Raw genomic sequence first — 72,089 nt, forward strand, 5'->3', positions numbered from 1 at the left:
ACCCAGCAAAGCATTGCTGATGCAGAAAATTTTGTCATATTTAGCAAGCATGTTGCAATAAGCAAGAGCCATTTGGGAAGGGATCTGCCTTAACAATTCAACTACATGTCAGGGAAGGGCTCTGGCTTAGCAGTTCAACTGCATCTGTTCGCCTCCACTGGCACTGCAATGAAAAAAAACATCAGAAAATCATTCATTGTGGGAAAGGAAAATAAATAAGGGCTGCAAATTGTAATATATTGTTTATTATTGGATTAATCTTAGGCGTAGACATCCACATGAAGGAAGACTCATAGCAAAGGGACAATCTGCCATAAAAGCCTACTTGGTGACTAAGCAAAACACAGAATGTCTAGGTCTGCTTGTGTTAGGCAGCAGATGAGTGAGAAAACCAAAAACAAGGTGTAGGTTTGCCAAGCCTCGGCTCAGCAGCCTGGTGCAAGATCCAAAACAAAAGTGTCTATAATATTTAGTCTTGTTTATGGGCGCAGTTGTTCTTAAAACTTCATCATTCGTTTTCTGGGCTGGAGGGGCTATCTTCCAATTGATTTTAAAATATCTGCCAGCTTTCTTACAATTCTGCTCTACTGTTAAGTACAAAGGCTGCATTTCTGCTTACAGCCCACCATTATTGCTTTCCTCCTTCCTGTGCTTTGGAGTTTATACTAGCTTTCAATTTAGGTACGGTAGTCATGGGCTACCTAAGGAAATTTCCACCTAAGTAGTCATTTCCACGTAGGGAAAAAAAAGAAGTGTCAGTTTCAAGTATGCATTGCTGATTTAATTTTTAAAGAAAGCCTACTCTGTTCACATGCAGCTGCCTCTCCATCACCAGTGGGACATCAATGCTGACTGCTTGTGACAGAAGTGCAGTAATGCTGTATTGGTAACCTACAGTCTGTTCACATCACTGATCCTTTCAGATTATTGGATTCAATAGGAGTTTTTGTACACTGTTTCTTGCTTACCAGAGACAGAGCATTCAGAGATTGCATCACTGATGAAATCAAACTCTCAGAAGTTGGGAAATAACACATTTGCATTTGCCCAGATGGTCTAAATTCTCATACTTTGTGTTTGGGCTAGGCATGAAATGGAGAAGGGCAGATGGGCAGTGTTGCAGAATGAAGGATACTTGGGAAACCCCAGGTTTGATAGTTCCTAATTTCAAAGTGTTGATTTTGTAACCAGATCTAACTTCTTACGAATCAGGGCCCTGAGGAAGAAAGAGCCCATGACGAAAGCAACTGAAGATCGCAGCAGAACACACAAACACCAGGCTGAATTTGGGTTGGCCAGACAGACAAATATCCAGCATTTCCCAACTTCAGAGGACTTGGTTTTCCACCTAAGGGGAAAAAAAGAAGTGTCAGTTTCAAGTATGCATTGCTGATTTATTTTTTAAAGAAAGCCTACTCTGTTCACATGCAGCCGCCTCTCCATCACCAGTGGGACATCAACGCTGATTGTTTGTGTTAGCTACACAAAGCCAACTGAACGCTCTCAGCTACCAGCCACACACACCTTGCTGCTATGGAGAGAACTGGTGGAAGAGGGAATGGAGAGGGCTCCCAGACTGGGACAAAGGAGGGAGCCTCTCCCAGCACCCTTCTAACAGAGAGCAGCTCCAGCACCTGTAACCTCTCCTGCTGTGCTGGCTGCAGTGGAGATACCAGCATGGGCTTGTGATGCTGGCCAGGTGCCCCAGCTTCCCTGAGCTCTGGGAGGGCGAGGTGCAAAACATCTCTGAATCTGATCAGGGCTTGCAGGTGTGCAGGTGCCAGCTGCCACCCTGATGATTAAAGCAATACAGGATACAGCCCACCACAGAGCATCAGGCTGGAGAAAAATTTCCTCCTGCATTTCCACATATGGGGTGCCTGTTGCTGGTCCTGACTAACCCAATAAAGGTGCTATTACTGACTTCAGAATGAGAGGAATCCCAATGCCAAACAGCTTTCATACCTGGTCTTCCTGACTGAATCAGAATTTTAAATGCACAAAGCTAATGGTGAGTGTCTGCCACAGTTATTATGGGAAGCAAAAAAGAATAATGTCATGCAATGGCACATTTGTCTCCCAAGAAGCTTTGATGTCAGGAAACAGAATACCCAAGTACAACTATTTTTCTAACTTGTTCATCTTTGGGGGTTGCCAGAGGCAGGTCTTTTTTCCTCCCAGACCACCACAAAGTTGAGACACAGAGAGCAAGTGATCATCCACATGACTCTGGATCTCTGGAATGGTCGGTTACAGGACATGTTTATTCGTTTTTCCAGTCAGTGGGCATTACAGAAGTACGGGACAGCAAACCAGAGGTTATGCTAATAGCTCCCAAGTGACTGTCAGGAGCATGCACTTTCAGTCTCTGATACAGATGACAGCAGATATTTTCAGGAAGCAAAGGGAAGACACAGCCCAGCTTTGTGAAACTGCGTAGAAGACAATTAACTTGTAAAATTTGTATCTAGGGACACAAAATTGTACTGTTGGGCAAAAGCACAGGAATGTCTTTGATAGAAAGCTCTGCATACATCTCATTACCATGTTACTTGTCACATGAATTCACCCTGTATTTTTGCTGCTTTCCAAAGTGAGTAACAATGACTTGGAATGGAAAGCCCTTTGATAATCCATTCTTATGTTCTACTACATACACCTGTTCCCACTGTGAGTTTATGTCATTCTGGTGATGACACAGACTAGACTCTTCATATTTAAGCACTGAATTTTCCATGCTGTATAATTCACAAAGGATTTAGTTCAAAACTCAAGGAAGTCAATGTGTTGTTCTATTTCTCCATCACAGATCTTCAACTGTTAATTTTCTTTCTGAACACTTACCTGCAAAACTGCTCCTTGGAGTCATGCTTTTTCATTCATTTACATTCAAAGACCCACTGAAGAAGCCCTTTCCAGTTCTGTAGGTTCCCTATATTTTTCTCTTTACCCTATTTTCTCCTTTCCACGGAAAGGTAGCTTGGGATATTCTTGTTGCTCCCATCCTTTCCCAATTGCATTATGCATCCTTCCCAAACTCAGAGCATGACTTTCCAGTATAACAAGGTGGGATTAAAATAGCTACCTGGCTTTCTTATTCATGGCAGAATTTGTTTCCCCCACATAAAGGTACATAGTAAGATGTTTTGTGGAAATGTATTAGAATCAACTCTTCACTCTTCAGAGTTAAGAGATACTACAACCAAAGGGAAAATACAGGCACAACTCCTTCTGGACCTGAACTGTTCACAGGAGCAACTGCATAAGCAGTACTGTGGCACTATGCCTGAACTCCTTAGTTTTGCTGGATCTAAACTGACTCACACAGGACCATCTTAGCTCTCTCTGTAACCACTGCACTGGTTGATCTGCAAACCAAATCGTCTTCCCATGGATAATGGAGAGATGACCCTTTGTTCATCAAGCAAACAGGCTGTCTCATCTGAAAGGTTATTCAGGCAAAATGTTGAGGTTTTGTTGCAAATATCTGAACTCAGTTTTTTTCTCAGGAGAGACACTGAGGAGCATCAAATGAGAGCAGCCAAGGTCACTAAGGACAGCCAGGCAACATCTCAGCCACCTCCCTACATGATAGGCAGTGGTAAGACTAAAGCCTCCAACTTAAATAGCTGTGGAGTTTACCAAGAACCCTATATGCTGCAACAAGATAAATCAGTGGACCTCAGGACTGTTATTTAATGGAAAGCAAACCAAGAAACATGTTTTGCTATGTGCCAAAAAACATCACTGGTAAGAAGTATAGCACTTCAGGATGGAAGGTGCTCTCTTAACTGCAACACACCATACCATAAATCAACTTTTACGATGCAGGATGAAGAACTAGGTTGCATTTGGGCCTAAAATTGATAGAAAGTTATAAATACTTCAAATGAAATTGTTTATTTAAACAGGAATGCACATTAAATATACTTTACTAAACATGCATTGCAGAAGATCCGGCAGGTCACAGAATAAGGTTAACTAGCCACTGGAACAGGATAGTTGTGTTTGCACTCACTTGAAGTAGTTAAACAGAGATGACACAGCTTCCCATCACCACCAGCAGCTGTGAGCAGGAATGGTGCAGTGAAATTCCAAGGCTTATGTTAAGTAGGAGGCCAGCCGGGATCATCATAATGTTCCCTCCTGGTTTTAAAAGCTCTGAATACTATACATAATCCTTGTAATTAATCTAGCTCCATAGGCTTCTGTTTACGAGTCAGTTATTTTGGCTCTCTGTATCAGGAGAAAAAACTAGTTGCAGTCAGTCAGGGTTTATTGAAAATAGGGAATTACTATTTGGAGCAAAGTCTGTTTCTAAAAAGCCTGCTGTATAAGGCTAAGCTCTCTGGAAACACCAAAGTTGATCTCTATGACACATCCTATTTGCCGAAAGTTTACGGTAGATTGACTCATGCAGTTTTATGTTGTGCTCTGTTTAAAATGCTATTTTTTTTTCAGTTGAGTGGTAGCTGTTTCAGTGGTTACCTTTTGGTTTGATGGTTTGTTTTTATAGGGCAGAGAAAGTTTACCCAAATTACGAGCAGTTGCCAGTACTGACTGAAGAAAAATGTCATCCTGACATTGATTTCTTTGGGGAATGAATCATGCAGCCATATAACTTTTAGCAGTGCTGTCTGTCTAGATTTGTGATCTTTTTTCATTCTTTTAGTACAAAATTTGTCACTTGAAACAATGCGTGATGTCTCGTCTTAAGCTTATTTATAGTTTTCCATCTGTTTACTAACAGTTCTGTGTGTCACTCATGTCTGGCATGTGCATCATCAGTAGTTCCATTTCAGTATAGAAACCCATAATTTCACTTTATATTTTGTCCATATGTATCATTTTTGTGGCTATGTTTTATCCGTGATGGTGCATTACAAGGAGGCCTTCTTAATGACAGAAACCATAATACAAGTCCAAATATAGCACAGTGCAGATAATTGCAGACAGCCGTTCAGGGGTATTTTTGGTTTTGACAATTAATGACTGCCTGCATGAAAGATTTAATGCATTGCATCACATTAAAAAAAACACCAATGGAAAACCAATGGTGCGTTCCTTTGGAGAGATCCCTTGAGCTCAGCTAATCCAAAGAAAATCAAACCAGCTAAATCTCTAAATCAGCACAAACAGCAAACCTAAGTAATGAATATAGCTTTATGGATTTCTTCAGGCTAGATCCTGCTCACTTGAAATGCTCCACTTAGGAGTAAAGACCGGAGGAGTCCCAGGAGCAGCCAAATCAAAGCAGCAGATGTTTCTGGTCTGATTCTAATCCCATGTAATTAGAATAACAGATAAATCATAACTTCCTATTTTCTTATCCCTGCTTTCTTTTTAGAATTGCTCAGTTCCTTTGTTTCTTTGCTTTATTAATGTGTGTCCCTGCTACTTACTTTTTCCTTATTAAGTGCTGGTTGATGCAAATCTTTGGAGGTATAGAGCCATTATGTTTGCCATATCTAGGGACTCTAGTTAATAAATATCATAGAATAATAGAATCGTAGAATTGTAGAATTGTAGAATCACAGATTGGTTTTGGTTGGAAGGCACCTTAAAGATCATCTAGTTCCAACCCCCTGCCACAGGGCAGGGCCACGTTTCACTAGATCAGGTTGCTCAAAGCCCCATCCAGCCTGGTCTTATTATAAAACAGTAAAATATCAATCTTTGTCCTTTGCCTCCTTGAAAAAGGGCAGCTCAGCATTTAGTTTGTGTCTCCATTGCCCTCCCCACCACAGCACAGAGAGACATTCACTGAACACGTGCCTGTTCGTGTGCCATAGCATGACAGCAGCATGGTCATCACATCTGAGGGAGTTGGCACTGAGGACTCACTGGCATCCACACACAGGGAAAAATTCACAGTTACTGACTCATTCCCAGCCACAGATCCTCCTTAAAGGAAAACACGTGCTATCTGTGAATCCCTTCCTTGTGCTAACAAGCAGTAATGCACTTTCAGATCAATTAGGTCTAGAAAATTACAAAGAAAAAGTTCTCAGTGAACAGTTCTTGCTGTGGAGTTGGCACAGGCAACATCAAGCAGGATGCCAGTCTAAATCCAGTTCCAGTGCTCATCTGTACCCTTGTGAAATTGGCTTCCCACCTCTGTGAGCAGGCACCGTGCCATCCTACTGTATGGGTACCAGGGTGGGCAGCCATGCGATCATGCGCACACACTGACTGTGGGCAAGAAGGGCAAAAATCCAAGCCCAGGAATGTGGATGCAACAGCATGGCTGGAGCTTCTCCACAGATTCAACAGTTAATGGACCATGTCAACAGCATGAAGCTGGAATCACCTCCAAGATCAGCCGAACAACCTCTTCCACTGTGTGAAGTCATTTTTGCTGCCAAGGAATCAGGACATATGTGACACAAGAAGGAGGAGAGGAAAGAGAAGAGCAATTGGAGATTTCTTAATGATGTGTTCTGCATTCAAGCTCTGCCTGCTCTTTGTGTAGTCTTTATTCTTTTGATCAGGCTGTGGGCTTTGGAAAGAAAACATCTGATCTGTAATGCAGCACTGTGGATGCTTTGCATGGTAAATCTCTTCTGTGCTATAAAGCCAAGGACTAGCTCATATTAGAGGTGATTTCTTACCATTAACCCAGCTCCTTTCCAGTTCAGGTTTATTCTCAACTGGTTATGGCTGGTTATGGACCAAGGGCTAAGACCTCCCTACCACAACATAGGACAAAAACTTGTCAGGATCTAGTGCTTCCTCCCAGCACGTGCTGCCCTGACTAAACTGCAAGCACCTAGCTGATTGTGGCAATTTCATGCTCCTTAAACTGAAAGTGACTGCGAATCCCATAAAAAGTTGGAACCTCCAAAACCCTTGAAGGAATTACAGTGCTACACAATATTTTAATGACAGTGTTGGACACGGTCTGACATGGTCCTTGGAACTGATTTAATGTTACTTCCAAACTCATAAATTCTTTTGAATACTTTTTGTCATAAAGGACTACACATTAAACACAACCATTCACCAGTTTTTGGTAATGAGAAATACTGTGCTGATTTATGACCTTTTCTTCTATATCTGTACTTACATTGCTGCAGCCAGAGAGTAGCTAGATTAAAAAGCAAAGCACCCAAGCAAGGTGCCACTTCCTATGTTGGGATGAGACAAATAAAAACTTGAAGTTTAGGGAATTCTGGCTTGGGGAAAAATGCTGACAGCTCAGTGGTTCCAAACAGCTCCCATCAATGGCAAAGTACTTACTATACAGAAATCTTTTTATAAACCCTGTAGCTCACTTTTTTCCTTGCCGGGGTGGCTCAGCAGTAGTTCCAAGTGCTGTGAATTACTCTAAATGGTAGAAGTCACAGCAGTCCTTTTATCCAGCCTGTGCTAGTGCTGTGCTTCACATGTTAAACTTCTAAATCCAGCCATAATGACACCATATTATATACCTAAGCCAGTATCTACAATTCAGAGACATGCCTATAAAGCAGGGACTGGAATCCAGCTTTCCAGTTTCCAAATCACAGGTCACATCTCCAGAGGTACTAGCAATAATCAGAACTGAGCAGAAAAATACCTTTTTTTTTTATTTTTTATCTTTCTTCATTGTACAAAGCTTGAAGCTGTAAAAAGTCAAATTCATTAATTCAGTAGTAGCTTAAAAAAATAAAGAAAAAAGAAAGAAAACAGACCAAGCAGCTTTTTGAGCATGGACTGAGGAAAAGGTTTTTTTTCCTTCATTTCTGTTAGGCCATCAAGCAGAAAATAAGCCACCACCATCAACCTCCCTCCCTTTCACTAGCAAACAGTCTGGCAGACAATGACTAGGAAGGTGAGAGAATAAGGTTCAGTGCTTTCTTTTTCTTGTCTGAAAGATACCCACACACACATGAAACCAGCATTATGGTACACATTACACAACACTGTGAGCCCCAAACACCGGAGAAGGAACTCAGGAGGTAAGACAGAGCTCACTGCGTGGGACAGATGCCTTGAGACACATTTGGTAGCAGGGTTCAGGCAGTGACCAAGGCCAGGAGTTCTGAGGGCAGCAAGTCAGCCCCTTTGAAGCAGTGAGCAGTCAATGGCACCACTGATGGTGTTCAACACCACAGAAACTGCCTGGTTTAGACTATGCTCATATTATCACATGCCGATGGGCTAGGAGGGAGGCCTTCAAGCTTTCTCTGGTTTTCCGTGCATCCCTCCTTGTTCACTGTGTTTCCTTTTCTCTCATCTTCCTCGCACCTTTGCCTTCTGTTTCTGCTGGATGAGCTTATAACCTTACAGGGGAGGTAGCTTCCTCTGGTTTGCTGGGGTTTCCTTTGCAAATTGCTGAAGAAAGTGCTAAGATCTGTTAGGCTCTGGCTCTGTTTGGAAAGTGTACAGCAGAGTTTGAATTGAAAAAGAATAAAACCAAAATTCATAATAATATATCTATATAACCTAGAAATACATGTGTTTAACAGGAAGGTCCAATGGGTAATGCAAGGCACAGCAGCTGAGTGATAGGACCAGGAGGCTAAGATCCTGCAGGACATGACAGACCTTGTGCTTTGAAGCTTTGTCATTGCTCTGCATGATAAACAGATGTATATGAAATCTACAGGTCAGCACATCACCTGGGTACCACTTACTCATATGCATGTTTTATCCTGGGCACAAGGTTAGCATCTTCCATCTCTTTGTGACTGTGCCTTCCACCCATCACACAGCTTTCTCCAGAGCACCCCACACAGTTCACTATTTCATGGAAGGGTTTTGAGCTTGTCGGCAAGCAAAGCTCAGGTTTGCACTAATACAAGGCTTCGTACAGGGCTCTGCCAGTCTGTAAAGTCAGTGACTGTTCTAAACCTTTTAAAAAGGGTTAAAGAGAGCAGCTTCAACCTTTTTTGGTTTGCCATGGTGGGCAGTATCTCTGTTCTCTTGGGGTGACTTGTGCACAGCTTTGCTGCTGATCCCTACTATAAACTTAGAAAGCAAACTCAAAAGACCACACACCAGTTGCATCTCAGCTCACGGCAGTGTGTTTAGGTCTGTTTCTGAATATAAATACTCTCATTAGCCATGCAATCCTCTGTTTAATTGCTTATGTGATATTTGATTTTCTATTTTTGATAGAGAGGAGCCTCAAACCAGAATGGGAAGGGCAGAAGTGCGATCCCAAGCAAAACATGATATTTGGTCCCTATTTCTGCAGCCCAAAATAACAGCTCTCCAAAGAGCAACGGAGATATTCAAATTCCAGAGCCAGAACTAAGCTCCATAGCTCAAGACATAACGCGATCTCTGGGAGGAGAGTGAAAGAGAACCCTGAAAGACAGAAATGCCTGAGATAAGAATGCAAAACTCCGAGGCTGGGTACATGCCCCTGATCTCTCGTGTGTAAACAAACAGTTAAATCTGTGTCAGGGAGCAGCATGTTCAGTTTTCTAAAGAAGACGTTTCCCAGAAGGAATTACATAAATATTTATGAAAATTAGGCAGGAAATATTTTCCCAGGGTAGGACACTGCTCAGCGCTGCACCAGGTCAGCAGAAGCCGGGGTTTGTTTTGTCAGTTTTCCCCTGGAACTGAATCATTGCCCTCTTGTTTGCAAAAATCTGTTCTGACACAGGAAGAGACTGCACTTAGATAAACACAATTACAAACCACACCGAGTATTTCACTTTCTATCACATCTCTGAATGCATATGTGAATGCCTTTTTTGACAGACTCTTTGAGTGATTACATGCAAAACAATAGCAATAGGTCTTAGCCCCATCAGGAAAGCTGATGCCATATGAGGGAAGTCAAAGGCACCTTCAGTAGAATTAAAAGCCTGCAGGCTATCTGTCTGATAAGCATTCTCAATGAGCATGTTCACAATAAAAGTGCTTATGCACATTTACTATGAGCCAATAAATTCTTGCAAATCCAGAAGTTAGAAACGCAAACTGTAATGCACTGCTACTGGAGTGAGCAGAAGTTACACACCACTGAGTCCTGCTTAATAACGCAGTACAGGGCTCAGTACCACACCTCACTAAGCATCCAGCAGCTCTCTGGATCTGTGGTCTGCAACCCAAGCTGTTTCTGAGATCTCAGTAGTGACCAGCAGTCCTGCTCCCTGGGCACCAGCTGCATCCAAATCCCTCCTGCCTCGCAGCAGACACTTCCAGATAGAATCTGGGTCAGATTTTCCGTTTAAAGGCTAAAAGCTGCAGCGGACAGGAGTGGGAAAGGAGAGGTGGGAGTATCCCAAGAAGGGGTGTGAGCTCTAGGGCAGACCTGAAGTTTTCTTAGAGCATCATCCATGCGTAAGACAAGGGAATGCTCACACCCATCCCTCAAAGTACCCAACTCCACAGAGTCAAACTCACCAGCAGGAAACCAGGGAGATCATAGTTGATAGGGACACATGTATTTTTTACGCTGCCTAGGCTGACAAAGCCCCTCAAATATCCATCAAGAATTACCAAAAATCATTAGAGTCCTGCAAGCTCTTTTACTGATGATAGAAGCAAGAAGCTTTTGGAGGAACTTGTCTTTGGTTTGGTTCTTCTGTCAGTTATTTCAGGCATATGAAGGTCTAATCATTTTTTATATCTTACTCAGAGGAACAACAACTGGTAGGGACTGTGTTTACAGGAGCAAGAAGACATTGTGTGGTGTCAAAACCAAAAATGATGCTTTACAAAATAGCCCTGGGATTACTTTCCTCCCAATTTTGGCAAACCACGTTAGTACCTTTCCTCTTCCATCCTCTCTAAGCTTTGCCACTGTGATTGATGTGTCCGGTATGACAGGCTGAAACAATGGCCATGACCTCTGATACCAGGAGAACTAAAACCATCTAGGATACCAAAGCAGAGAAATATGGTACTACGTTTTTCTTCTATTTCAGATGCCTCCGGATTTATTCAGTACAGTAAGGTACAGAAGAAGAAAGTTCTCCTTCATACTACATTTGGGTTGGAAAGGATGCTAACAGACTCTCAGCACTTCTGGCTAAATCAGCTCATGGTTATAAGCAGGATGTATTAACCTGGAGTCCAACCATAGGATATGCGACTATGAATTATTAAAATTGGCTGTAGGTCTGGCCACCTTTTGATGAACACTGTTTCATGATGTTGTCTGTATCCCTTATACTCCATTGTCATTTAAATCCTAGCATCTGAAGAATAAGTAAGCAAAGATAATACAAATTATCAACAAAGTACATGGACTCCAAGGTGGCAATGCACTACACAAAGGTTACCTGACTACTGCTGATCTCAAGGAAACCAAAACTTTAAGGATTTTCTTTTGGGTCTCCTCAGGGTTTCCTTGTAAAACATTAACACCTTGGGAAATGTTTGCTTTATGTCTTTTATGTCTGGACAACACTGCCTGGTTTATTTTTTGCTGTTGCCTACAGACATTTCTCTACGTCTGATTCAGTGAGAATTAACATGCACAATAGGCAACGTGCCTCATTAAATCTCCATCAGCAAGGAAGATGCTTGAAGATTTTTCAATAACACTGGTTTAAAAATACTCATTTGCCAAAACACAGGCTTTTTTTTGCTAGTGTATCAGTTCTAAAGGATTGCCTGTTAAGGTAGGCTTCCAAGCTCCAGGACAGGATTTCTGGTCCAACATACAGCAAGACATAACTGATTAGAAAACAGCCTTGTTATAAGGCAATATAACCTTAAGGCTCTAGTGCAAACATCGGTTTGAAATACTTAGGCAGAGAAAGAATTTCAGTCTGGTTCTCCTATATTTTATATGAGCGCCTTCATTACGAAGTTCTTGGATATATTACACTTCATTTCCTACTGTGTCTTTAGGGGATTTGTTACTGTGTCCTCAACTTAAAAAGGACATGGAACTGTTGGAACAAGTCCAGAGGAGGGCCACGGGGATGATCAGGGGACTGGAGCACCTCCCATATGAAGACAGGCTGAGGAAGCTGGGGCTGTTCAGTCTGGAGAAGAGAAGGCTGAGTGGAGACCTAATAGCAGCCTTCCAGTACCTGAAGGGGGCCTATAGGGATGCTGGGGAGGGACTCTTCGTCAGGGACTGTAGTGACAGGACAAGGGGTAATGGGTTAGAATTTAAACAGGGGAAGTTTAGATTGGATATAAGGAGGAAATTCTTTCCTGTTAGGGTGGTGAGGCACTGGAATGGGTTGCCCAGGGAGGTTGTGAGTGCTCCATCCCTGGGAGTGTTCAAGGCCAGGTTGGATGAAGCCTTGTGTGGGATGGTTTAGTGTGAGGTGTCCCTGCCGATGGCAGGGGGGTTGGAACTAGATGATCTTGAGGTCCTTTCCAACCCTAACTATTCTATAACTATTCTATGAAATAAAAAGTACAGTTTCGATTTCTTTGATAATGTGGAATGAGAACATTTGTTAAATAATCACAGCAATAGTTGTATCAGAAAAATGTTCCCTGCTTAGTCCTGGTAAGTGACCGAAGTGGTTAAACAAATGGTTTCCTCTCTAACTTACACATGCCCCTCTTTATCCCGATAAATAACAAAGAAGTCACTGTAAGTCTCTCAGTACTGTGGAACAGATAGCATCATTCACGTCAGTTTGGCAACATTTCCCAAACCGTCTCCTCCAAAGCTAAGTACACTAGCTTCCCACTCCTACGCTCTCTATTCTTGCTCTTACATTGACCTTCTGCTCACAAAATGGAAAGTGAAGAGAAGAAAAGGATAAATAAAACAGATTTACAGTGTACAAGTCGGAGGCACACTGCCCAACGCAAATCACAGAGGGACAAGTTTATTCCTGGTATGACTCTATCCAACTATAATCCCGGCTTTCTCTTTCCTCCCCCTCTAGCTGTGGTGTATCCATTATCAAGGCCGCACTTAAGGGTGTTAGTTAGATGACATTCTTTAGGACAGAGACCACTATTTATTTCTGACAAGTACTGTACACAGTTTAACAAAAAAAGAGAAGTGTTTTGAAAAGTGGGACAGTCTGTGACCAGGCTAGAAAGAGGGAGACCAATGTCTTGACCCCTCTTGTGACTTTGGCCAACATTTCATCCCAGATGAAAGCTTGAAATCAAAGCCTTCCTTCAGCCTTTAAATAAAAGTATTCACTTTTACATCAGTGCTGCTACTTATTCTGTCTGTCAAAAGGCTGGAGGGCTAAGGAACTAACACTCTCGAAAGTAATGAGGAAAGCATCTCAAAAGCTATTATCATAGGACATACATTTTTTGCCTAGAAAGCAAAGCAAACCTGCTCTCACACACAAGACAGTTCAAAAGCGTAGCTTAGCTTTTGAGTTGTGAAGCCATCTCCTTCATTGTGTGAGAAAGAAGTTTATGAAATTCCTGGAAAGATTACACATACTCATCTCCCCTTTCTTTTCTGCCAGTGCACCTCGAACGATCTGCTGCCCCTGGGTACTGTGCTCTCCCGAAATGAAAGCTAGAGTTTTTTCTTGGAAATGATTCCTCACAGATGGATATCTGTCACAGCTGCTTCCAAGGGAGTATATAGTGGTTTTGCATGCTACTTGTTCCACCATCCGTGAGGCCTCTTCTCACACCCAGCTTCGAAGTCCCTGCACCCAGCTGAAAACCTGACAGCTGCCTCCTGGGATTTGAACCAGATCAGCTTTCTGGACAACCCAAAGATGACATTCTGCTGGGACCTATGCTACACATGGCTTCCCCCATGTGCAGCACAGGGGAAACATATATGGGAGGAGGTGCTGCAGTGGTTCAAGCTCATCCTGCTCTGTGGCTTCAATCCTGAAGTCTGTCCTTATGTACTGTGTCTATTAACACAATCTGGGCTTGGAGCAGCCATTATGGAGCAATCTGTAAGCAGCATAAAATCATCATTTATGGGTTTCTGGCTAAAACACAAACTGATATAAACTTTTCATTTGCTAGTCTGGGGACTATGGGTACACAGCACCCAAAAAGTGCAAAATAGCACCAATGACTTCCAGCCATAGCAGACTGGCAGCTCGTCTGCTGTCACTAACAGTCTCATTGGAGGAAAGCTTTTGTGGAAAAGTCTCTCTACATGTTGCATGGAGTCTGCATTGTTCTTCCAGCACACAGCCAGCCACAAGTATCCTATAACTAATTAGTACGTACTTGGATACAATACTGAAGTCTTCTGTCTCTTGAGTAAATGAAAAACTGGGCATGAAGAGTTGGTGCCGAAAGGAAAAAAAAAGACAAAACAGATATTCCCATATATTGAAGACATTTTCCATGGCAAAAGCGGCTAAACATCTCACAGATAAGAGATAAATTGGAATAAACAGCTGTCACAGTTAAATAAATATCCTGGATAATGTGCAGGACAGAAATAACTGTAGCATGGTCGAACTCCTTTCTTCACTTTATTTAGCTGTTCTTGCATGTAGCTCCCAATCTTTCCACTGCTTCAGTTAGTGGAGCATTTATTTTTGAGTCAGCTGCATTTGTTAAGACTGTAACAACGAAAGGCATTTCCTGGGAATCTGCAAGGATGAGCAGCAAGAAAGAACAACAGCTAAGGAAATTCGGGACCCTAGTAGTGATTTTTATCTTCCAAGTCCAGATTTTGGGTTTTGATGTTGACAATCGACCTACAACAGATGTCTGCTCGACACACACAATTTTACCTGGACCAAAAGGTGAGGAATATCAGGTTGATAATGCTGACACCAGTACTGATAGAGGCTGATTTTTAAAAATACAGACATGGAGGGCTTGTGGAACGGGCTGGGGATGGGAGATGCGCATTATTGCAGACTGTACAAACATCTAGAAAAGTGGAACTGTGATGGGGGAAAGTGATGAAGCAAGGAGATTTGAATTTGCTTTGCTTTAGCTTCAGGAACAGTGTCACCTATTCTGATGGAAGTTAGAGGTGTCCTTTTGCATCTTTCTCCAGCCACATAAATCTTCTTTTACTTCTTGTATTCACCAAACAACCAGTACAGCTAGCAGCCACAAATGGAGTGACTCTGTTTAAAAGTAGGCACCTATTGTGAGCTGCTAATGGTTCGCTTTGCACCTACTGGTAGGAAGAGATACACAATATTTAAAATGACCGAACTGTCATTATCTCCAGATGTTTACTTGTAAATACAGCTCTGCAGCATTCATCAGAGCTGATTCAGCAGCTCTTGTTGAATTAAACAGGACTTTTGCTACAGATTTCAACAAGAGCTATATCAGTTCTGTCATATGCAGGTCTTTTATCTTCCAGGCACTTTGCAGATATCTGGAACAAAATTTTCTGCATTAACTTACTTTTTGTGTAACACAACTAACATCAGTGGAATTGCCTGGAGGGTATCTCAGTCAAAAAATTGGGTCCATAATGCACAAATCTATCTTGCAATGACAGATCTAAAATATATATTCCACACCATGACTACTGCAGCTCAAACTATTGCCTTCTTTTTAGTAATTCATTGTATTTTTCTATAGGCTACAGACTCAGAGAAAAAAAAATGCAACTGATTTAAATTTTAAACAGAAAAAAAGATTATCAAGTCAAAAGCACTGCTACAGACTCATTTGTTTTTATGATGGATTATTCAAATGCATGTTGCTTAAAGGACCACTTTTAATCAGCAAGTTAATTTCTTTATGATTACAATCCAGGCTTAAACTTTTGCTGCCACAGCATAAATGCAGAGAGATGTAATGATCCCCAAGGGAGCCAGTGGGAGCTTGTTTAGTTAGTATCTGAATAATGGCAGGCTGGAGAACAAAGTGTGACAGAACAGTGTTTAACAAGTCACAGGGCTAATGAGGTGGTCTGGTGACACACGAGAGTAGCTGGGACTCCAGCTGGTTTCTGTGGTCTAACTCACATAGGGAGCAGTTAAAGGTTGGATATTATGGTTCTTTGCAAGCGTGATCCTGGGAAAGTCAGGATTTAGTCATTACCGGTCCTATTGCCTCCTGGCTGACACCAAGACACATGAGCCAAACAGTATATTGGCACGGTGTTCACTACTACTTTAAGATTAGATTACCATGCCCAAGAAACATGATTGGTAAAAGGAGTATCAAGTAAATCACCTCCAAATTACTGGCTCACTTCCATTGCAGGTCATCAAATACATTTTCCCGTCTATGTGCTATAGTCCTACAAACTAATCTCAGTTCCTACCAGAGCTGAGCTTATCCGGGACAGTTACAAGTGGCTCTCAGTGGCACTGGTTGTTTTGACTGCCACTCAGCTGGCAATTCAAGACGGAGCAGGCTGCATGTGTGAACTACCCTGTTACTCCTCAGGCATCCTTTGTACTCGAGGTTGAAGCGTGCTGACCTAATATGGCAGAAGAAAGTCTGTCCTGCTGCCAGTTTTCCTCTATCCATCTTATGTCTGCAGACCCAGAGCACGTGAGCCCCCAGCCTACGACTACAGCAACACTTCACTGCTCAAGCTTTAACTCTGATAGATAAGCCTCTGACTTTTCTTGCTGCAAGTTCTATTTTCTGTGCTACTCCTGTTGTGCCCCTTTGTCCACCATTCTCCTGAAAACGGATTTTGTTCCACCCTGCACCAGTTTTACCCCCTCACCTCCAATCTGCTCAGCATCTTCAGCTATAATAGAACACAGTGGTGCTCCCACAAGACAGAGGTGCTGAGCTCACAGAGGGCATTGGCCAGCTTTTTCTACCACCACATTCCTGTTGTGGAAACTTCCTTCTTCCACATGAACATGGGAGCTTGTAATGGGCCAGAGTAACTAGAAGTGCAAGGAATTAAAAGGTGTTTAATCGCTGTAAGACTTCCTGCACCATCACACCTCACCTATCCTAAATTGTCCTGCAGGCTAGATCCAGTCTGCGGGCTACAAGTGGGATAGTCCTTGGTGCTATGCAGCAGAAATACTATAGTTCCCATCACACAGCACAACGGAGAGGAGAAAGCTGAGGGAGAAGTGAGGTTGGTTTGAAAGGCCCAGTATTTATAACCCTTTATTTCTTGCACTGTTGGAGGCTACATTACACACTTCATCATCTAGGCATTCACAGCTGTTATAGGAGCAAGCACCTGACCCCTCTGCATGCTCACCCTGAAAATCATCTGTTGGAAAAGGATCATTAGCGTTGTGAAAACTGGCCACTTCCACAAGCCTTATGTAACTTGTCAGAGTTAATTTGTGCAAGCCAAGTTCTTCCCCTTCAAAAATATACTCTTCCTTATGCTCATACCAGAGGTGTCACAAGAGAAGTATGATATGAATGAAGGGATGAAAGGAAAGGGTAATTCCAGGCTGATTATCAGGAAAGTCTTCAAACCGGTTGTGACAGTCCCACCAGCTCCCTCAAAAGCATGAGACAAAACCAGAGGCTTTAGTGTATAACACAAGGAGCTAGAAAATACTGTGGAAGGATGCAGCCTCCAGGAACAGAAGGAATGCAGTAAATGTCCTGTAAGCCTTTTGCACTTTCTGTTGCGATGATAGAAGTCAGTCTGAACTAAACTGCTCAGCATTAGAACCGAATTGGAGTTTTAGTCTGACCTCTGGTGGTCCTGAGCGATGCAAACCAGGAGCCTTGCAATCCCCTTCACCTATCGGCTGCTTTTCCATTCCTGGTGCAAGCAAATGGAAGTTGAAGCCTGCTTGTAAGGAATTATGGAAAGAAAACAGGCACTCCAGAAAAAGGGGGATAAAAAGAGCAGAGGAAAGCAAAAGCTGGCACCCCAGTTGCCTTTCCTAGGCAATGCTCTGGTTTCTTCTCAAAAAGAAGGGATAATTTTTAATGAGCACAGCCCTAGTGCAATGGCTGCTTTGTTCTGCCTTCCTTTTTTGAGGTACACAGCAAGCTGGCTTATACAGCAGTTAAAAACAGAAATGTGTGAGGCATTTCCTAGGACCCTTATTGAAATAACCCTAGGAAACCAAGAAAAGAGGAAAATATATGCTTTGGACCAAACCAGATTTTCAGTATTTGTAACTAGTGATTTTTGGTGTTTGACCTGAGATGTTTAGGAACAGCTTGGTCTCAGCTGGACTGCTGTGGCACAGGGCCTCTGAAAACTTAATTAGGTAACACTGATCCACAGCTGAGTAATTAGGGCAATGAAGGCCAAGCTCTGTACTCCGTCAACTTCTTGGGCCCAAAGAGGGCCAGATCAAGCATCAGCAAAACAATGAATTTCCCAGGACAGCCAAGAGCCTGGCCTAGCAAAGCCATTCATGGCCCTATTGCTTACTTTCCACCTTTCCAAGCCTGGAAGCAAGCTGACTGTTGCTGCTGCTGAGGGAGGACCTGGCACTGTGGAGAGGCAGCAGCTAACACAGTGATAGCAAAAGTTGGTCCTTGCCCTGGCAGCATCAGGAGCACTGGGCTCTGCTCCCCTGGGCTCTGCCTTTGACTGGTGTCCCAGCTCTGTCCTTCTGTCCTGCTCTCTCTTGAAGGCTGCAAGCTCAGTTTTGTCTAACCTGCAAAGGAAGTTTTAAGTAAATAGGATGTTGACATAGATGAGATGGGATCTGACCTGGTCTGAGTAAAACAATAAGCAACAGCATGAGGGCGGAAATAAGCAGAGAGCCCAAACAATTGTTTTCTATACTCCCATTAAAAGCAAGAGCAGCGGGAAAGAAGACTGGGATGGGGGCTGGCTCTTTGGTAGTTGATTTGTTTGTGGGAGCTCAGTGTTTCAGAAGACTGGATCTAGATCTTGCTATCTGCCCCAGGTCCCAGCTCATATCCTTTGAAATCCAGACACAGGAACTTCAAAGGTCTTGAATCAGATCCAGGCTGAGAAACTGGAATGAGATGAAATCTGAAGAATACTGGGAGTTTCCCATAGCAATTTAGACGTAAAATGTTTCCTTATTATTTCTGACAAATGATGCTTATAAACTCTATGACACTGGCTGGTGCCTCAAAATAGCATTTACTGTGGTCTCCAGTATAGCTGTCCATCTCTCTAATTGTGCTTACGCAATTCCACTCCTGGAAAATCTCAAACTCGCTCAGAAACCAGATATGCTCTTATCCACAGCTCCTTCCGAAAATATAAAATGCCTTACCACATCCTATAGGCTGTTCAAACCTATAACTTAGTGCTTCACGTTTGATCTGAAAAGCCCTTTAATTTCAACATATAATTCTATTTTCATGGCTTTTAGACTTCCCCATCTTAGCGTACATTAAGTTTCAGAAGTTTATCGGCCTGAGCTACAAAGCATGTATGTGGGGACTTTGAATCCATAAATTCAAAGTATTTTGGCCAGCCTGATGCCTCATTGAAGCCACTGTAATCCAATGGTCTCTGAGATCGTGTCAGAATAGCAGAGGAACAGACTGGGAAAATTCAGCCAGGAAAATCAGGAGAATAAGGAATAATTGAAATTATTTCTTTGTCATTAAAGAGACAGTGTGTGTCCCAGTCATGCACAAAGGCCCACGCTTTCCAATAATACAAGTTAGCTTACAGAAGGCTTGGGTCTGGCTCATGCAAGGCAATAGGAGAAGAGGGTCAACAGACATTTATAAGTGGAAAGCAAGAGCAGAGAATCCAGTTTACTCTCGAAGATGCCTTCTATTTCACTAAGGAAGGGCAACTGTTGTTTAATTTGGAGCTGGGTGAAAAAAGACATGTCCAAGAACAGTAGAATCTGTGTGAGGCCTGAGTGCTCCTACAGGACACCTGGAAGAGTGGCTATGGGTGCAGTTGCACACTACAGTTGCACTCATCTGCCAGGTTTTCTGCCAAAAACAGGGGCGAAACATCTTCTTCCCCCACTTTGACCATGTGGTGTTACCTTCACCTTGTGCTGGCTCAGCTCTTTTCTCATCAGACTGTTCATCGAGCTGATTCAGCTCACTCACTAAAAATGTGTATTTGCCTTCTTGAGATTCCTCTCTTTATTGGGTTGAATTCCTTCAACACAGGGTCAACATCAGGCAGAGTGCAGGGAGGTGTGCAGGCCAGTGCTGGGGGCTGAAGGGAGGAAGAAGGTCAGGGAAGAGGACATTGAGTCAGATAGGCAGAAGATGTCAAGGAATCCTGTCCTCACTAGCCATATATAGCTTGAAAGAGCAATATATATATATATCCAGCCATATATAGCAAGAATCCCCACTGCTACGGGAAATTCACTAAGGATCTAAAAAGACACTGAAAGTGAAATTAGAGGAAATCTTGAGGCTTTCCATTGATGTAGCTGTGACGCACTTGTACACTGGAAAAACAAACTGAGCTGTATTTGCGTATTTTTTAGAGTCTGCAACTCCCTCTGGTGACAAAACCTCTCAGTAGAGACTGTGCATGTGCAAGTGCTGCAAAGGTTCACCGTGCTCAGAGTCACTGCGTCCATAGGCTGCAGAGCTAATCCCCTGGCTATCTATAAGGCTCTGCAGGAGGGCAAGGCATTCAGTTGCTCCTGAAAGGTTCTCAAGGCTTCAGAATGATGCACATCTATTTGTCCCTTAAGTTTAACACCCACGGCAGGCAGAAATCACCTTTGCTTTTCACATTCTGTCTGTGGAGGTGGGCAGCGTCCCTGCAGCACTTCAGGTGGGACTACAAGCATGAAACATGGAGCTCAGCAGAACTGTGTCATGCATGATCAGAGGGTAAAACACCTAACAGATTCCATACAAAACCTTTGTGGTGGAACACTGACTATGACTAAGAATGCTAAATGTATCCAAGGCAAGCAGTACAACGCACCCATGTGCAGACTAATCAATACTAACCATTCTTCTCCGCTCACAGAACTCAGTCATACCCCCAGGGCTTCTCAAGGACTTTTTGGCTGGTGGAGGAATGTTTTCATGTCAGAGTATCTGATGTAGGAGGGCAACTGTGCTGAACCCAGGACACCCAGCATAGGTGGTGTTCCTATCATTTGAAAGGGTGGGTATGCCTGGAGTGCGGAGGAGGGTACACCTGCAAAGAGAGGCTGAGAGAGCATTAGTGTTTCTGTAGTGTTTTGGTCAGGAGATGGGACCTGGAGCTGACCTGAGGCTATGACTTGCCAGCCAGCACACCTGAGAAAGTGCCTCAGTAATGGATCCAGGGAGTCTACCAGCAGAGCTCCAAGTGAAAAGACTTCATGCTCACAGAGAAACTCAGGCATTAATCCAGCTAGGAATCTCCTCCTGCCTTTAGCCTTTAGGCAGCCTGCAGACATGCTCTCACCCTGATGCAGTGCTGTCTCTATAGATAAATGTGGGCTCCACAGTCCCCAGGGATTACACCCTGGTTCTTCAAGAACCAGGGTCAGCCCCTGATCACAAGACTTGAAAAGTCACTGAACACATGGGAACAATCTAAATCTTCCTCAATTCATGAATCCAAACCAGATAAACCACCTGCAAAAGATCCAGCAGGGAAATCTAAGTCACTTGAAAGTCAGTAAATTATTACTGATTAAGTTCTTACCAAATGTAACCTCTCAACATTGCGTTCTTTAATGAAACTCCTAAAAAGGCAGAGCCCCTTTCAACTGCCTGAAAATCCTGCTCATTATTAGGCCTTAGCATCTTCCTGAGCCTGTTTACGGGTGAAGGAAGGACTGTGGTTCCCTCCCAGTTACAATTAAAATTTTCTAATGGCTGCAAAAGTCATTTACAGCTTATGGCTCCTGCTTCCCTTCTGTCTCACACAGTCCCAAGCTGGAAGAGTAGTAATTTATTGCTCCGTGCGTTCATTTTAATAGTCTGGTATTTAAAATCTGTGACACAGAAGAAGTGAATCTGCTTGAGGGAATACTAACAAGATTGAGAAATGGTCTTGCTTCAGCTACTGACTCCAAGTGCTTCACCCATGCTTCAAATGCCAATGCAAAGCATTATCTGACAGCCTTCCAACCACAGTTCTAAGGTGACAATTCGCTAATTAGGTTAAAACTTCACCTGACACTGCCCCAGGTGTAAAGCAGCGCAAAGGAGAGGTTAACCTTTAGGTACTGGCTACAACCATATGAGGTCAGGATACAGGGGTTTGGGGTTTTTTCTGTAAGAAAACTCACGTTGCACAAAACACAGTAGTACAATATTCAAAGACCCGGTCCAGAGTACTGTCAGGATGTAGATTCTTTTCTGCCAGATTACAAGACCGTGGGTAATGCAGTGGGATGGCCTGTCCACGGGAAGTCCCAGAGGAAAGGCTGGGATAGTTATCACAAATTAGAAACGAAGCCTACTCAACCCCTGCCCAAAACAAGTCACCCAACCTCTAGCAATCCCTCCTACCTGGCTGCAAATCATAGCGGGACCACAAGGAGGGAGCATAACCCAAGAATTCACAAAGCCTGCGCTCCCTGTACACCACTAAAGGAGGAGACAACGCATTTATAACACCGTATTATTAAGCACTTCGCTTAGTCCAGTTTTACGTTAACAATGAGATGGTACCATTAATACTGTTTGCTTCGACCTCTGCTTTATAATGGCCTTCCCCTTCTTAGATGCAATATGGGGTGAAAAGCAGGATTTCCATCCCTTACAGATAGGCAAATTATTCTTTCAATTTTCCTAGGTAGGAAAACTAAGGCAGGGTGTGCTAGGCTGCTTTATGACAAGGTGAAAGAGAAACAGGTGACATATCTTACTGCCCTCTCCCTCAGGCTTTAAGAGGGCTTGAGCAAATATTGGGACTACACAAGGTGTTAGCAATGGAAGTTGAGACACTCTCTAACCTCCCAGAATCCCCAGAACAAACTTGCACACCTTTTATCCCTTTTCCTTGTCAGCTCTCAGTATAATGCCCTTACAGGACAACCTAGCTTCATCCCCAGCAGCCCCATGTGGGAAAAGCTTGTTCCAAAGGCTCTCAGAGAAAATCACTGCAGCTTTCAGTGGCTTGAAATGTTGAAACTGAGATTGGAAGAAAACACCTTTGGGAAGTAATCACAGCTTCTCCACTTGTATATTGTCTTTCTTTCCTGGGCTCTATTTCTAAGATTAACTGTCTAAGCAATGTTTCTTACAAAAAAACCCACCCCATCTTTCTTGCAGAGAGGTCTTTCTTCTGCAGCAAACAACAGCCTCTCTAAAGCCCTTAACCCAACAGAGCAGGCTGCAAGCCACAGGGAATGTAGCTGTCTGGCCTGAGTGAGGTAATGAGGACTGCCATGGTGACAGGCATGGTTTGGAAGGTCAGCAGGAATCTGGTTTGCTCACCTGTGTGATACAGGCCAAAGAAACTCGCTCAGCAGTTTCTACATCAGACCCAGAGTTACAGCATATCTTACACAAAGGAATGCATTGCACGGGGAAAGGCTGCACATGAAAAGCCTTCTACATCTCCCTCCCCTGCCAAAGAGTGTGGTCATTTGTTAAATATCTCCATGTTGCATTTCTAGTCAGGACTTATCCAGCTTTTCCACCCCTTGAGTCACACCCTGCTTCCTTTCTGTTATTACAGTTTTCCCCCTCTATGGGTTTACAGACCATGATCATACCAGCTCTTAACTTCTCCCAGAATTTCATTTCACAAGCCCTTCACCAGCCTCTGGGAATCTTCTGAATTTCTGAACTACTGAGGAGTGACTTTTACACTTTTCTCAAGGGTTTTATAGATGGGTTTGGAAACGGCGATTTCTTGGTTTCTCAGTTGTAAATGTTAGCGCTGAGGTCAACAACAAAATTAAACTGTACATTCTCTTGCTCTGCTGTTTGATGGTCAGTAGACAAGAACCCGATGCAAGCAGGCATCCTTCCATCAGTTCCAGGCTCAGACCTACAGCTTCAGGTGGGTATTTAAGGAGCCTGGCTTTTGGAAATACCCAGTATTTAAGAACCAGTCCCCATCACTCTAGCAAATGCATCCTCCCTCCAATGCGAACTGAAGCTCAGCACTTTATCTTTCTCAGCTTGGACCACTGACCTTCCCCCCAAAAGGGCATCCTGACCCACAGGGTGAGCCTGCCCTCCACAAGAGAGTCCCAGCGCTGAAGCTTTTTTGCAGCACATAGGGACACACTCAGCCCAGTCCACATAACTGACATGGAAAGGAGCCAAACAGCTAATACTACATTTTATTGGCTGCAATTACTATGCACCACTTCTCACCTGTCATCACGCCACAGAGCAGCCCACGATATGCCACCTATGGCTACAGAAGTAGGAGAAGGTAAATCAGAAATGAGTGGGCAGTACATTTCAGAAAACAAGAATGAGGCCGAACGAAACAATCAGTCTTAAAGCAACCATGGGAAGCTACTTTGTCCCACAGCACACAATTAAATCACTGACCTCTTTGCACAGGGTATTTATTATAGGAGCCAAAAATGTGAAAGGGTTTAAAAGGCGTAAGACTAATCTGTTCAGGGAAGAATCAGTGGTGGCTGTTCACAAGTGGACTGAATGCAATGCTTGGTTCAGGCAAGCCCTTAAACCACTGCTTTTGAGAGGCTGGAAGTAGCTGCCTGGGTCATAGTCACCCTCAGCACACCCAGTTCCCTGAAAACCTTGTGCCAGGGTTGGAGGCACCACCCTCAATGAGGCCGGCTATTGGTCTCTTCACAAAAAGCTGTTCTGTCCTTACTTCTCTTTTGCTGACATCCAGGCTTCCCTCCCTTGGGTCTCCATACACTGAAATGCAGCCTCTTCTGCCCTTCTGGGCTGCAGGCACAGACACAACTGGCTGCCACTCCCGCGGGAGATCCTGGCTTGACCAAGAGACCATGGCACTGCTTCCCACTGCATGGCACAGCTTACTGCAGACAGCAGCAGGGAACAGGGACAGAGGCTTTGGAAGGCTGCTTATAGTCAATGCTGGTCATTTGGTGCACGGGGGTACAGGGGTTGGCCCCCCTCCAGTATTTTTTTGTCTAAAAAATAGAGTAAAGATGTTCTTGGGATTTGGCAAAAAACTAAGAACTAGAGGATAAGAAAATCAAATGCAGTCATGCCTCCAATTTCCTGTGCAATGTGAAGTGAAATTGTATTCTACCTAAGGAAAGAGATAACATTTCTTTCCTACTTATTGCTGTCTTGCTCCTTTATACTGTAAGCTGCTCAATGAGAGACTGTTTCTTACAATAGTACTTATATACTACTATATAGGAACCTGTGTCATAGACTCCTGATCTCATTTGGAGAAATCCCTGCGCTCCTGTAATAAATGCAGTGATTTTAGCTCTTACAGATATTCTGCGTATGACGTTTTGTAATGGCAAAACATGTTTGTTATGCAAATGCCACCTGTCAAAACCTGAGGGCAAGAATTCTGCCCATACTAAGAGCTAAGGTCTATGTTAAAATCTATTTCAACGTATTTACATTCCTTTCATTCTAAAACCACCTGTATACCTTGAACAGAGTCACTACAGAGTCACTAGGAACAATTAAATTCCTATTGACTCCCCTGGGAGTTCGCCCATGTGTGTACAGGTTTCCAAACACAGAAAGATTGGTTTATTTATCCACTTCATAGTTAATAAGGCTTAAAGGGAAAGACTAGAAGTTGGTGTTGTATAATTCTCATGTTGGAATAGCCGCTCCAAAAAGGAAATTCTTTAGCTTTTCCTAATGATGGTCAGATTCATCAGCTCTTCTCTGGAAATTTCTGTCATGGCTACTGTGCCTGCAAATAAGAAATTAGTGAACTTTACTTTCTGTGGATGTACTTATTGCACCAAGAAAAATGTACCATGATGCTTTATTTTCTGTTTTTTTGGAAGGGGATGAAGGTGTAAAAGGAGATAGAGGAGAAGTGGGCAAACAAGGAAAGGTTGGACCAAAAGGACCAAAAGGTATTTATGATGGTTTGTTGGCTATTACTGATATATTAATATAATTACACACAACTGTACTGGTGCATATGATCGGTGATCTTTAATGCTTTGCATTCCTGTTGCACCAGTGGATTTCACAATCCTGTCAAACATTAATCAGTGAACCTAGCAATACTTGCAGAGCTTGTTGTAATTCCTACCGACATGTAAGACAGCTACATATGGCAATAAAGCAAGAGTCATGTAACAAACCAGCGCATTTACTACTGCTCTCCCAAGTAGCTGTCATAAGGTCAGAAGCACAATCTAGAATACCCAGATCATATGTATAATGAGGAAGAGTACTATTCTCTTAACGAAATGATCCTTTAGTCGAAACTGAATTTTGAGAGTTATTTCCTAGTAATAGGAAGTCAGGATGCTCCACAAAATCCAGTCTCAGTTGTCCCTGTTTTGCAGAAAGGCAAGTGGAGGCATACATGAAGAAACAGTGCTGCCTCTGATCAAACAGCATCTGAGCTGAGCACAAGGAGCCGCGAATGTCTCGGGGTTTGGCTCTATGAAACATATCCCATAGCCATAGTGTGAGCTGGGCAGAGCGTTCAGAGGCACCAGATGTGATGGTGTCAGCCTTGTTTGCATGCTCTAATGAAAAAGCTTAATTTATCGTTAGAGTTTAATGATAATGCCTATCCATGTTTTTTCTTCCATGACAGTGGTTTAAGACTAATCAGGAAAGATTTTACTTTTACAGACACTTTAAAATCACCCTGTTATTATTGTTAAAATAAAAAAGCCTTTTCCATTTTTAAATACATTCATATGGTTTTGCTTCTTACCTTAAAGAGAAGAACAGGTAAAATAGAAGGGAATCAGTAACAATTTATGAAGCATCTTAGTGATGTTAAATTCAGTGTGGAAACTGAGATTCCCTAAACTGGGCTGTCAGCAGGTGCTCTGAGGACTGGGAAAGCACACACAGCAAAACTAGTAGCTCCCTATTTGCAGTCCTGCTTTGAGAAGGATTCCCAGCAAAGCCACAAGGACGTTACAAGGAAGAAAGAAAGGGTTTTGTCTGGGTGGAGGAAAAAAAGCACCAAATAAAACCTGCTATCAGCCTTCTTTGGCTGTGAAGTAAAATCAGTATTTTACTGATTTTATTTGAATACTCACTAGCAGTTTTAGTTTGTATTTCTGTAAGGAAACATGATGTTTCTGCACATTTCAACAGGCAGTTCTAGTAAGGTGCCTTGCAATCTCCTACTGTTGTATGCTGTAGTAGCAGAAATCTGCACTGTTCTCCTCCAACTACTCTCCAGGCTCCGCTCGTTTTGACTTTGCCACACATGTGGACTAGCCAAGCTCAGGTAAAAACAGTAGTAGAGACCTAAATAGTGCCTTGGAAAGAAATTACAGAAACCATCCACACTCTTTTCCTCTTTATTTCTTCTCTCAGGAAACAAAGGACCTGTGGGGGATGCTGGTGACCAGGGAATGCTTGGGAAAATTGGCCCAATTGGTGGAAAGGGTAAGCTCTGGTGTGGGAACTTTCTTGTTTTTTTCCCTCAAGGTAAATATATGTTTTGTGAGAGTTCCAGCTATGAAGTAATATCAAATAACGGCTGAGACCGATGCTCCCGACTAAAGTTATGAATAAAGATTGGTGACAAGAGCTAACTGAGATACTGCTTTATTTCCCATGTGCATTGTAACTGACTTACTTGGCTAAGATAATTTGCTTTATAAGTTAAGAAATCAATTTTCTTTAGTGGTAAAAGAGGAAGGGAGAAATCAGGCTCTTGTGAAGTAAATCCTCTGAATGCTCTAAAAGAGACAAATTTGTGTCTCTGCTTTGGACACTGAAGGCCTAAGTCAATATTCTGCTACTGCTCAGGATGCCACACCTTGTCACCTGCACTGCTGTAGGACATGTGAGCAAGCACAGGGTGGCTCAGTAAGGAAAACGGTTTAGGAGTTTTAAGAAAGCACTCACGTAACCAGGGACAACGACTACTTGCAATCCAGGCGGGCTCCATGTCTACCCGGACAATAATTTCATGAAATTATTCTCTAGTTGTCTGAGAAGAACAGGTATTCCTTTCTGGCATTCCTGAAGAGCTACTTAGAAGGAATATAACTTCTGCTGCTAGGTCTGCCTTGAAAGCTGAGCAGGGACACCACAATCCCCAGGGGAACTCTGGTCTCTAACTAGCACATTGGGTAGAACCATCACTCCAGGAGCTTCCCAAGCCAATGTTTTGATTAAACCTTTGATGGCCTCTAGCCAGCCACGTATCAGAGGAGAACAAAAGAATGTGGCCTGAAGGACTAATTTTCAGAAGTACCCAGATGGTTATCTCCTAAAACTGTCTTCGGTCACCAAAGGAGAGTAGAATTTAAGAATCCCACAAATTACTTTATCTGTAAGTAAACCAATGCTCTGAGCCTTTAAATCAAGCTCGCTCTCAACCTGAATGTACAATTTATTTGCCCCTTCTAGTTTTTCTCATTTTCTTTCTTTATTTGCAGAAGCAAAGGTCACTAAGTCACTGTTTAAATCTACCATGAAACATTCAAGTTCTTAATGAAGCAACCCTGACATTTCAGCTTGTAAGTGTGCGGTGTCAAGCAATGCTCATTAAAATCATAGCCAACTCCTAATTCATTTTACACAACCATATAAAGGAAAAAATATCAAAACATGGCCATCAACAAGGCAGAGCAAGTACTTGTATTTTTTGGCCTCTGAAGGTTTTAATTCATAAAAGAAGAGCTGACATGAATTTCAGATAAAGTCCAGCTGTTCCTGATGCAAATTACAGCCGAGATTTTTCAAAAAGCTAGTCACCTCCACTTATGTAGTAGCACAGCATTTGGAGAAGTATTTAAATCATTCTTATGATTTACAGAAGAAGATACCAGCAACTGGATGAAAATAAGTCACATTTCCATGGAGTATAGCTGATATGAAATGCTGCTCCTTACTGACCTCATTTTGTGCAGGTGCTAACTGCTGCCTGCACACGCGAAGTGTTGCACACATGAATTCAGTTGCTTAGTGCGCATCAGCTTCATCTGGTGCCTCATCCCATCATGGAGCTACTGAACCCAGGGAAGGGCTCTGTCCTGCAAGGCAATGTGAGAAACCAGGTCTCACCTCTCGCAGATTTCATGACTGCTTTCAACCTCTCAGGATCATTCTGCAGTTTATGTTCAAAGTAGGTGGTACCAGGAGCCAAGATGCCTGTGTTATCAGTGAGTTAGCTATTAAACAGTTCCTTTTATTTCCATACACCAGAATTTATCACAATTTATTTGACTTGGCACATCTGCCAGTACAGTACATCAGGGCTTCCTATCAAAAGCACAGCGTTAATGTATTATTAAACAGGTTTTTCAAATACTCCCCCCTGACATGTGCACTGTCTGAGATCTGAGACTGTATTTTCCTCTTTGTCCAGGTGACAAAGGAGCCAAAGGCTTATCGGGGGTTTCTGGAAAAAAGGGAAAAGCAGGTAAGCTGTGCATCCTCCTCTGCACAATGGTCAAGTCTGCTGGGTCTTTTATTTCAGGGTTGTTTTTTCTGGAGTTTCATAAAGTTTTAGGCCCATGGAAAAACTTGAGAATAGATGAAATGAACAGGAAGAGACTGAAAAGGTTTTGTTTAGAAAAATGAAGGCTTGGGTAGGGACCTGACTGATACCTATGAATGTACCAACATACAGAAACATGCAGAAGAGCAACCTAAATTCATGGGCAATGTTTGATATCACAAAAACTAACACATAGACAGGCCAATGGTACATTTATACTGGAAACTAGAAGAAAATTTCTGAATACCAAAGGAATTAAGTCCTAATTCTATTAAGGATTGATATTAATACATATTAGTTATTCTATTGATTTTCCTAATAGGAGCATGGGGATGAAAAGTGATTTTAGATAGAGCATAATCTGTTGTCAAATAAATGCAATGCATTTGCTCACAGTAGGAGAATTTGGATCTGAAGATCCAGAAAATTCTGTTCAGTCCTAATAACTTTGACTGGTTTTCCACCTTGAATGTACACTTGTGTTAATTTTTAAGAGATTTCATATGCAACGCCAGTTTGGTTCTTAATGTGAATTCATCAGCAACTTTTTTTCCCTCAGAATAACAGAGGAACAAACATAAACGTATACCAAGCCAAAATTCAGTTTACCAATGAAAATATAACTGAGACTTCAGTGCTTGAAAGCTGTTATTTGAGTAGGTATAGACTATTACTGCAGGACCACACCTGCATGCAGCAATTAGACTAACAGAGTCCTTCTACTAAAGTTTTGCTAATCCCACCTCTATGCATGCTCACAAAACTCATTCACTGAGAAAGCAACAGTTCCCCATTTCATGGATGCTGATCTTTCTATTAGAAGGCTGGGGAACCTGTACTATTTACAGATATGAGGTAGACCACTGGCATTCAGATGTAGTGATTAACACAACAGTCCACATCTCTAGAGCTAGATGAAACCAAAAATGAGAAGGGCAGTGGATATGCAAATCCCACACTGATATAGGTGGAAAGAATATGGCAAACTTTTCTATCCACACTTTTAATAGTAGGGATTCTTAAGCCAGTTAGCAATGGAGTGTACAAAGCCACAATATAAAGCTCTTTGACCAACAGAACTATGGCCAGTGGGGCAGGATGGGACTGGCTCTCCACAAGTGGAGCAAAGTCTTCAGAAAGTTTGGAAGTGGACTATAAAGGACCCTCCACACACACACACAAATGCTTCTAAACAGATAAATCCTCTTTTTTTTTTTTATTGCATCAGGCACGGTCTGTGACTGTGGAAGATACCGCAGAGTTGTTGGACAACTGAATATCAATGTTGCTCGTCTTAACACATCCATCAAGTTTTTAAAGAATGGTAAGGATCCTTATGTATTTGATGTGATTTATTTGGCTCATTGTTATTCTTCCACCATTGCTACTCTATGGCAACATCCATAGAAGATCTGGAGAGAGGGTTGCACTGTGTGAGGCACTCTGAAAACATACAGAAAAGAGACACCTGTAAGGATATAAGCAGCAGATGACCAAAAGCAACATATAAATTATCAACAGCATAACAGAAAGACTCATTAAAAGCACAAGGCACAGCTTGGTAACCGCCTCTGCACTGTCAAACTGCTCAAGCTCTGCTGCCACACAGGCAATGAAAGAAAAGTTTGTGCCAATCTGCTCCAGGGAGGCAGGGAAAGCCATAGAAACCTACTGATCCTTCTGCTGCACAGGAAGGCTGCAGACATGGTGCTCTTAGTGCTTCCCTCAGTGCAAGCATCATTTTTCTGTAACAAAGGACCAACACTCAAAGGCATGGGTTATAGTACCTAAATACCAATACCTAAATACCTAAAGGGGGCTTACAAGAAATTTGAAGAGGGACTTTTTACAAGGGTATGTAGTGATAGGACAAGGGGCTATGGCTTTAAACTGACAGAGGATAGCTTTAAATTAGATGTTAGGAAGAAGTTATTTACTGTGAGAGTGGTGAGACACTGGAAAAGGTGGCCCAGAGAAGCTGTGGATGTTCCATCCCTGGAAGTGTTCGAGGCATTGCATGGTGCTTTGAGCAACCTGATCTAGTGGAAGGTGTCCCTGCACATGGCAGGGGAGTGGAAGCAGATGATCTTTAATGTCCCTTCTAATCCAAACCATCCTATGATTCTGTAAGAAGCCATGTCTGCAGGCAGTGCTGCCACATGGACACTGCGAACTGTCCCCACTGAAAGGAAGGAGGCACATTTCCTGGCATAACAGAGATTTTGAGAAGGCTCAACCACTCTTCTAGGACTAGGGCTGTATCAGTAAACTAAATGTGTTTGAGACGGTTCTTTGGCACTGTGGGCAACCAGCACAGAACAGCACTCATCTATATTGCAAATCTTGTAAAACTGAATGCCGTATTATCCAGAGTGTCCCTCTACGAACTAACTGACTGCGCCTGGACTAAGTCCTGAATTGTTTGAGAAAGTATTAGTTATCCCAGGCCAAAGTTCTGCTCAGGACCATTCCCAATTGCTATCCATGACCAGGGACCATCAAGTTCCAGCTGCCCAGGCATGCTCCTTGGTACTGCTTAATTCATTAGGATACACGCTGGTTGAGAAGTTTGGCTTTTAAAGCTGGTGAGCAGGCAGGTTTTGTCCAAGTCAATGTCACTTAGTGGCTACAGAGCAGCTCTGAATATCAGGCTGTATTTAAATGTCTTATTTTAGCAGTTACATAGATTTTCATCTACCTAGAAAGGACTTGAAAAGCTATTTATACCCCCGTGTTTCTATCCCAGGGCACTCTTCCACAATCTTTATTCAAAAACATGCAGATCAGTGGGGATGATCCAGAATTATATGACCATTTAGCATGCTTTGTTTGATTAGTACTACATATCCAGGAAGTAAAGCTTAAGTGTCACAGGAGACATATGCCAACCAGGACTGAGTAGTTCTGGTCCTAATGTGTGCGAGGTGCTTGTCAGTCCCGCTAGTAGCATCAATCTTTGATCGTGTCCTCATCATTTATTACAAACTCAGCTCTGGGAAGACTTTTCCTCTTTCCCTTTTATTAATTCTAATGTAAAAATCATCTCACTGTCATACTGGAACAGAAGCACCTTCAATATCTGTTGACATGCCATTATGCAATTTTCTTCCCCTTTAAAGTTATAGCAGGTATCAGGGAGACAGATGAGAAATTCTATTACATCGTGAAAGAAGAGAAGAATTACAGAGAAGCCTTGCTCCACTGCAGGGACAGAGGAGGAACACTGGCCATGCCTAAGGATGAGGCAACCAATGCCCTGATTGCTGACTACATCTCCAGCAGTGGCCTCTTCCGAGCCTTCATTGGGCTGAACGACATGGAGAAGGAAGGACAATTTGTGTATGCAGACAACAGCCCACTGCAGAACTACAGCAATTGGAAGGAAGGGGAGCCTCATGACCCAGCTGGCCGCGAAGACTGTGTGGAAATGCTCAGCACGGGAGAGTGGAATGACTCCGAGTGCCAAGTCACCATCTACTTTGTCTGTGAATTCCTCAAGAAGAGGAAATAAAAGTGCCACAGAATTCCTCTGGTACCTGCTGTGCATGCAATAACCCCTCCTCATTCACTCAATGTAGGGAGAGCAGACAACCAGGGACAGGGCTCAGTCCAGCCTTCACCTCACTGGATCAAGCAAGAATAACTACTGTTAAGATGGCAGTGACTGTAAAGTCAGCACAGGCATGCAGGGAGCATCCAGCCAGCTGTGAATTCTGATTTCATTTCTATGTGCCATTTAGGATGGGCATTTTTACGCATAATTTAGGGGCAAATTTAGAACACACAGAGGTGAATATGAGTTCATTAATGCTAGGAATGGTAAACTCACTGGTATATTAATTACTGATGTGTTTCACAAAGCCCACAGACAGAAAGAGTTGGGATCTTTACTTATCTCTGACCTGCACAGGAAATCCTTGCCATTTCCCTGATGACTTCAGAGCTGGGAGAACAGATTTGTAGCTTCTCTTGAAGAAAATCCTTCTTTTTTTTAGAATCATAGAATTATTGAAGTTGGAAGGGATCTCTAGAGGTGATCTCCTTGAATCTTCCATGCAAAGCAGGGCCAGCTTCAAACTTAGATTAAAAGTTCTTATGCTCTCCTTAATTTGGTGGTGCAATTATATTGCCTCATATGCAGGGAAGAACTTACTTCTTTTGGCTGCCAACTCTATCGTCCATCAGGCTGGTCTGAGGTGTGAGAAATTAATTTAGCAATTGCACTTCTGCATGCAAGCCTGCACAGCTTGTAGGCAACCTAAGACTAGACGGCACAGTTCTAGTCTCCAGTCCTCCAAAATCTGTGAAAAACATAGATAAGTCTAGCACAAACTAAACAGTGCAAAAGAAGCAACACCATTGCTGCAGGCTGTAAACAGGCACATGTAGTATCAGCTATACCAGGGTGCACTGCTGGCTTAACAAATGCCTCTAGGAATGTTAACTCCCTAACTCAGTAGCTAGTAACATTTGACGTCTCATGCTAAAATCACCTGTGCCTTTACAACACTGGAAGCAGCTATATAGGCTTTATCCCCCAAGAACCCAGATTCAGGTGTGGTTGAACAACTTAGTCATGCACTTCAGCAGGACTCTCCACAGAACATGAGCAGCGAATATGAAGGCTTTGCTGCTTAAGCCTGGCTACTCAGATCTCCATGTCAGTATGCCCACAATGGATCATGTCTCTGGATATTTTCATGTCTTTGATAATACTGGAGAAGCTCTCTTCTTCAGGCACAGCAACCATTTTGCCTTCAGAAGTAAGCCTGCTCTTACCCATGGTTCACCTTTCTTTACAGCAGGAGACGTCAAGAGAAATGCCAGGGCCCCTGTAATGAAGCTCTATAGATTTTCTTTCCTATCTGACACTAAAAATGAAGGAATAATATCTGGAGGCTAAGGAGAATGCTAGACACTAAGCACAGTGCAGCAATGTACCCTGCAGGGCGCTCTGAGTACCAGCTGCATATGGTCTTCCTCTGTGTATATGAAGAGTTGGACATGCCATGAGCTATTAATGCAGAAGGGCAGCTCCAAGTCTCCCTTTTAATGCTGTGTACAGCACTGCAAAGACAAATAGACAAGTCTACTTCCTCAACCTCACCCTCAACAGGAAAATCCTCCAAACCATTTAGCTGGTTGTTAGTTTGACTCCAAGCTCATATTTGAGCAATGACCAACGCAGGAGCATCCCAGCAGACTCAGTGACTCAGTACCACTCTTGCAATCCAGTTTCTCTGCCACTTGTTCCTCCAGAAAACCACCTATTGCTACGAGCATTAAATTACCCATGTTGCCACACACCCTCCAGGGAACTATTCAGGCCCATGAATGAAAGGGTGGAACCACATTTCCTTTTATCGCTGCCCTACTATGCTATGAGAGTGTTTGGGCACATAGGTTCACTTAACACAACATAACTCATCCTGGATTGTTCCCTTCCTGAGAATTGATATTCCTCCAAATTAAGCAGAATTACATTTTTAAGGATCTATAATAATAAACTCATTAAGCTAAATGCTTTGGTTTAAGTATCATTAATGGGTAATGATAAAGAATGACTAATTCAAGGTAAAGTTTCTTCAGGAAAAGTAATGCCTTTTAGAAGTTCAAGTGCAGGGCTGCAAGACTCACAGTAGGTCAGTTCTTACTAGTCATGCAGAAGTGCCAGAGTAGCATCCCTGTGGGTAGGGACAAGCACACTGAAACACTCTCCAACCCCCATCTTAACTTCTGACCCAAAAAGTCACCAATACATGCTTGCCAGACTGGGGGTCCCAATTCTGGAAACTTCTTGGCCATTCTGAGACCACCAGCCGACAGAATCCTTAATGCTACACTCATTATGAACAGCCCGCTTTTCCATTATTTTCGGGAAACTCAGGGCTGGGAGAAGGTGAGAGAGGACAATAATTTGCTGCAGGATCAAGCTCTGCCTGAGATTGGATCAGGCACTCTCCTTCACGTACAAAATCAGGGAATACATGTCTAAATTGAAACTCTGGTCTTCAGGAGTCTGTGAGTTATAAGTAATCCTGGAGCATGCTCCATGTATGGGAAGGAATGGTGGTCACAGTCTCTGGCTGTGGAAGCAAGAGAGGATCTCGTGTTGAGTTTCTGCAATAGAAAGGCTGGAACTGCCCAGTTCCTCCATCCTCCTCCTCGCCTACCACATCAGGTTAATCCTTTCTTAAATAGAAAAAATAAACAAAACCAACCCTTTTACCCACTAAATACTCACATACAGTGGGCAGAGCCATACCAGTTGAAACAAGTAGACCTGGGGTGGCCATTCCTCTGCTAACTACTGAAGAGGAACAGTAGAGGAGCAGAGCAGTGTTCAAGCTAGCCAGGCATAAGTATGATCAGCTGCTTGCACAACCCATTCCTGCAGCACGAGGTCCTAGTTAATAAATTTTGCCAAGAAGCCTAACTCATAGGCCAAGCCAAATAAAAAAGGCTATCCCACACAGGAAACCTGGCAGGTAGGTCCATACAGCTCTGCACCATGAAATGTGGACACAAGCTTGAGCATGCACTAACTCAAGTATTATAGCTGTGTTTTGCAGGAAAAATATACTCGTTATAATTAAGAATTTGGGCTCTATCACTGCTCACCAATGGAAATTCACTGTGGTGGGTAAAGTACCTTAGGTTTCTCCAGGAAGTGGATGGAGCCAGGAATACAGGAAATGGTGCCTGACTACTCAGGATTTATGGTCTGTTAGAGCCTGACACCTAAATCATTTTACCCAATTCCAGTATTATTTTTTCCCATGTTTTTCTTTTAATGATTCCCAGGCTGAACCTTTCTTGTTTCAATTTATGCTTCTTGTCCTCCCATCAGTTACCACTGTGAAGAGCCTGGCTTAATCTTCTGCTGCTATTAGGTCCACCTGAAGCCGTATCTTCTTCAGGCCGGACAAATCCAGTACCTTTAGCTCTCCCTTACATGGCTCCAACTCCAACTATCTTGAAGGCCCTTGGCTGAACTTGGCTCCAGTTTTTCAATGCCTTTCCTGTCCTGGGGGAGCTCAAAAGGACACAGTGTCTACATGTGGTCTAACAGGTGCTGAGCAGGAGCATAATCCCTTGCATCAAGCTCCTAGCCACACTCCCTCCAGCAGAGTCAGGATGCTATTAGCCATCTTTGCTGCCAGGACTCCCCAGGGCCTTCTCAGAAAAGCCAGTGAGCTCCAGCCTGTATTGGTGCAAGGGACCAGCATTCCCAGATGAGGGAAACTGCATTTGTCCTTGCTGAGTTTCATAAGGTTCCTGCTGGCCCATTTATCCAGCCTGCCTAGGTCCTTCTGTATGGCAGCCCTGCCCACAGCATATACACTGGTACAACTTACCATTGCTGAGATCCATGCTGATTGTTCCCAACCACCACCTTCTCGTTCATAAGCCCAGAAATGTGCTCCAAGAGGACCTGCCGCTTTTAAGTTCCATGAGGACCACAGTGATGCTGATCAATTTATAGTTCCCTAGATTGTCTTTGGCGTTTTTTAAGAAGGGTGCAACATTTACCTATTTACACTCATTAGGAACCTTTCATGAACTCCGTATCCTTTCCAATACGATAGAGAAGCCCTGCAGAGACACCAGACCAGTTTTCTTGGCACCTTGGATGCAGCCTGTCTGGTCACATGGAATCTTCTGGTTAAACTCTCGCAAGTCCTCTGACTAAACACTCATACTGCTTGTAATTCTATTTGAACCCTTTCCCTAAGCACAGAGGAATGGGATAGCTTGTTGGTAAAGATGGCAAAGAAACTTTAGAATGCCTCAGCTTTACCTGTGTCTGCTGCCCCGCCATAAAGTAATGGTTCCACATTTTCCTTGCTCAGCTTTTTTATGCTGACACTGTAGTGGAAGCTCTTCTGGTTACGCTTCCTGTGCAAATCTCAACTGCATATAATTTGGATCTCCTGAGGCTACCCCTACAAACTCAGGCAGTGTTTTTAGATCATTCCACCACAGCCTGTCCCTGTTTCCACTTCCTCTATACTGCCTTTTACATTGAAGCTCCACCAAGCTCGCTCTTTAGCCACACCAGTCTATTGATATACCTGCTTGCAACTGTACAGTGAACACAAGACAGCTACCTAAGATCTTGCTACACCCCTGTAGGAATACTTCAGAATGCTTCCTGCTCTCAGCCAGCCAGGATTTTACGATATTCTGAAGATTGTCACCTCACACAGTGCAGGCATTATCATCTGGCTTTCCCCACATTCAGAATGCACAGATACCTATAGTAAACAAAATGTTTTAAAAGCTAATTCTAGTAAAAATGATCACAGAATCAATATGTACATTTAGAATATGTTTTCCTCAAGCATTTCAAACAATCGCATATGGGCATTCAGCAGATCCACTTCTTTCATTGCCTTTAACCTGTTCAATCACTTAAGAAAAATAAAGAAGTTAGCACCTAGAACAATGGAGTGCCACATTTTTGACCACAGTCATGAGAATATATAGGCATCTCTAGTTTCACATACAGTCTTAAACAGCACATTTAGTTGTAGTTCAAGTAGCTGAAATTGCTAGTAAGAAATGCAATTTGACACTGTGTATGATGATAAAAATAGTAAATGTGTCACAGAGAGAGGGATTAATTTATGGTTATTTGGAAAGCATTGCACTAGATTGTCTTGCTTTAATAGTCTGCACAGGTACAAAAGCCATAGGTTGCCATCTCTTTTTTATTAAAGTCATACGTAACCTACTCAACATGTGTAAGAAAGAATGAGCAAGATCAAAGCAGTAGCTTAATCTGGGTTGGCTTTATGCTTGCGCAGAAAGGGACAACAGCAAGTTGTAAAAGAATTCAGTGCCTACCTGCTGCATGCAACACGTCTGACGGCAGCCCTGGGGCCCCACCTTCCCTGGCCTGGGAAGGTTTCTCCACGCGGATGTTTCGACACAGGGAGGAAAAGTTTCACTTGATTTTCATTAGGTGGGTGGGACCAGGAACTTGCATCGCCCTGTTTTGCAGACAGCAGTAGCAGCCTAACAAAGCAGAGTCACTAACTACACAAAACCCTCCATGGCTGGAAAGTGTGTGTGACCAGGTACATTTCTGAATCCCTAGGATCCTTAACATCCTCAGTGCTATACCTGTGCTTAAACCTCATTGAAGTACCTCCTAATCAAGTGCAGATCTACAGATGCTGGGGCAGTACAGGGGCTGTAGCTCCTCTCTGGTATGATGTAGCACAGCATGGGAGCATCTGCGGAGCCATGACCTTCTCATACAATGCAATTTCATCATGTATCTTCCCTTATGTTGCATTTGCTTTTGCTTATGTGCTTTTCAAAACAGGTGTAACTTTTTTAAAGTAGCCAGATGTCAACGTCCTGGGTTCAGCAGGACAGTCAATTATTACCTTGGTCTTAATTGTTGCAGACATAGTTCAAGACATACAAGTAATATCCTTTTTGAAACAGATTTCAGTCATGAATTCTCTGTTCACTTTTTCTCCTTCCCAGATGTTTCGAGCTTTTGCTATCTTATTAACCTCTCAGCAGTGAATTGTCTCGCACGAGATGCCAATCTTCCCAACTTCATACAATAGAAGTCTTTGTATCAGTTGCCCCACAACATTCCCTGAGCACGTGGGGCACTCTACCATGTAGCGGGTGGAAGGAGCAACAATGATGATCAGTCAGTCAGTAGAAGATTAAGTAAAACTGCAGAAAAATGTGAATGCAGAGTTGGCGGATGCTTAGCATGTGAGCTCAGGAATTTATTTCCCACTGTGAGCCACTTTCTAGGTCTTGAAAATGCTTTAAAGCTTGTCAGAGGAAATCTAAAAGGTTGTCAGTAGATCCAAATGGAAATCTCAATTCAATAGCTCAGGAATCCAGAGCTATCTGCAAGCTCACGTAACCAAGAGAGCTTTCTCGGGACCTGAAGAAGCAGAAATACATTTTCTGCAAAACCAAGGGCAATTACAAGCCTTTCTTTTAATTCCTGCTTTCTCAGATTTGAACATTTTCCAGTGCAAATGTATGCCAGTGGACCCATTAAAGTTGAAACAGGAATATGTATGTGCGCACTGCACTGTCATCTCCTTGGACAGAACAGTGTGTGACAGATGGTAGTGACCACACATGCCATGCCATTTAAAGAGTCTCATAAAAGAGAAAATAAGAGAATAATAATAATAACAACAGCAGAAGAACTCTACATCAAAAATACCCAAGCAGCCATGACAGTCTGGGAAGCAGAGGAGGGAAAGTTAAGGAACAGAGACAGGTACCCTTGCTTATCCTCCCCAGTTGTTCTAATTACATATTAAATTATGAGGATTTAGGCTGTGATTCCTCCTAACACACAAGGATCTGATTTGTAACTTGGAGATGTCACACTGCGTATGTAAGTCCCTGTGTTCATCCCCTTTTGATTGCTGCAGATAGGTAAGTTTCTCTGTGCATAAGAAGGGTATTAGCCAGTTCTTATTCCAATGAAGGCAAGGCTCACTAGAAAAGCTCGAAATGAGGGCCAGGTGTTTGTATGGTCAGAAAAACATGGGAAGTAGAGGAGAGATTTGGAAAAGGTTGAAGAGAGACCCTCATAAGCACAGCTCTTCTGCACTGCTTCATCCAGAAGACCAGTTCCAGCGGAGGGAGCTGGACAAAGCTTTGTAGAAACACAGCGCACTACACTGAAAAGATTTTTCATTTTTTTGCTATTAAGGTTAGCAAAAAACCTGAAAATAAAGATTTTCTAGAGAAGAGTCAGACTGGGACATGCAAAGATGTCCCTGGAAGGAAAAAGTTTATGTTTGAGGTAAAGTGTGCAATTCAGTATTGGGCACCCAAAATGTGAGGTAGATGTGGATTTCCCTGATCAGCAGTACAACTGCTTCTGTGGGGCTGGAAGGCAATCAGTTTAGTGCGGGGGAAGCTGGAGAGATCTTTGTGTCTGCAATAGATCCAAGAAAGAAGGAAGGTCTTTGCTTTGTGTTTACCTCATCAGAGACCACGTGAATCTGTGACTCAGCTTCAGAGATACCACTAGTACTACTGACCAATATGGGAGGCTGAAAAGCTCAGAAGTCTCTGGAAGGAAGTAGGGCAAGTTGACACAACTTCAGTCCTGGACAGGCTTGCTATAGGAACTTATTCTGCTAGGCTTTGATAGAAAGAAAAACACAGACTTGGAGGGCAAAGAAGAAGAGCACAGCATCTTTCATTCACTATGTCAAACATGCCTGGAACCATGTATGTATGTTTATGGCATACACAGTCTCTTCAAGTTACATGAAGTCACTCCCTTCACTCAACCAGCCAAGGATTTTGACTCATTTTAAGCACCCTTTATATTTACTTCCATATCACTGCAGAAAACACTGAACTAGTTTGGTCCAGGGATTTCTCTCACCTAATTCTAATTACCTGAAAGGTAGATATCCACATCAGGCCTGGCCACCATAAACTTCCTTTGCAGTCAAGAAGCAGACAAATGATTCATATGATCTATTTTCAGATACATACTTCAGTACAAAACAAACTGTTCCTCAGAGGGAGGTTGGAACTAGACGATCTTAAGGTCCTTTCCAACCCTAACTTTTCTATGATTTCTGTGTGCCTATGGCTACTTCTTTTCTGTTTCTAGTGGGGACTCCAGTCAGGTAGCTCAGAGATACACATAGGCAGTTGGTCAGCAGAATTCCACCCTGATTTCTTTCACTGTGCACCAGAAACCCAAAAGGACTTCATGCAAGGTTAATTATTTCTTTCCAAGTATAACTAGATATATAAGTGTATGAACACAACATTAGTCCTGTACTACAAACTACGTCTTCAAAGAACCCTATAAACACTAAGTACAGCGCAATTAGACTAACCTGTTAGTCAAATAATGCACAGAATACTGACCTATTTATTGTTTTGCTGTTGTATAAAATTAATGAGCTGTGTTTTTTGACCACTGATTCATCCTTCTTCCAAATATTTGTGGATTAAAATTTAAGCTACTTAAATAGCTCCACAAAATTACTGGTAGGCAGAAAACGGCAAGGCAAGTATTTGAAATGCACTGCTACAGACTGTAAATACGCAGAAGGATACGTGAACGTGAGGTCCCATTTCAAACTGGATTCCAGAGTAAAAGCATAATTTTGTTTAAAAGTGCAGGGAGACTGCTGTTTTATGTTTGGTTTTATTTTTTTAATTATTGCCTTGTAAATTAACTATGGAATGTTCCTGATATCATCATCCCTTTCCCTCCCCTCATCCAGCATCTCTGAGAATGTGCAAGTCCACAGTGAAGAGTTATGTACAATACAGGATGGAAACACTCACTACAAAAGAGAAGCATGTGCAAGAAGTGGAAAAATGTCAGGAAACAAAGCACTAATGAATACAAGAAATTATTTGCAGCTCTGAGTGAATTAATACTGAGTAAATTCTGTGGTCGTCACACTGAAAATCATGAAGGGAAAGTGAGATAGTTCGTCTTTAACTTATTTTTCATCATTTAAACCACATCTTAGCAGAGTGTGTCTCAGTGCGTGGACAGCACAAACCATCTTCCCTAATGATTCATAAGTTAAAGGATGCTAGTAGAACCACACATTGTTTTCTACCCAGAAATTGCATACATACTGTGTGTAATACTTATTTCCTCATGAAGGACGCCAGGTTAACAGGAATGCGGTTTAACTGGTTTAGGATTTACGAAAGAAAAGAAAAAAAAAATCAAACCTGTTTGCTTTCCTATAAACCAAAAGCTACTTGATCAAATGCTTAAACTTACCAAACCATTGTGAAAGAACCTGGCTTCAGTAAGAACTGAGTAGTTGAGATAGGCCTGAAGAAATATATTCACAGTAATTCCTTGATTATAAATACTTGTCAGTTCATTCCATTTGCAGCTGAGATTCCTCCAGCCCCTTCCCAAGAATAAGAATCCCTTATGCATCTGGAAGTAACCACAGATTTTCCTGAACTCAGGTGTTTTTGAACTGAAGATATTATTCTTGTGTTATGCTAACTTCTGATGCTGCTTCACCACTTGGTGAATAAGAAGCAGTTACTATTTGGAACCTGCCATCAGTATCAGGGCTGGTTTACAGAGGATGTAAGGCAGCATTTCTATCTGACATCAGAAAATTGTGCATTAGATAAAAGGTTCATGTTCTATACAGGGCACAGAGCTCCTGCAAACACCTGAGAGCCCCATGGGAGTTTATCATTGCAGAGAACAAGCAAGCACATAATCTGAAGTTCAAGGTTACAGAACATGTATGTGTGCTTACTCTAAGTAATAAAAAATGAGAGAAACGCTGATCTATTGTGACCCATTCATCTCTACCGAGACCCTTGGAGTCCTCCAGGATGTAAAACACTGTAAACTTCACTCAAGAGAATACACTCCAGGTACTAATTTCCCTGAAATCACCTAGACCTAAGAATATGCACACACCTCTTTATGAACAATTTTAATTTCACAATGAAATCAATATTCTTTCAGTACAAACAGATCACTGTGATGACCTGATTTTTGCCTTTACTTACCATGAGCACAGCAGCACACAGCGTCTAGAGGTGCAGAAGCATGGCTCAGTCCATGTGAAGGCTTCTAAAGGCTGCATCAGCAATTCTTACTTGAAAGAAAAATTGTAACAATGGATTTCATCTATCATCTTAAAAGAGAAACAACGGCCACGTACTGTGCATTGCACAAAGAAGATAGGACATGGCAGTGTATGTGGCTCAGAAGTTTTGTGTTTATTTCTAAACTGATATGTTAAGTACTGAAAATTAATTAATTTCAGCACAAGCCTAATCAATCAAAGAGAAAAAGGGAACAGTTTTGCCTTGGTTTGACCCACTCTGTACCCTAACTTTCACTAGTTTTGATGCAAGGGAAGCAGAGGGAAACCATGGCTAGGGGAACAGGATCACTTCATTTGGCAGCAGCTCTGTTACACTGGCTTGTGCCCCTTGAACTACAATGAGAAAGTTCATGAACACCAGTGGCATGGGATTCTTGGGGTCAGAGACTGTGTTGAGATGAAGCACAGTCAGTAAAAGTATTACGGATCCACCAGTGATTCAGTTGTTGAAGAACTCCCTCTCAGCCTTATAACTCCAGTAGTTACTGTAAGTAGCAACAGATGCTAGTAGAATAAGACCCTGCTATTTTAAGCAAACTGAAACTCACTACAAATATAGAGGTTACTTAATGCTGCTACTTGCATTTGAATAGCTTTTTACTATCCTACTAACTAATCAGATAAGGCATAATTACGTGTATATATTCTAACACTAAGATAAATTATTTTTATTTACAACTGAATAAATTCAGAGTGCTTTGAAATCTATAGGCTCACTCCTTTTGCAGCAGTTTTTATGCTATTTCAAAACACTAGTGAGCTTTTCTATACAAGCACATTTTAATGTCTCACAGCTTCTCCTTCCTGAATTCATTCATCACAAAATGAAGCCACCGTTGTCTTTTGCTTAATTATCCTTTGCCTTTTATTGGATTTTTAGCTGGGAATTTGCTCAATAAAACAAACAGTACCCAAAAAGCAAACAAGCTGCAACTGAGAAAAAGAATGTGACTCCCTGTCAGCACTGAGAGTCCATCAAAACAACAGACACATATTCCTGACCAACAAGAGATGAGATTGGAGGCCAACACATTATAATTAAAGATTATTAAAAGCCTTGTCTGATGACAGACTGAGAAGAGACCCATCGTACTCGCAGTACTAATGGCACAGAGCTGTGCTGTATCCTGCATTGGCAGCACTTAGACAGCATGCCCTCCTGCCTGTGCTGCTGAATCTGAGCTCCTCTGCAACTAGCTGCATTGTTCATCCCTTACACCATGGAGCAGGAGAGTGAAAGGGGAGAAAAAACACGAAGTATAGCTCCTGTGCAGTCCATCTAATGGTTTCCCTGGGCAATTCTGTCTTAAACAGCCAGTGCCACTTACTAATCCCTCATCTACAAGAATTTTATGCTATAGCTCGTACCTCCAAGATTTTCCCATTCTCTGCTGTGGATGATTCATGCAACTCATTTTTCCTGCTGGCTCACCTATGCCAAGAGCAGCATATTGATTTCTTGAAACATTTTCCCACTTGGTAACTTTGTTCTGCTCTGTCATGTCCCTCTCTACCCACCCAGCCTCCCGCACCATGTGAGCTCAGGATCATGGAATCATAGAATCATTGAAAAGGACCTTAAGATCATCTAGTTCCAACCCCCCCCTGCCATGGGCAGGGACACCTCACACTAAACCATCCCACACAAGCCTTCATCCAGCCTGGCCTTGAACACTGCCAGGGATGGAGCACTCACAACCTCCCTGTGACCCATTCCAGTGTCTCACCACCCTCACAGGAAAGAATTTCCTCCTTATATCCAATCTAAACTTCCCCTGTTTAAGTTTTAACCCGTTACCCCTTGTCCTGTCACTACAGTCCCTGACAAAGAGTCCCTCCCCAGCATCCCTATAGGCCCCCTTCAGGTACTGGAAGGCTGCTATGAGGTCTCAACTCAGCCTTCTCTTCTCCAGGCTGAACAGCCCCAACTTCCTCAGCCTGTCTTCATACGGGAGGTGCTCCAGTCCCCTGATCATCCTCGTGGCCCTCCTCTGCACTTGTTCCAACAGTTCCATGTCCTTTCTATGTTGAGGACACCAGAACTGCACACAATACTCCAGGTGAGGTCTCACAAGAGCAGAGTAGAGGGGCAGGATCACCTCCTTCGACCTGCTGGTCACACTCCTTTTGCTGCAGCCCAGGATACGGTTGGCTTCCTGGGCTGCAAGTGCACACTGAAGCCAGCTCATGTTCATTTTCTCATTGACCAACACCCCCAAGTCCTTCTCCGCAGGGCCGCTCTGAATCTCTTCTTTGCCCAGCCTGTAGCTGTGCCTGGGATTGCTCCGACCCAGGTGTAGGACCTTGCACTTGTCGTGGTTGAACTTCATGAAGTTGGCATCAGCCCACCTCAGAAGCGTGTCAAGGTCCCTCTGGATGGCATCCCTTCCCTCCAGCGTATCAACCGGACCACACAGCTTGGTGTCATCAGCAAACTTGCTGAGGGTGCACTCAATCCCACTGTCCATGTCAGCGATGAAGATGTTGAACAAGACCGGTCCCAACACCGATCCCTGAGGGACACCACTCGTTACCGGTCTCCAGCCGGACATTGAGCCATTGACCACAACTCTTTGTGTGCGGCCATCCAGCCAGTTCTTTATCCACCAAGTGGTCCATCCATCAAATTGATGTCTCTCCAGTTTAGAGACAAGGATGTCGTGTGGGACAGTGTAGAACGTTTTGCACAAGTCCAGGGAGCTGACATCAACTGCTCTACCCCTGTCCATCAGTTCTGTAGCCCCATCATAGAAGGTCACCAAATTGGTCAGGGAGGTACCTGAAGGGGGCCTATAGGGATGCTGGGGAGGGACTCTTCGTCAGGGACTGTAGTGACAGGACAAGGGGTAACGGGTTAAAACTTAAACAGGGGAAGTTTAGATTGGATATAAGGAGGAAGTTCTTTCCTGTGAGGGTGGTGAGGCACTGGAATGGGTTGCCCAGGGAGGTTGTGAGTGCTCCATCCTTGGCAGTGTTCAAGGCCAGGTTGAATGAAGCCTTGTGTTGGATGGTTTAGTGTGAGGTGTCCCTGCCCATGGCAGGGGGGTTGGAACTGGATGATCTTGAGGTCCTTTCCAACCCTAACTATTCTGATTCTATGTCTTCCCCTTAGTGAAGCCATGCTGGCTGTCACCAAGCACCTTGCTGTTTTTCATGTGCCTTAGCATGCCTTCCAAGAGAATGTGCTCCAAGATTTTGCCAGGCAGAGATCTGAGACTGACTGGTCTGTAATTCCCCGGGTCTTCCATTTTCCCATTCTTGAAAATGGGGGTTATATTTCCCCTTTTCCAGTCGTTGGGAACTTCACCTGACTGCCATGATTTTTCAAATATGATGGCCAGTGGCTTAGCAACTTCATTCGCCAGCTCCTTCAGGACCTGCGGATGGATTCCATCAGGTCCCATGGACTTGTGCACGTTCAGGTTCTCAAGATCTCACACCAGATCCTCTCCCACAGTGGGCCCAAGGTCTTCATTCTCACCGTCCCTGTGTCTGCCTTCTAAGACTTGGGTGGTGTGGTCAGAGCATTTGCCAGTGAAGACCGAGGCAAAGAAGTCAATCAGAACCTCAGCCTTCTCCAAACCCAGGGTAGCCAGTTCTCCTGATAGCTTCCTCAGGGGGCCCACATTGTCCCTAATCTGTCTTTTATTTGCAATGTACCTATACAATCCCTTCCTGTTATCTTTAACATCTCTAGCCAAGTTTAAATCTAACTGGGCCTTAGCTTTCCTAACCTGGTCCCTAGCTTCCTGGACAACATCCCTGTATTCTTCCCAGGCTGCCTCTCCTTGCTTCCACCTTTTATAAGCCTCTTTTTTCATTTGAAGTTTCCTCAGCAGCTCCTTATCCATCCAAGGAGGTCTCCTGGCCCTCCTGCTGCGCGTTCTTCTAGTTGGGATGCAACATTCCTGAGCTTGTAGCAGGTGATCCTTGAATATCAACCAACAGTCTTGGCCCCCCCTGCCCTCCAGGGCTATATCCTATGGAACCTTATTAAGCAGGTTCCTGAAGAGGCCAAAGTTTGCTCTCTTGAAGTCCAGGGCAATGAGCTTGCTGCACCCTCTTCTCACTGTCCTGAGGATCCTTCTCTCTGCTCTGATGAGGTTTTGCATTTTTAGGTTTGCTGCACCCTAACAAGCCTAAGAGGAATTTCTCAGTGTAAATGAAAGGAATACTGGTCTTTTGATTGTCTGTTATACTATGCTGCTAGAGAGTTGCAGTGCTACCAAGCCAAACAAATTAAGTGTTGGCATCCTCAGAATATGGAAATGATGTTATCACAACAGGCCAGAGACTTCATTCTGTTCTCAGCAGCACCAGCCTACTCCACCAAGGAGGATCTTTGTTCTGATGCCAGCCTCTCGGCTGTGTGGTGCCTGTGTGAAAGGACCTTAAAACCCCCTTAACTAGCCAGCTAAGCATTTCCTGCTTTAAAAGGCATCCTTGGCTCGTGATAACTAAAGTAGCCAGGTCAATGTCTTTCCTGTCACAGCTCTGGATACAAAAGGCGCTTCTGCGGGAAGAGGCCGTATCCAGTGTACCACCACAGACTTATGAGCCAGACAGAAATCACTGCTTAGAGCAGCTCTGAGACCACTTTAACCTCTGGGGACTGGTTTGGTAACAGCTATCCCTAGGACTAGCGGACCAAACAGGTGCCGCATTTATCTTCATCTCCTCTTTCCAGCAGGCATCCCAAGCTCAGTTTAACTGGATCAAGTGAGTGATTTCAAGTTACTTTTCCCTTAGTTTGGTGATGCAAAAAGGAGCAGCATCCAATCAAAAGTTTGGCCCTACCTGTTAAAATAAAAACTGTCATGCTGCCCCCCGAGAAACCTAACAATACACTGGTATTTGCACAATAATTCACAATATGCACTGGTCCAAGCATGACACTAAAGTTCTGTTACCACTGAGTAAATACACTATACAAATGACACTGAAGGGTTGCCTTATCACTCACCTTATGCAAACCAGTTTAGTGCCTGTTTAATTTCACTGGCTAAAGGGGAATGACTCCTGAGTTTGTACCAGTATAAGATCAGAATACCACATGCATTTTCTAGGAGCTGTTAAATTAATTAACCCACAAACAAATCAGTCTGTGGTTTATACAATCAACTTCAGGCTTTCTACTTTTGATACATAATCAACCACAGGATTAAGACAGTTTGTGTTCTGTCAAGAAAGAGAAGCTTTGCAAATCTAAAAGAAACACAGAGGGCTTTTGGGGGCAACTTCCTCCACATAAGAAAGTAACTGGAAGAAAGAAGCAGATCCTGATACTACCAGACAAACCTTGCTCTGGCTTAGGGAGATCTGTTAGTGCAGATCTGGCTGTGAGCAAGCAGAGCCACATGGGTAGCAAATAAGGTTACTGTCATTTATGGCTTTTAAACTTTCTGTCCCTTTGGCCATTTCAGCAGACCACCCTTGTGTGTATAGCAACGCAAGACATGACATGAGCAGAGTTACACCTGCTGCCAGAGGTGCTTCTGATAATGCACTCAGATAAGGCGTTAAGGACCATGAATTCTTATATTGATACTACTTTCACCTATATTCAGCTCTTCCAGAAATGTTATGCCACACATCACAAAAGGTACTCTGAATCTTGCTATACAGCACTGCTGTATAAGGAGTTTTTATATCCAGCATGATATATGGCTATGTTTTGCAAAATATTAATTTATCCCTTCTTAATTTTTACTGCTTGGATATTGGATACTGCTTTACTGCTTGGTTAACAGCTGACTACAGATTTTCATCATTTAACGCATTTTTCTAATGGTTGGTCACTTGGGGGAGAGAGGAATTATAGCATTAAGAACCAGATATTTTGATTTCTATAGATATTAAAGATTATAAATATTACCACACTTGGAACTTAAATCATCAATAATTTTTACCATCTAAAAATGATAGCAACAGGTTTTGTAGTTCTGTGACACTGCCAATTTTATATTCAGGCTACCACAAGCATAAGAATACAAAAGAGAGTTTGGACTTTATGTAACATTTATTTAAGAGAAATTTTTAGTCCTTCTGACTGTATAGACGGACCTTCCTATGTACAGTGAATCAATATACTTCCACTTGCTGACTGTGGTAGACTTGAAGCAGCATCATTAGTAAGCCTGTAACATGCCAAGATGCAATTAGTTACATAAAAATGCTATTAAAAAGCAGCCCAACACAAATATGTGCTTTTGCCATGGAAACTTAGAAAACACAATCCTGATACTAATCTTCTAAAGAATCCAGGTTTTCAAAGATTCAAACAGTATATGAATCAGTATATAAAGAATCCCACATGGCATTGTAGCACATCTTGCCCAAACACAGTAAAAATAAACAGCTACTTTCATTTAAATGATTAGGATTTAGGAAAAAGTACTACCATAAATTGTTGTGTGTATGTGTATCTAACAGTGAAATTTAGACTTTATTGTGACAAGCCACTAAAATTCAAGAAAATCAGTGTTAAAACGAAACTGCAGGTTAAAATGAGTGGTATTTACAAGCAAGAAAAAAAATGACTGCACATGGTATGTAATCATCAGTTAGATCCAGCGCTGTGGAGTTCACACAGATTAATTGCACGGCTGGATAATAAAACTGAAATGTTTATGACCAAGTGTTATTTGTACTTCCCCTGTATAAGATAAGGATAATCACATTTCTTGTTCCGAATCATAAACTGATCAACCCAGTTTTCCACCCACTCAGATTTCTCCCTCTGCAGGGCAGACTCAACAGATTTAAAGCCAGACTGTGAAATTAATTGGACATATGGTCTCCAGAATGCAACACCAAGAACAAGCCACCTACACACCTAATCACTTAGGCACAAGTCTGAATCACATTCCCTTCCAAAATACACTCAAATCAGGACCCTCTGTGCCTCCAGAGCCTGCAGCTCTTCCTTGAAGATAAATGGATGGGACACAAGGTTTGCTTTTTTAAATAGGTATAGAGGAGGGATATTAATCACATTGATAACTGATGGGGTAAAGCACTCATAAAAGAGGGGAGTTAGGGCTGAGTGCTTTCCTTCGCCTAATGGGGATTCGATCCCACATCTCACATTTCTTAGATGTGCAAGAGGCATTCAGCTACAAGGGGTATAGGGACCAGGAGAGAGCACAAGAATACAAACTGTGGCTTCTTCCTCCTTTAGAAGCCACAGTTTCAAAGCTAAGGGGCTACTACTGCATTTCAGAAGTGTCTCAAACCTATTTATGTACTAGGTATGCTGGAAGCATGGGTGAGTTGTGTTTAGAGGAGCTCCCCACCAGCAGCTTGAGTTGGGGAAGACAAGCATCTCAGGCTGAGGCATTTCTTGTCATCAAAAAAGCATAACTGTGGAACAGCATACATCTGAAAATAAAGGAATACAAACTTAAAGTCCTAACTGGTTCAACCTCACTGGCATGAAACCTTCTTAAAATGCAATCTTTAAAATCTGAGCTGTGTATGTTGAGAATAAGCACCCAGAAACAGTGCATAGTATAACACCAGGTGAAACAGTGCTTAATCATCTGAGTGACAAGACACACCATCCTAAGCCATGCAGGTAGAAATAACAGAACTGGTACATCATAGAATCACAGAATGGTTTGAGCTGGAAAGGACCTTAAGTTCATTCAGGTCCAACTCCTGGCTATGGGCAGTGACACCTTCCACTACAGCAGGTTGCTCAGAGCCCCATCCAACCTGGCCTTGAGCTCTGCCACGGATGGAGCATTTACCATTACCTGTGTCAGTGCCTCACCACCCTCACAGTGAAGTTTCTTTCTGATAGTCAAAATCTACCCTCCTTCATTTTAAAGCCATGCCCAGTTGTCCTATCACTGTATGTCACATCCTTCAGAAGATATTTACACTAAGCACAAGAAAATGCATTATAATTGGTCTGTTGCACATGTACCTTCACCTACCCAAAACTTTCACATCAAACAAGCACTACCAGCTTGAAGCACCTGCGCATGGTTGAGCCAGCCTGAATGAAAGGTACAGCTGAGATGTTTTTGGTGTTTCAAATGGGAAACCTAGTAGGTTCCTTTAAAAAAAAAAGGTGCAACCTCATAATTTCGAAGCCTCAAATATCCGTAACCAGAAGGGAAGGAACGACCTTTTGCTGACTGGCGTCAGGAAATAACGTCCCAAGTGTGGCCGGGTCCGACCCGGGACTAGCGAACAGGGGCGCCGCACTCCGGAGCGGACACAGCGCAGAGAAGCTGTAAACCCGCCGGCCGGGCACGGCACGGCTGCGGGGCACCGTGCCCCGCGGGGGCAAACCGCCGCGCCCGCGCACCGCGGCGGCCTCCATCCGGGGCAGCCCGGGCGCAGCAGCTGGGCCATGCCCGGCACCCGGCACCCGGCTCCACCCGCCCAGGCGCAGGTGGGAGGAGCGGGCGGGGAGGCGCACCCGGGCTCGCCCGCACCTGCTGCGTCCTTCGCCGCCGCCTCCTCCTCGCCCCGCTGGCCGCGGCTCGGCCGTCCCCGCCGCGCTCGGCAGCCGCCGCCGCCGCCGCAGCATGTTGCCCAGGAGCGCCTCGTCCATGCCGCCGCCTCCCAACCCCGCTGCCTACTTCCCGCCTCCGCGGGTCACGCTGCCCTCCGGCCTGGAGATCCTGCGCACCTACTCGGGAGCCGTCATCTTCCTGGAGATCGTGAGTGCGGGCGCGGGGCGGTGGCACCGGCCCTCCTTCCCTCAGCGCCCCGCTGCCCCGTGCCCGCAGCCCTTGGGACGGGCGACTTCAGTCCCGCTCCTCACTGCCATTTTGTGTGAGGGGAGGTGCGGCGGCCGAGCCTGCGGCAGGGGGGAGCCCCCGGGCTGCCCTGCTCCGGTCCCGGGCGGGTGTCTGGGACACGGGGCTGTGCCGGGAGGGGCGGTAGGACCCGGCCCCGCTGCCTTCAGCCTGCCCCGGTGTGTTCGCTCCCCTCGGTGTCGGTGGGGCGAGGTGCTTCCCCCCGGCCTGGCGGGCAGCACCGGGGGCTGTGGAGATGGGTTACACGGGGGTTGTTTGAGCTGTGGAGGACTTCGGGCCACACAGAGTACCCGAGCCAAACCCGCCATGCCGAGTTACGCTGGTTCCTGCCTGCGGGCGTGTGTTACGGGTCCTGTGCAAACTCCTACAAGTACGTTTAATTTCATGGGTCTTTCAGACCTTACTGGAGGACCTTTGAGTTAAGGCTGAGTGTGAGGCGCTGCAGTGGTGCTAAGTACTAGGAGAAAAAAAAACGACCTTGGCAAAAGTCATCTGGTTTTAATAATGGTTTTTTTCGTGGGGTCATAGCAGGCTACTGCTTGGGTCCCGGTCTGTGAGATGGATCCCACCCTGCAAGCTGTGAAACCACCTGAGCAGAGAGCTTGGAGTACAAGCCCAGGTGCTCAATCAAGCCGTGAATCAGTAGGGACAGAAGGGTAATTAGGTTGGCCAACGTGTTCTACATCGGACAGCCTACCTGAAGTGGGCAGGAGTAGGTACTGTGAGGGAAACAGCACAACAGGGAGCACTGAGTCTCTACAGTAGTTGCCTAAATGTATTTTTAAAGAAGCCTGCAAGGTTGCATATTCAGAGTACTGCAGACATTTCACGTGTCTCTGCGTTTTGTTTAACAGATGCTTTGTGCTGTCCCTTCTGCTTCCTCACTGCCCATCACTAGGTGATCCCTGAGTAACAGACTTGCACCTGCAGTCTTGTGAAACTAAAGAAAGTTTTGTGCTTCACAGCACCTAAAAAAGGAACCCTAGAGAACCACTTGAAGGCTAGTATATAAACCCTTGGGAGCTTTAAACTAGACTAGCAGTACATCTTTACATATACAGTGCTGCAATGTAAAATGAGAAAGGAACCAATTAATTTTATACCAGGCATCTTTTGAAAGATATCTCTCGTCCAACCTTAATTCAAAAGAAATTTCTCCAAATCTGAAAACGTAACCTCTGACTTTGTAGTTGTAAATCTGTAGGAATTAAAGTGGGGAAGTAGTAACTTGCTTGGAAATTGATGGTAGCTGTCACTACACTGCAGGCTGGATTATGAAGTTAAATCTTTCTGTAATGAATATATGTCAGATGGCAATTAAGATTTTCTCCAGTTATCTTTTTTTATAAAGAGACAGGATTTGCAGGGAGAAATAGTACCTTCCATAGTCCTGATTAAACTGGGCAAGCCATAGAGTACAAATTCTCTATCAGCCCATCATAGCATAGCATCCCCACCACTCATTCACTGTGATCAGCATGCTGAAAAGAAAATCGGTGGTGCTGAATTCTTCCCTAGGTTATAATAATTCTGGAAAGCTGAGTGTTTTTCTAGTCATTATCACATAATTTACAATTTGCCTTATTCTATATTCTATATCCTATATTCTAGTTTTCTCCGTATTGCTTAATATGTTGTCTTTTTTTATTACAAATGCATTGAAAAAGAAAATGCAGTTTCGTCTCTTTTCTATATCTCATCTGCTTAGGACTGCAAAACTAAACAGTATGAAATTTAATCCAAATCTGATGTACATCCTTGTCATGTGAACTAGTATATCGAGAAAGAGTTGTGTGTGTGTGTGTGTGTCATGTTTTCACATTTTTTATATTTCCTACAAAATGAGAATAAGGGTAACATTTTCAGTATCACCACACAAGTCACGTGGGTCTGTAAATCCCATTTTCAAGATTAAGAGCTTTTAAGAATTTCAGAGTGGGTTTGTCTTATCACCACTTAGTGCCTATCATTTCTGAGAATGGCACTTGGACCCTCTGAGTACATTTGAAGTGTTGCCTCTTGGTTTCTGAAAGTAATTTGAGGACATGTTGATTGGTGATATTAGTTCTTACACAGAAAGGACTAAATAAATGTTGTCTGTTCGTCTGTGTTTCTCTCCTTGCAGCTGTTTGGAACAATAGTCTGGATTTTGGTAGCTTCTACCCGAGTTCCACTGCCGCTGCTGCAGGGATGGGTAATGTTTGTAGCAGTGACAGCATGGTTACTGTCCATTATGTTCCTGTGTGTGTTCCTCTTCGGTTATGCAAATAGAATCGCTGTCAACTGGAACCAGACGGTAAGATTTTTTTCTTTATTTGAGGATTCCCTTTATTTTGTGAACTGGAAATCATTTAATGAGAAGTACTGATCCAGAGTCTTAATGCTAGGCCTTGTGTTTCAGTGGAAAGGTTTTCAGAACAGGAATTCAAAACTTAAAATATTAGCAGGGCTATAAGGATGATGGATGAAATACAGGACCTGTTTTATGATGGATGCTGAAAGAGACCAGCTTTTGACACTGAAGGAGTATGCTTGTCCTCTCTGAGCACATAGAATGCGTGAGCAGCAGGAAGGGAACTAGTTTAACAAGGCATGACAACAAATTCATATAAATGGACAGAAATTGCGGATTGGAAATGGGAAAATATTTCCTGACTATTAAAGAAGTGGAACCAACACTCTGTGAATAATGGGGGCGCATGTAATAGCGTAAAGGAAGTGATACATTTATGAACACACAGTGTGATGTGGTTATCTGAGATAGCACGGGCTGGACTAAAGAACCCAGGAAGTCTCCTCTAGTTCCTGAGAAAGTCTTCTACTGACTTTTGGTTCAACTCTTAAAGCCAGGGTAGCATTGGTGAGTGGTTGTTAGACCTTAGGTAGTCAAAGGCAGCATAACGTGTAGTATGATATAGCTTAACATATTTATAGGAAGCTTAAAGTTTATCTTTCTTAAAGGAAACCTGGTGAGACAACAAATAATTACGCCCTATACAGCTTTTCTTCATTGTGGAGACATGACTTGATTCTTGATGTAATGGATTGTTATGACTTGTGCCAATAGTTCTCACAGTCTGTACCTTTCTGTTAGAAAAGGGAAGTTGTTCATTCCAGTTTTTGCCAACCACATGGATACATCAGGTTATTATCTGCTAATTTACATGCTCCTTTCTTGGCATAAACAGTTTTAGACTTTGGGTTTTTAGCACTCAAGTAGCGGGGCATGAGATCATATCACTTTCTTGTATTGTTGGAAGTGAGTAATAAGAGGTGGCAAAACTATGATCAGAATTTCCAAAAAATCTTCCAAAAGGACCTGAACTACTAAAATATTAAGAATGGCTGTAACTCCTGATCACCTTCACCTCCCTCCTGTGCAGCTTAGTTTTCCTATTGATGCTTTTCTTGATCACATCTGGAATTGCATGCTTCAGTATCAACATCTGTAGTTATTTACCTGTTCAAGTTATTCACAGACATTCTCTTTAAACAAAAGGTCTTTAAAGCAAATTGTAATGCTTCATGAATTTGGGGCTGCAGCTCATCAGTGCTAAAAGACTGGACTCTATTAAAATGAACTTTAGCACTTTGATAGCAAATACACATACAGTGTCAGCTTTCCAGCACAATACAGGCAGTAATTACACTAATAATAAGTTATAGTTACAAAGACCTTTGCAGGGATCTATGCTGTGACATCCTCACAAGTTATGATGCAACAAAGCCCTTGAGCATGTGCATAACTTAAGTAAATTATAATGTGTCCTAGGTTTCACTGAAACTGTCAATTTACAAGTTGCTGGGTGAGGACATAGCCCTTTATAGATTGAAAATGCCATACAAATGTTCATCTTACAATGATTGTGTAAGTGTCTTACGCATTGGCTACTCGATGCTTCAGTGATTTGTTATACTATTAATTTTGTCCCCTTGTGAGGGATACATTACTGAACAACTTTCTGTGTCAGGAAATTGCTACGTGACTTGTACAAAAGCTGCATCTGTGGGGTGGTGTAACTTAACCCAAAAAGCTGTCATAACTAAGTCAACATAAATGAATGCCGAGTGAATCGTTTTATTTCTAACGTGGTAGCTGATACCCAACCCCTTCCAGCTGTCAACAAAAATAACACTAGATAGATCTTTGGACCACGCTTTTGAGGTACCCAGATGTCTGTAACTTGTTGGCTGTAAATTCTTTAGCAGCACTTCACAAGGATTTTTTGCCTTCTGTTGCAAATAGTTTTAGTGTTTCCAGTAATTGTTTTATTTTATAAAATAAAAAGGTGTACCTGTTTGCTTTAGGTTGGCATTTGGATAAATACATGTGTTTTGCCTTTTCATAAGTTAAATTTACAGAAGCTACAGGTCATTAGAAAAATAGTAAGAGTCATGGCTTAGTTGTATTGGTGTAGTAGAGATTCATGCACAAATGTGGTTTAAGACTCCAGGAGCTTAAATATAAGTTTGAAAAATAGCATGGGGTTCTGGCAGCCCTGCATTTAGTAATACCTTACATTAGTATCAGTGGAGCTACTTGTAATACTTATCTACTATGTATTAGTATCTACATTATATCCTGATATTAGTAAGATACTACAGAGTGAAAAGATGAGAGGAAATACAGACCTTAGGGAGGTACATCACTCGGTACATCACTGTATTAAACCAGATGGTATGATAAATACTGTCCTTTACAGCCTGACTCACAACACACTCATTTACAAAATTAGATGTGAACCAAGATAACATGCAGATCTGGTAGTGTTTTACATAAACTTTGTATGAGGTTTCAATGGTGGTACACGTGTGGGGGCAAGGAAGGGTTAGGCACCATGCTAACAGGTACTAAAAACCAAAATCCCTTGGGGGTTTTTGGTCACAGAAACCATAACCGTACAAACATGAAACCTTACTGATGCTACATAGCTCCACTGTAATTGCCTCTGGGCAAAGGAAATTGGAGGGTTTGGCAGGAGAATGAAGGAAATGAAAAAGTGTGTCTTCTGAAAATCTCTCTCCTGAATGCAGGCAGCACTGCCTTCCTCGTGGAGCTATTTGCTCTCCTTTACGAGCAGTGGTGCCAAAAGCGTACAGCTGGTAATGCTGACATAGTTGCGTCCTAGTAGCCCAAGAATAATGGATGTCCCTGATTACCCCTGGATAGACACAAGCCTTTCAAGGTGCTGAGATCATGTGCTATGAAATGGGTAATTCAGGCTATGATGTGGGGTTTAGTACTTGTCACACAGTGAACACACACCAGCCTGTGGTCTGATATGGTGCCGCAGGTGGTAGCATGAAAAATGAGTGTGTCTGCCAGCTCCAGTGAGCTTGGGAGGCCACAGCAGTAAACGTCTGATAGGGTGAGTGCCTCCTCAGCTGCAGCAAAGCACTGCAGCTTCTCCCATGCTTCAGTGCACTCATGCTAGAGTAGGTCTCTGGGATTTTTTACTGTGAGGTACAGAAGTTACAGCAGAGCTGGAGACGTACGGAGTGTGTCTTGTGCCCAAAGCTTGAGATTGGGCAAGCATGGCACATAAAGGCTACCAGTTAGGTCAGGAAGCCACCCTCTGCCCCCTTCTCAGTTCTGTTGCTGTCAGCGGGGCTTCCTTGTGATACTCCAAGAGGAAGTAATTGTTTTTAAAAAATTGGAGTGGGAACAGAAACAAAAAAATACCAAATCAATGGAAAACCAGAACTTGGGAATTACTGCAGCAGTTTTGCCAAAACTTGGATTCCCAGTCATTAGGAAAAGCGGTGCACTCTATGACCTAACCTCAAATGATCAGATGATTTTTCATTAAGAGAAAATTATTTCCGGAGCTAATTGGAATGGGAAACTTATAGCAGCTTATATTGTAACTTATCAGAACTGACTAGGGTGTGATTCAAGAAGCTTTAGCTGCTACAAAATGTGGAACAACTGATGGGTTTGAAAAGAAAAATCTTCCAATAATAGGAAAACTTCACACCTACAAAGAAACAATTGTCTAAATAGAGAAATACAGCACTTTGATATTTGATATAGGCAGTAGGTAAGGATTTTGCACAGTAATTTCTAATGCATATGAATGCTGTCTGCTGTTGTGATGGACTTGCACATGGTGTACCCTGGGTTCTCACTCTTGAAATACTAGTAGTCCATTGCACTCAAGTGAATTAAAAGTGCTGGAGATAGGGTTTATAATGTGGATGTCATCAAAAGGCATACATTTACTTGTGTAGAACTTAAAAAACTGTGTCTATGGCCTTTGCAGACCTGCTTGGGTATGGACACAGAGTATGTATTTAATGGACTCAGGAACTGAGTGCAGTGCAAATGTCAGTTTTGCAGACTCACAACAGAAGATCTTGAAGGAATATTTTAAATGTTTTAAAACTGTACTGGCACGTGTCTTGGTTCTTGCTGTGTGGAAACCACAAAGAGATTTAGGCATCAAAGCTGCTTTTTCATGTGCTCCAATAGTAGAATTAGACATGAGGGTTATATGTTTAAACCTTGTGTTAAGCTAGCATTCACCACAGAAGAGGGAAGAATTGCCTAGATAAGGCAAAGAGAGAAGCATGTTTTAAGTAAATCCTGACTCCTGTCGCCTCAAGTCTTGGGCATTTTATTCTACAACATCATTAAGTACTTCCAAATTACTGTATTTTGTGTAGAGCCAAGTTAGGGAGAGTTGAGGAATGTCTCAGTTCTTGGATTCTGATTTTATCAAGAAGTAAACTTCAGCTGTATCAAGGTTGAGGTGTTTCTGGTCATTCACAGAAGCAAAATTTAAGCGTGGAAGGGGGACTTCTGGAGCTTAGGTTATAGTTAAGAAGGGATTTGTGGGATGGCAAGCTTGTATTGTACTGCTTAAATTGTGGTGAACTTGCCCTATATGTCCCTTTTTTATGTAAACTGTATGAAGGGAGAGTTCTCTAAGCTCTAAAAGCTTTAAAGGGATCTAAAATGTCAGCATATGTACCTATAGATGAGCACATGCCTTTAACTTGAAGGAATATATAGTCTGGGGAGAGTTGCCTCTTATCACTAATTATATTAGTGAATTGCTTACAACTGCAAGCAGCTGTGAAAACATGTCCAGGTTAAGCTCTCAGATGGATTTAACACTGCTTGTCTAAAGTTAATGTTGTCAGTACTTGTTTCATGTTACAGTGGTGGGATTCATTTGTACTAAGGCTAGAAGAATTAGGTAAGTATTGCAGCCTAAACTGAGTCTGTCATTTGCTTTTCAGGATTTTCTTTTCCATGGGGCTACTTTTGTCTTTTATTTTGGAGCTTTTCTACTGCAAGCAGCAACTACATCTCTGCATCACTTTCCTCGCAAATTCAATTCCACCTCACAAGAGAAGATTATGGCAGATCATGAATATAACATAAGCATAGCAGCCTCGGTACGTATTTCATATATTTATATTTGGGGAACAGAAGTCTGTTGTGAGCCCTTGTAGCCAACTTGGGAACTTAACAGCAAGCTGGAATAGAAAGAGGAGCTGTGAAAAAAAAGGGATTGTCTTTGAGAGTACCAGTGTCCATCAGAGACGTGCATAAAATACTGGAATAAGCTAAAGCTAATGTGGTAGGTGCTCAGTTGCTACTCTTCACTGTAGTGTTATAAATATGTGGTCATTACAGCTCCTAATTTTTAGATGAGATACTTTGTAAAAGCAGTGTTGGTTATTGGAACAGAAGAAAAAGGCAACAACTGAGCCTTCATCAAAGCATTGTGTGAATTTCATGCCTGTACTGAAACCTTCAGTAGTTTCTTTTATATCGTGGACTATTGTCCATGAGGAAAAAATCTTGGACTTACATCAGATATGAAAGTTATCTGTAAGGGTCCTGCTGTCTTTTGTGGGAAAGATTAGAGTGCTTTTATTGATAGGCTAATCTTAATTTTTCTCACTGTAATTGCATCATTGCTGAATCACTGTATCTAGTGATGTGGGTGTGCATAGCTGAGTCAGAAAATACACCAGGCTCTAGTTTTCTCCCTGGTTGGACTTCTGAAAGGCAAGTAAAGGTGTGCCTGTAGGATTAGCTTAAAGAACCAGAACTACTGCTGTTAGGTTTTTTTTGTACCATCCATAGGGTCTTGCATACCTCAGGGAGCTGTAAATATATATAAAGCTTCTAAAACCTTCTGTGGGTATTAGTTGTCCTTAAAACTAAATGCACCATTAATTTTGCACAGTACATACCTTCAGTTCATCTTAAGATAAAAACAAGTGAAAGTAAGGTGTAAGGTTCACATCCTCTCTACAAGAGGAGAATAAAAAGAAAAAGCCTTTTGTTTTGGCTAAGCCAGTCTCTGATGGGGTGAGGTGGGCATGTCAGTCTCCCAAGTCCAGAGTGCCTCACCATCACCCACTTGCCAGTAACACATTAGATCACATCTGCTACCTGTATGGCCACATGGCAAAAGGACACAGGTGGTATCTCATAAGTGCACCTGAACTAGGGGAGGGCTTTGAAATAAGCAAGTATTTCAGAATTTTACCTTAAAGTGCAGCTCTCCAATCCTCCTTCAATGTGTTCAGGTCCCACTGAATATATGGTCTTTTCAGTCATTTTGTCTGGCAACAGGATATTGGGAACTCGAAGAGACTCTTTTCCCCTTCTGTACTATTTTTCCGAAGGAGAATTTAGTTCTTCAAGCTCCTCAACTCCCTGTCAAGATAGGGGAGGAGGAGACTTATTTTGTAACTTGCCTCATTATTTTTAATTAAGAGATGCTGAGAAATGGTGTATCAGATAACTGTAGTCTTCAATATCTTTGCATTTTTTCCAGAAGTATATAATTAAAAAGTCAGGACACTCAGAAAAAAACTGTAATCCTTTAAAACACTTCATTAGAACAGTCCTGTGATCTACATGGAAAAATACAAAAGATTTCTAACATTTTGTCTTTTAAAATTACTTTTGTATATTGTGATTAAAAATACACATATTCATTTTATATGGGTGATAGTTACACGGTGTAGCATCTATTGAAAACTTCAATTGTCAATTTATCACTTGTGTGGAAAGCAAGTAGGTAGGTTGTTATGACATGATTGAATTCTCATGTTCCAAGAGACAGAATCCATCATGAGCACCTGACAATATGAGAAACTTCAGCAGTTCAGTTTCTCATTTCTTCCTTCTGGTTTACATTACATATTCAGGTTTGCTGTGCAGTGACCTTCAAATCTATACAGTTCAGTGCTTGGGCAATAGTCACTTCCTGGCATTTCTCAGGAGTTGATTTAATGGCTGGTTATCTGGTTAAGGAGGCCAAATTTGAAGCTGTTTCTGTACTTTTGCAAGTAAAAAAGTCTGTTTAGAGGGATGTCTTCTTAGCTGTTTGCTGGTAAAGGCATCACTTGGAAACAAACCTGAGATTAATGTTTGATCAGTCTAGATAAGAGGAAACTAAAATACACAGTGTACTTACACACAATTACTTTGTTCAGTAACTTATGCAGACATTCTGCTTCATATTCTATTTCAAAATGTCATCTGAAGCCAGCAAGTCGGTGAAAAGCAGTAACATGGAGTTATAACAGAGAGGTTAATAAGCAGACTTCAGAGGATGCTAAACCTGTCTTTACCTTAAGCATTTTGGCTGGGGGAGGTAACTTTTGAATAATTTGTGTTCCTGTATTCATTTAGAATAGAAAAAAACAAAACAAAACAAATGTAGAGCAATATAGCGTGTGATTCACTTTTTTTCTTTTTTTCTTCTTTTCTTTCCCCCTCTGCTCCTCCTCTAGATTTTTGCCTTTGCAACAGCTGTTTGTTATGGTTGCAGCACAGCCCTGGCATTGAGGAGATGGAGGCTATAGCAGTTGAAGAGCGGTTGATGCCTGAGTGTTCTGCGTCAGATCAAATTAAGTGCTACTTGTCCATTTTACTGTAATGTAATTCCAAAAGACTTACTTTTTTTTTTTTTTTTTTTGCTTTAAATATGTTTCAGAGTGGTAAAATGCAAATAACTCCTCATAAGGATTTCCCTAACAGAGAACAAGTTTGCATCTCTTCCCTTCTGATTTTTACTTTTATTCTGTACCCATGAAAAGCATACATTGTATGGTATTACAGAGTTCAGGGATAAACAGATATGTCATTAGCAGAGAAGAGAATTCTAGTGCTAAAATCAGAAGAGGAAGAAGATGGAAACTAAACCAATGTGTTAACTGCATCGGCAGCTAAAAAGCTCCTCCCTTGTTAAGTCCTTAAGTGTTTTGCAGCATTACAGTGCATTCTACACTGGTGGAGTCTTGAGGCTCCTTTTAGAGTCATGAGTTTTCTGTGTGCTGCTCCTTGTGTGGTCAGAGCCCAAGCTGACTTTATGATACCAGCTTAGTATGTATATTATTAATTTTGATGTACAGAGAAGATATTTTAAATATACATCCAGTGAAATCTTTTGATACTCTTTTATAGCCATATCCACCTATGGTTATCTGATCCTTAAAGCTTCACGTATTCTTTAGTACATGGAAACTGTTTGGGACTGTCAGTCAGTAGTTGATTAGTTTTAGGAATTTAGCTTAATCAGATCTATTTATACTGCAAAACTAAAACAGTGCATCTGTGTTGTGTGTATATACATGGTATATTTTTGTTTAACAGGAATATTTGCACTGTTTTACTTTGTTAGAGTACAACTTTGGTTTTGTTACTTCAAGTGCTGCATTTGTTACTTATTATGTGAGTCAGTATCATTTGAATGGAATGTAACCAAATGGTGAATAATGTCTGACCTCAATTCTTGCAGTGTTGTTATTTGCTGCATTCTAAACCTGAAGTGTTGTAAAGGTGTTTCTATTTGGATAGATGCCTACACAAATGTCTTACTGAAAGCAGAGGAATGCAGAGCAGTTCGCCCACTGTGGAGTTTCCTTTTGGCACAAATGAGGTTTAATTGAGCATCTCTTGAATATCCATGTTGTATAATGGCATTCAATATTTTGTATAGAAAAGCAATGTAACAAAACTAAAGGATGGCATTGCGCTCTGCTCCCTGACACTCATGCTGGTCTGCAGATGGTGAAACCTTTTGTAATGCTAGTAGATGATTTTTGCTCTTGTTAATAGTGCCAAATTGATCACCTGGGAGAGAAAAGCTCCCTGTCATTCGTAAAACAGCATGCTCACCACATCTTGCCAATGCACCTGAATACTCTGTAGAGACCAGCAGTGGTTGGGTAAGGGAAGACAGGACTTTTCTCATTCCCAGGCCTACTCCTTTTCCTGGAGCCAATCAGGGTGTCTGCCATGGAGGTTACTTTATCAGACTTGTCAGGCAGAAGGATTTCTGAGAGGCAGCCACCCCCAACAGGGCCCTGCAGTCCCTGCTGACCCTGTACAGGTTCTTAGGGATGACGTAGCAGTGAGTGGCATCCCTTCTGACTACTGGAACCACTTGATTGTCCTGAATTACTGCAGTGGGATGATTTTGCATATCCTGTTTCCTTAAATTTTTATCTTCCAAGATTTTGTACTCTGGCTGATTTATCCCTCACCTCCCCCCCCCAGTTCTCTTCTTGCATTGAAACTTGTTTTGTGAACGTTTTATCTATAGCCATATACTTTTTAAAATACTTCATATTGTATAAAGTACACTGGAGTATATGGATGAAAGTATGTAACGCAAACTTACACTAAGCAGCATTAAAGTTACTTAATATATTTATGGCAGTAATCTGGTTATTAATTCTGTCTTTGGAAAGTGTCAAAAAACTACCTTACAGCTTTGCCTGACCTGGTGCTGGATGTGTGAAATTGAGGCTAAGATTTCTTGAGAAGGCCCAATTACGTTGGTGCTAGATTTGTGTAGTGGTTTGCTGCATGACACAGCATGAATATTAGTAAGGAGAAGTGTGAGATCAGCTACAACAACACTGGAAATGGGAGCTGATCTTTGGTGTGGTTTCTTCTTCACCCTGCAACATCGAAGTGCACTGTGCACCACAGACTGTGCCAGAGCTGTAGTCTCTGCAGCCAGCTGGGGTGATGTGGGAAAGATCTTAAATTTAACTTAAACCTACAGTGTAGGAAACGCACACACATGGTGTCAATTCAAAAGCTGTCCAAGCTGGCATTTGTATTTAACCTCCGAGTTCAAACCCAAGGTGTAAAGCCTGTGACTGATGGATGCAATTCAAGCTTCTTACTGTACTTGTAGAAGTCCAGATAACAGAATGCAGTTAGCGTAGCACAGAAACTGTTTGTATAGTGAGTAAAGGCTCTTGAGTATCAAAGACAAACAAAGGGCAGAGAAGAGATAAAGGTAAAAACTACTGTAATGAAGAATGGCTTTCATGGCTAAAAAGAAGTAATGGAAAATTTCTATTAGTGTGCAAGGAGTGTTGCTGTACTTTGAGGAAGATTTAAGGAAGGATCCACCAGAACAAGCAGTTACATTCTTCTTTTTTTAAGGACAAAAAGAAAACCAGTGATTAAATTAGTTAATTTTTCATTACTTTGTACAGGGAGCCAAAAAGATAGGTGTGACTCAGAAATAGCATGTGCATGCTGGGATGTCTGTATGCAAATAGTGATATAGCAATAACACGTAATCACTTAGGTATTACAGGTGACTTATGCGAGTTGGTTTTAAGAAATCTCACTCTTCCCTGTACACAAAGTCCCCCAAGCCTATGACCTTGTAGAACACAAGCTTAGGTCTCTCCAAAGAATGGAATGAGTAGGGGAGGACTATAGGGAGATAATTTATCTCAATGAATTTCGTGAAAAGAATAAGACCACAGTGTTTTCAGCAAACGTCTTTATTTAATGTGAGGCTGCAGTGTAGGAGTATCTAAGGTACCATGAACGTCCCAACTCTTAGAATCAGACAATAGTTCATGGCATTTGAATATTACACCAACTGTGCGATAGCTGCTGGGAAGTAAGCTCTCTCTAAGGAGACTTTACGTCAAAGGGTGCAGAGAGAAGCAGCAGTTTGGTGCTTGCTGCTGAAGAGAATGTGCATGTTTTAGAAAGCTAAAACTTTGTTAGAACTTCCTCAGAAAACATGCACAGCCAGTGCTTCACAGAAGTCCTGACTCCTGTCATGCTGAGTGCCTGGAAATAACCCAGAGTGACACGGGTCCCGTGGTGATTATTGATATGTACAGGGTTTGTCTGTTTGGATTCTCACGATTTCTCGCTGTGTACTTTGGTTCTAACTCCTGACATAAGTTCTGCTGCTGTAAAATGCAGCCTTAAAATGCAGCTGTAAAACATAGCTGTAAAGGGTGAGAGAGACAGAACCAGGGATCTTGCAAATATGTGCCCTTCATAGCAAGTTAAAGAAAAGGCACTGGAAAGTCACGACATCAGTGTCTTCTTTCTGTTTAGCTTCTAAAACCGGATGACATTACTGACTTCTGTTACATTTCATCTAATCATAGTATTTTTGTGTTTGCTTGATAATTTTCAAGAATGTTGATGTTCATCATTTTCCCATCTGAATGTGAAAAATGTTCAGAGCTTAAACCTCATTTGTTGCATTTTTTATCCATTTACTGTGAAACTGGTCTCTGAATACTAGTGTCCTGGTGCATTTCACACTCTCTTGCCAGGCCGTCCAGGTTGTACAGAAAGGCTTCCCAGAGCTTACCTATCAATGCTGGTGAGCAACGAGTCATCAGAGATGAAAATAGGATGCTGTTCTTTGCAGTCTTACACAAAGAAAAACTTGTGAGAGCATGTTATATTTCTTTCTTAGCTGTATTTTGTGCAATTGGTCATGACACACTGGTCTTAACTGAGACACAAAACCATCAGCTGATAATGCAAATGTGGTGTATTAATATCAGTAAACAGCAATGGAAAGTATTTACTTCTTTTTTTTAGACAGTGAGTTCATCATGACTGTTCCACTTTCTGCCACTGTGTTAAGTTTCTTTTGGTCCATTATTGTGTTTATCTAAACCCTCTGGTAATCTGAGCAGCTCACAGTTCACTGTATTTATCCTCAAGGTGCTACTGGAAAGAAGAGCTATTCTCATTTCACATGTAGGAAACTTGGATGCAGACACTAAGGAACTTGTTTGCTGAAGGCCTCACATGGAGGATGCAAGAAGCCTGGAGAAGAGACCTCATAGCAGCCTTCCAGTATCTGAAGGGGGGCTATGGGGATGCTGGGGATAGACTGTTCATTACGGACTGTAGTGGCAGGACAAGGGGTAACTGGTTCAAACTTAAACAGGGGAAGTTTAGAGTGGATATAAGGAAGAAATTCTTTACTGTAAGGGTGGTGAGGCACTGGAATGGGTTGCCCAGGGAGGTTGTGAGTGCTCCATCCCTGGTGGTATTCAAGGCCAGGTTGGACAAAGCCTTGGGTGACATGGTTTATTGTGATGTGTCCCTGCCCATGGCAGGGGGGTTGGAACTAGATGATCTTAAGGTCATTTCCAACCCTAAAGACTCTGTGATTCTATTCTATGATTCTGTTCTATGTGTGGTGAAGCAAGAAAAGGAAACCTGGTTTCTCAAGTAAGAGGTCTGTGCCCTGCCCAGCTGCCCATCCCACTGCCTGCAAGTGGGCAGGGAGGAAGCAGGATAGCTTGGATTTTGTGTGTGACCCATCCCATTCCTGTCTCTGTCATGGTGCTGTTACTCTGCCAGTTAGTTACGCAGGGTTACAAGGTAGACTGACTGACTGTGAAGGATGATGAGTCAAAGGGAGATTTTATGTGCCAAACTGGCATTCCTAGATCAAATGTTGTAGTTTCTGGGTGTTCTGACCTTGGATTTTGGTTATCCAATTGTAAACAGGCTACACAGAGTTTCTGTTTGAGGTGTTGATCTACCTCCTGCAACTTAAGAGAGGAAACCGGTCCTCAGGAATCTGCAGGCTTCGCCTGCTTCCTCCTTTACAACATGTTTGAGCCCTAAATTCTTGTTGGTAGCAAAATATTACCTGCCTTATGCCTGCCAGGACACAGCACCTTTCAGTTCAGAAACCTGAGCTAAGTTTTGGCAACTAACTTGTCAAGCTGCCTTTCAAGGGAACACAATGATCAAGTCAGACTATGTCTAGGTGTGGTTTTAACACTTTTCTTGCTGTGGGATTATTGTAAATAGCAATAAGGATTCTGGTGATCATAAACAAAATACTCATACACTTACCCAGCACCAGACCTACTGTGCCTGGCTCCAGAGAGACTCTTGTGCAAGAACTGAGCCCTGTGGATCCACAGATGATTGCAGCATTACCACTAATCTTAACAGAATTACTGGAGATTTTAACCTCAACCAAACACCTTTTCCTGGTCCTCTCAGCAAGGTGGCACCTGTGTCACTGGACCAGCTGTGTGGGACAATAAACAGAAGATCAGAACAAGCCCAGAGGGGTTCCTTGTGGAGAAAAGGATCTTTCTGCTGCAGAGATGCAGCTTCAAGCAGCCTCGTTGTCCTGTACAAAGGTGCTGGAGCTTCCTAGTGATCTGATTACATGCCTGGGCAGTCCTACTTGCAGTGCCCAGGAATGAGTGGCTTTTACTATTGCTTTGTTACAGGTGTTGGTTTAGGTTCATTAAGCTTTACAAGACAAACTAATGAGGCAAAAAGTATTTTGTTTCTACAAATGCTTTGCTGCCTCCTATAAATGCTTTTTTTGTCCCACTCAAGGATCATAGCCATTTTTCTTTGTGACTACTTTTTGAGTGGAAAACATACATTAGCATAAATTAATAATGTAAAAAATGATATTATAGTTCTTACTATTCCTAAATTGCATTAACTGGAAGTATTTCCAGACTCCTGGGTCCAGGTGAACACCCCAGCAAGTCACAGCTCTCTGCAGAGTAAGACTTAAAAAAGCATCTTCTCCCTGCCTCTGTTTTTGGAGGGAAAACAGGGAGCTGCACCAAGATCTGGACAGGCTGGACAACCCAGAAACCAATGTGTTGTATTGGGATTTGGTTCACTGTTCGGTAGCACTAAAGGGCACAGATGGTCTCAAGATGGTTCCACCATGATAACATACAAACCTATGGCAAGTCAGGAAATGGAATGAGAGGCCTACTGATTAGAAAAGCAGATTAAGACCTTAAGTGCTTGGCTCCATTTGTCCTCTGTATAAAATCTGGCATTGACTCCAATGCTTGACTCCTTAATATACCCGCTTTTCAAACTGTAAATACCTTGGCCCGGGATCTGAAGCCCTGGGGAACCTGTAGGTCCAGCTTAGAGCCTTGGGCTGCTGGAATAAGAGGCAAGGTGAATCACCACCAGAAGCTTTAACCCTGTATGCAGGAGCAGAGGACAAGGGGAAATGTTCTCCAGTTCCCAGGTCCGCTTCCCAGCTTGGTACCAGCTTTAAGAGTTGGAGGAAGGGCAGTAGTGCTCCTCTTCCTCTCCATTCCCTGGCTCCAACTGCCATGGGCCCTGGATGTGCTGGGGGACAGAAAGGAGGACTTGAGCAGAGCTGTCCCGGGAGTTCTAAGACATGCCTGACCTACCCAGGGCAGTGACAGCTCCTCCTGGCCAAGTCCAAGGTTCAGTCCCTGACCTACAATAAAAAGTAAATATATCCGGTAATGAAATAGTCAAGCAACATCCTGAGTCTTAGCTGGAGCAAATGTGCTTAGAAAAAGACCGCTCCCTCGGAGAGAAATTTCATGATGAACACGAAGCCACATTTTTCTTTAGTTATATAAATGCAACTTTTGAGGTCCAGTCGCCAGCGAGGAATTTCACTAATGGAAGTAAGAACAGAGTTTTCCCTCAGCACTAAGTAGAGCTGACCTTTGAAACAAATGGTATTACAAATTCCTTGGCCTTGTGTCATTTGCTTTTTCTTCTCAGGATCCTGCTGCTGGGATAAGTCACTACTGGAATAGCTGCTGCCGTTAGGGGAGAAATAGCTCTTGTGGCCATGGCAGACACAGAAAATGTGAAGACTCCAAGATGAAAATGCAACACTTGTAGAATCTCATCAATTTGGGGGACCTGACTCATGGGTTTAGGGTTGGCAAAGGTGGACAGGGTTTATGAGGGACAACATCACATGAAACTCCTAAGATGAACTCCTTACAGGATCTGAGTACCTCTGCTGGCTGAAAGGAGAAGAGAGTCGTGCTGAGTTTACCTCCTTCGTATATACCACCATTTCTCTCCAGTGAAGAAGACCTCCAAAGAGAAGTTAAAGCCTGTGACTAAAAGCAGAGATCCTGCTAATTGTTACCAGTAGATGGAGCTACTCCACTGCCCTTCGCTGCTGCAGGGGCATCCATCCGCAGTCATACTTGGGCCTTCTACATAATTTCTAAATAAGCAAAGCTCCCGGGAGTGCATTTGGGAATACTCTTAACTTATGTGATTCATCTGAAAGGATGGGGCTTACATTTTCACCTCGTCGTTATAAGCAGACGTAGCAACAACTTAGCACCAGATGCCACTTCATACTTCTGTCAGCGTGGTTATATTACAAATTTCATGTTTATCTAGAACAATCGCAGGACACTAATATAAAGCAGACCCCCTTTTCTGAAGCACTAAGAGTCGGATGGAGGCAATATCCTTCACTCTTCTCCCTAAAGGACACTGTTGGCTTTATTTACCTCTGTAATTGTCATTGAAATCCATGGAGCTCCATGGATTAGAGAAGTGGAAACTAGCCTTCAAACCTTAAGGGGATCTTGGAGGGATTTCTTTTTCCTCGGGAGTTATAAAAGTTAATCGAGTCAACTCATTTAAAATGGGAGCTGAACAAGGTCATACCATGGAGTCACTGCCATTGCAGAGCTCGCAGATGATACTAAGTTCTTTCAGACAGTTAAGTTCTATGCAGGCCATGAGGACTTCATCAAGCTAAGTTGGCTCAAAGGTGGCAGCTGAACTTTAATACAGATAAATTCAGGGCAATGCATCTAGGAAAAAATTATCTATATCAGACTTGGAACTGAGAGTTACAACTTAGGAAAGAGATCTCTGAGCCATTGCTGGTGCTCCTCTGAAATCATCAGCTCAGTATGCAATGGCAAACAAAATCCAATAAAACGTTGGAACTTGTAAGAAAGTTATTAGGAACAGGAAAGCGAGTGTAATGTTGCTGCTACACAAAAAAATGGTGCATTCTTGTAGTAGAGTTAAAGGTCAGCAAAAATGGTCAAGGCATTGAAGCTGCTCTTTGCAAAGACTGAAAACACCGGGACTCTGCTCTAGAGGTGAGGGAGTAATGTAACCATGACCTACAAAATGATGAATATGCTGGTTAAACCAAATATAGAACTGTTGTTTACAAGAACCTGTTTGGGATCCAGGGGACACTTGAGCCAGCTAGCAAAAGAACAGTTAAAAGAGATAAAAGAAAGTACTTGCTTACGCAGTGGGTAGTGAATGAATCTTCAGAGCTTGCCAACACAGGAGCTTGTGGAGGCAGATGGCATGTTCAAAATGATGAGGCAGGAACATACTCTCTACTATCCCTGATCCAGCAGTCGTGGGTGCTGCATACTAGGGGAAAGGGCTGCACATAGCAACCAGCCTCACACGTTCTTCCTAAACAGCATGATCTGCCATTGTTTGGCACAGAGCAGAGGCTAGACAGCTCACTGGTGTGACCCATGGGCCATGTCTTCTATGCAGCTCCTGGCTTCTTCCAAATGGCAGAGCTCCCCTGAGGGATCCAGCCTCACCTAACACCCAGTCCTTGCTGCATCCCCAAAATGCTGAGTTCATTGTCAGGCTGAGGCCTGAGGCCAGCTGATAGCTTAAAATCAAGCAAGACAAATTAAGATTTTTAGGAAAAGGTACAGCCTGTATGTCCTAGCATAAACAGAGCTGCTTGACTTGGTACAAACAAGTAACAGTGTTGGCTCCTGGTCCTTCACAAGGCAATGGAAGAACAAGAGGGTAAAATCAGGTCATGCTTTCATACACAATCTAGGGAACAATAAATAGATAAAATTCAAGATGCCCAACTCAGCTGAGAAAGTTCTGCCGTACCCTTTAGTACTGCTCTTCAGACTTTCCCAACCACATTTTTCAGCAGTGACAAGCTGAAAGCTAATTGTCAAAAGTAAGTATAGGTACAAGGTTATTGAAGAAGATTCACATTTGCTTGTTATCTCCTAGATATTTTTTGTCCTGTTCCTCCCCCCCACCCCAGTGCATTACCTTTTCTTCTACAATTCTGCCAGGGCTGGGCTGCCTGTATGCACACGCTCATGCATGCAAACACACACATGCACTCACACACTTCCTCATCCCACTCACAGTTTTCACCATCTAATTCCCTTCCCAGTCTCCCACAGCATCCTGGTTCAGCTGTTCCCTTTGTTCCATCTTGTTTTTCATTAAAGTCCCATTTTCCTCCGCACAGTGTTTTCAGTCCCACTGGTGTTTCATCCCTGCCTCTTCTCACAGTCCTCATGTCATTTTTTAACGCTCCCTGTTGTCAGCCTTAACTAACTCATCACTGGCATTAGAGGCAGGGCAGAAATGTAGTCCTCAAGTGAGCCGAGCAGGGCTGTGGGACTTTTAGTTACACTGCTGCTGGGCACACGACTAGTGCTGAGTGTGGAGTGAGAGGCCTCCCTTGCAAAACATGCAGCTGCTTAGTAATATAATTACAGGATTATTTTTTCACTATAGGCAAAGCAGTTTTTCCAAGTTGCTCTTTCAGAAAGGATTTAATAACTTCTGATGAAACCTTTCCCAGGCAGTTCACCAGAAAATAAGCAACCAGCATGGAGAATTTCAGCCTAATTGGTTTAAAATCTGGCAAATCATAAGCAACTGAAAAACTCTTTCAAAGGAAAGTGTTTCCTCAATGATAGGCAAAGCTTCCTGCTCCAGCCATAGCATCTTTAACCCTTCACACCAAGCAAATTCCCTTGACATTGAAAGAACACTGCCTTTTTGGACAATAGTTCGGCTGCATGATCATCACTGAAAAATGCTTGTATTGTTACGACCAAATTTTCTCAATTACCATCTAACTGGCATTTTCCTGAAGTAAGTAAGAATGTGGTTTGCTTTTCAGACTGTCTGAGTGAGAGAAACATTTGCCACCTTTAAAGTCACCCCCTTCCCTGAGCATCTGTACTGCTTTCCTGGAAGCCTGAAGCTGAGGACCTCTCCTCCTACTGCTGTGGGGCAGCCCTTCTGGCTTGTCCAGCTGTGCTAACTCATATCAGCTGAGCATCCAACCTGGTCTCTAACTAAAGCTCATTTTTAACCTTTTTGCTTTGTTTTTCTTTACCCAACAGTCATGATGATGGTAAAGGACAACTCGAATGATGTGAGGAATGAGAGAGAGATGTGAGCATATGGGGGCAGGTGGAGGTAATAGAGTTCCAGGACCAGTGTTTCAGGGAGGTTCACAGTAACACACTTCCCTCAGGGAGTATCTTTTATTCAAACACGCATTAAAGGGCAGCAAGTAGCTATGGGATTCGGTATAACTCTGGGCATTGAGCACAGAGGCT

General features: G+C 42.7%; 2 protein-coding genes and 1 long non-coding RNA gene across 3 annotated transcripts; 2 read left to right on the top strand and 1 right to left on the bottom strand.

Moving 5' to 3' along the window:
• The first annotated feature begins 14,065 nt into the window (after positions 1-14,065).
• COLEC10 (collectin subfamily member 10) lies at positions 14,066-32,760 on the top strand. Its single transcript, XM_065668852.1, has 6 exons — positions 14,066-14,609; positions 25,590-25,661; positions 27,100-27,171; positions 29,105-29,158; positions 30,465-30,560; positions 32,356-32,760. The coding sequence occupies exons 1-6, from the start codon at positions 14,462-14,464 to the stop codon at positions 32,745-32,747; spliced, it is 834 nt and encodes a 277-aa protein (XP_065524924.1). The 5' UTR covers positions 14,066-14,461; the 3' UTR covers positions 32,748-32,760.
• Positions 30,420-37,937, bottom strand: LOC136008921 (uncharacterized). The gene is made up of 3 exons (XR_010610277.1): positions 36,595-37,937; positions 33,390-33,537; positions 30,420-30,679 (listed from the first exon to the last, which is right to left on the bottom strand). It is a non-coding gene; the product is annotated as an uncharacterized LOC136008921 (long non-coding RNA).
• Positions 37,938-51,013: 13,076 nt separating this feature from the next.
• Positions 51,014-63,333, top strand: MAL2 (mal, T cell differentiation protein 2). The gene is made up of 4 exons (XM_065668853.1): positions 51,014-51,548; positions 53,773-53,943; positions 58,893-59,051; positions 61,413-63,333. Exons 1-4 carry the CDS (start codon positions 51,414-51,416, stop codon positions 61,482-61,484), a joined length of 537 nt encoding a protein of 178 aa, XP_065524925.1. The 5' UTR covers positions 51,014-51,413; the 3' UTR covers positions 61,485-63,333.
• Positions 63,334-72,089: the final 8,756 nt, after the last annotated feature.

The sequence above is a fragment of the Lathamus discolor genome, chromosome 2 (assembly GCF_037157495.1).
Source record: "Lathamus discolor isolate bLatDis1 chromosome 2, bLatDis1.hap1, whole genome shotgun sequence".
NCBI lineage: Eukaryota > Metazoa > Chordata > Aves > Psittaciformes > Psittacidae > Lathamus > Lathamus discolor.

Coding starts and splice junctions, on each gene's coding strand:
- COLEC10 (XM_065668852.1), top strand. CDS start 14,462: ATGAGCAGCAAGAAAGAACAACAGCTAAGGAAATTCGGGACCCTAGTA. Junction 27,172..29,104: donor TGGCCCAATTGGTGGAAAGG/GTAAGCTCTGGT, acceptor CTCTTTGTCCAG/GTGACAAAGGAGCCAAAGGC. Junction 29,159..30,464: donor TGGAAAAAAGGGAAAAGCAG/GTAAGCTGTGCA, acceptor TTATTGCATCAG/GCACGGTCTGTGACTGTGGA.
- MAL2 (XM_065668853.1), top strand. CDS start 51,414: ATGTTGCCCAGGAGCGCCTCGTCCATGCCGCCGCCTCCCAACCCCGCT. Junction 51,549..53,772: donor CCGTCATCTTCCTGGAGATC/GTGAGTGCGGGC, acceptor CTCTCCTTGCAG/CTGTTTGGAACAATAGTCTG. Junction 53,944..58,892: donor CTGTCAACTGGAACCAGACG/GTAAGATTTTTT, acceptor TTTGCTTTTCAG/GATTTTCTTTTCCATGGGGC.